Here is a 72,089-nt window from a genome sequence, read left to right as displayed (position 1 = left end):
CTGCTACTGATATTAATTTCTTGTCTTGTTAATTTAAGCACTTCATCACTCTTTTTTGCATGTCTTCACTGACATTTTATTCCCCCTATCCACAGTCATTCTGCATTTTTAAGACCCTTCCAGGCCTGCCCAATGAGGCTATGAAGCAGGTACCAGTCTTTCTCATGCTCTTGCTTCACCTTTTCATATGTTTCTTGCCTGGGGTGGGAAAAGTTCCCTGTAACCCCAGCAGGGGAGCTCCACCGGGTGCCTCCTAGGCTAGCATTTGAATTCCTGCCAGTAGTAATGCCAGTGGACCAGGTGGTACGCAGTGTGTCACCCTGGCCTAGCTTCTGTGCTGATGTTTTCTAGGAAGTGGCATTTGAATGGACAGCTTGCCTGCCTTTAATCACCCAAAAATGAAGCCTTGGTTGTGATGTACTGCTATAATGTGGACAATGCAGCATACTTGGCAAGATTCTGGGTTATCTGCGTCACATAAGTTACTCCTATACTAATTGTTTAGGCTGAAAGTGTCTACATTTTATACATGTAATTCTATAAATAGAATTGTTTTCACAAATCACACTCCCCTTTCATTGTTCTTTGTTCTTTGGGGAATATAGTAGCTTGCTGTAAAATGTTGCCTTAATTGTCTTCTGTGGCTATTCGCTGACAAGATGGCCACTTGGAGAGCTCCTCTGTCTAGCTCTGTGTCCTGGCCGTGCCAAGAGTGGCCGCTCCCTGCCCGCCTGCAGGCCGGTCTGGGTAGCAGTGCGAGCAGAGCTGCTCGGTGTCCCGAAGCAGCAAACTGCGCTTTGCGGCTGATGTTTCCAACCTGCGCCGAGAACCAGAGGTGAAGGAATGACAGGGGTCACTTATTGAGGGTCCCCCAGAGATTTATTTCTTGAGAGGTGCCAGGGACAAATAACAAAGAATACAGGCTTGCAGCAACTTACATACGGAGGAGGGTAAAAGGGGAGGATACAAACTTCAACCAACTTCTCTTCACCTGGGGAGGAGCATAAGGCAGGGATTACATTACTTTGCCCAGTGAGGAGTAACAGGGGAGGAGAATCGTTTAAACATACCAATGGGGTTTCAAGGAGTACAGGGTATACATGGAAGGTTCTAGGAATACAGGTGGGGCTACAGTGGCAGACAAGGGAGGAGGGCAGTGTTTCACTGACTGTCAGGGAAAGATCCAGAATAAAGGGTTGATCTTTGGGGAGATGGACAGGGAAATGGGAGGGTACAACTCTGGGGTAAACCAAACATATATGGGGGAAAACGGGACAAACCATTATGAACTTATAAGAGAAAAAACACACCACCAAAATACCCTATAAATTCCAACAGGGTCTTTCAAAAGTGAAAGCAAAGGCATATTTTTCTTCTATCAGAGCTTGCTTAACAAACTGCCTGTACCTTTTCTGTGGGGTCTTGCATAATGTCAAGAAGAATAATGCTATTTAATTTATGAACTGTTAACATTTGTTGCACGTGCAATCGCTGTCATTTTATGTGAAAGAACTGGGCAGCAGTTCTTAAAATTTGAAAGAGGTTATGTATTTACCCGGTCTACCCAGATAACTCATATGGGATAATTTTTGATTCATTTATTCCTTTGTGTTGACAAATTTCCTGACAGTGGCCAGTGAGGTTGGTTTTTTAAGCTTATTTGCTAGCTCATAACGAATTGCTCAAAAATTTTTAAAAATAATTCAACTCCTTTATTATGAAGGTTCTGTAAGTGTGTTGAAAAGGCTTCCTTCTATTGCTGCCCAATTAAGGAGCTGAATCGCAAAGTAAGCTGGGTTGGAAGGAATCCCCATGGATCACCAAGTCCAACTCCTGGCCCAGTATAGTATTGTAAACACAGGTGAGCCCGGTGGGAAGAAATGATGATGTCTGACTCCAGTTCAGAAGGCTGAATGATTTCTTTATTATAACTATACTATAATACATTAATATACTATTTAAAGGAGATACTAAAAGTACAAACCTGCTTGTTCTAACTACCATATCTAACCCACTCACAACTCGTGACCCTCTCTCAGAGTCCAGCCACAGGTGGGTTGGATTGGCCATGAGGCTCAAACAATCCTCACCAGAATCCAACCAAGCAATCACCCCAGGTAAACAATTCTCCAAACACATTCCACATGAGGAAAAACAAGGAGCAGAAATAGAAATTGTTTTCTCTTTCTTTCCTCTGTGCTGCTCTGTGAAAAATCCTGAAAGAAAGAAGAATGTCCCTGCGACAGTATAGCATCCAGAAATTCTTCTGAATTGAGATCTGCTTCTTTCCCACACAGATCAGGACTTGGGGCTTCTTATATTGTGATTTGCATAAGGGCATCCAGAGACCCCAGTGTATGATGCTGCTGCCCCAAACCACACACATGATTCCACAGTGTGTGGAATTGGTTTTGCAAAAATTTGCACTAGGGCTTAGCTTTATAGTGAAACCCCCTGTAAACTTGGTGTGAAAACTGGCCAAAAAGAGGGCTCTGGTGCCACAGGATCATCTTTTAAAAACAGCGGGATTAATTTGGGGGCATAAATTACATAGACCTGCAGGTATTTGTGGAGCAGGTTGCCTGAAATTACATGTAACAAGGTTTTAAAATGCAGGTTATGTTGGTTTCTCCTGATACATGTCTGCTCTTCTCAGTTCCTGAGGGGAGGTAATATTATTTTCTTGAATGAGGTTCTGGTTACAATGTAAGTTTTATGTCCCAAAGTATTTTATGTGACTTATTTAGAATTAGCTGCTTCAAAGAATGTTCCAGCTGGTGGATTACTTTGGGAGATGCTTTATGATATGATGATACTGTATGACTGTTAGCCATCAACATAGAACATGTGGGAATTCCAAACAGTTTTGATTAATGTTTGGGGGTTTGTTTGTTTGGTTGTTTTTTTTTAAGTATAGTGATACTTGCATCTGTAACAGACTGGAGTCTGTGACTGTATCACTGAATAGATTGATAGAGGAATATTATTTTGAACACACTGATAAAAATATAAATTTTGTTCCCATGCAGATTGGAAAGCTTGAAAGTAGCAACATTGCAGCCCATTAGGAGACTCAGTTAGCAGTACACTAGTCAGAACTGAAGTGCTGCAGTATAAAATTCTGATTAATGTTGATGTAAGAACACAGAGTAGAAGCTTCCACTACTTGCCTATGTTATACAAAGGAATGAATTGTGATTTGATCTAGGGTATTATTTTGATGAATTATTCACAGTAAGATATTGACATAACAAGAGGGACTTCAAAATTGGTGAAGCACAACAATCCTATTAGCTGGCTCGAGAAGATTTGTTTTAGCTTTGTCTTCTAAATGCAGTCATTGGAATCTAGGAGGGTGGAAATGTCTGCTCAGCCTGTGTCCAGGTAGCAAGCTGTCCAGATTGAGAAGCAAGATGTTTTCTATTACCATCTGTGTAGCAGTTGTCTTGTGGGCAGTTTTCCTTATCGCCTGTTAACAAGGCCCATCAGTGTCTCCCCACAGGACTCAGAGATAACTCCCTCCAGGAGCCAGTTCTGTTTAACAGGTGATCAAGGACCCACCCATGACTCACAATGACATCAGCCCAATGTGAGATGCTCCACCTGGGGGGGAGGAGCTAAGCATCCCCACCTGGGTATATTCTGGGGTTTTAGGACAGAGCAGCAGCCTTTCCACAGGTTCCCAAGAGGACACAGCTAGGGTTTTCCACTAGACCAACTGCACCTTTTCTACAAGACCACTGTTCCAACAGAACCACATCTGCCTCTCCAAGAAGACTGCAGCCATTCCAATTTGGACTGCTACCAAGACGCTGGCCAAAGAAGTGTCAGGTTGTATTCTGACTTTGTCAGTAGTTTTCCTTTTGTATTATTGCGTGTATTTTGTTTCTTTTCCCAATAAATTGTATTTCTGACTTGGAATCTCTCACTAGTTTTGCCTTCAAACCATAACACAAGCCTCCTGTTGGGAAGAGGGCAGGCTCCCCAAAGGACTGTCCCTGCAGTCCTGTGGTTCCTCAGAGCCTTTGCCCCGTTACTTCAGTCCTTGTACATTGGAAACCACATGCAAATGTCCAAATGTGCGTAGGGTAAGTACAAGCGAGGGAGCAGATTTATTTACTTTGTGGATGCCAAGTACATGATCTTGCAGAAACCCTTCCTAAATGCATTAGGACTTTCACCTGAATAAGGGCAGCCAAAAAGTGTCACTTGTGGTTTTTCTTACAGCACACTGGATCTGGAGAAGATTCAGGGAAAACCTGGAATTGTTAGCAACAGTAAACTACCAGCATGTATGGTGGACCAGGGTCCCTTACTCACATTTTGAAGTTGCACTGAAATGGCAGTGATTCCCAACTTGTGCATAGTGTCCATGACAGAAGTCAGAGCTTTTAAATAGAAAATGAAGAAAAAATTAGAAAGATGTAATCTTTTAATTCCTGCAAGACATGTCAGTTCTTTTGTGGAGGTAGAAGAGATTTGCTAGTTAAGTTTGACTAGGGAGAGCAGGGAAACAATGCAATATAGTAGTTGAAAACTTCCACACTAACATTTAACAAGCTGATTTTTCTGATGTGGAGAAGCAGCAGCATTTTATTTGTTTCCATAAGAGTGCATCAGAAGCACAAAGCTGTGCTTTTGAGTTATGAGGAAAGATGAACATTAATAAACAGGCAGGTCAAGAAGCACCACAATACAAAGGATTTTGTTATTCCTTCAGTATTTGTCACCAGATGCTAGGCCTCCAATATATTTTGCTTTGAGAAATAGTTTAAGTCTTGCTTTGATCTGACAGCAGTAGAAGTCCCTTGTGAGCTTTGAAAAGGCAATCTCAATCTAGCTGCTGGAGTTTAGAGCTACACATGATGAAAAGTGTTGTAAATGACAGAATCTATTTTCTAATAGATTTGACAAATGCTGGTGTTCTTCCTGTAAGGATGAGAGCTTTTTTTATTGACTTGCAAAAAGCAATGGCTTCTCTGAGTTCCACAACTGAAACAATAAAAACATGCAGTGATGCAAGTTGCTGAGTAATCATGTATCCTTCCAGTGAGCAGAAAATAACCTTTTGCTTACTAAATGCTATATTCAAGAGCAAACCATAGAGAAGGCACAATAAATTTCAAAGTAAATCTGCCTCCTGGGTGTTCAGCTCTAGGCTGCAGTTACCGTGTCACTTCAGATAGACTGACTAGCTCAGGCTCCTTGGATTCTCATCTAAAGAAGACAGTTCATGAGATTCTTCACATCACTGGATGGGAGATTATTACTTGCATTGCGATATTTTTAGTAACTTGCCAATTATTGCAATCTTGATAGGGTGATCTCTCTTGCTTACTAAAACAGTTTGTCCCATTTTTTTTTCACAAAGCCTAAATAAAAGACAGGTGCTCATCATCCAGCACTAGTAGTTTTGCAGTAGTATATAGGTGTGTATATATATATATATATTGTTTTCCTGAAATAAGCAGCCCCTTTAATTAGCATTTTAAGGACAGTGTTAATCAGGTAATACCATTTACCACTGTAGTCATTAGCAGGTCAGCTCCTTGGAGAAAAATCATCACTGGGTTTATCAGTGAGCTTTGCTGACAAAAGAGATTTTCTGAGACCAGCTGAATTTCACCAGGAAGACTTGATCACAGAGAGGAATATTGCAGGGCCACAGTGAACAGCGCGAGTCTTGGACAGGTTGCATTGCTTGGCGAGGGCATGGTGAGCATGACCTTGATGGAGACTGGATCCTCTGCACCTGCTGGGAGTGTGGGACCTTGGCTGGACTGCCGTATACCACAAACCCTGAGCTGGATGCAGCGACTGAAGGTTGCACGTTCCTTGGGCAAATGTTGATCTTTAAAGGGCACACACTCTGGCAGCCAAGCAGAGAAATCCCCATCTCTCTAGCCAACTAATTCCACTTGGAATAACTAAAACCTTCACTTAAACCTTAATAACATAATCCATTATATTTTTTTGAAAAGCCATTTGCTCCCACAAATGCCTTTGTAGCAAGAATTGGGGCACTGAAAAGGATAAATCTCACCATTCTGCAAATCCCTAAATATACCGTTTGCAATACATTGATGTTAGTCAATGTACTGAAAACAGCACAACAAACACAAACTGCAGTGTCTCTCTTTGGCAGAAACACAGGGATGCTTATTGGACAAAATAATCTGAATCACTGATGTGTGTATTTAGCTCCAGCCAAAGCCCAAACTGCCTATTGTATGTCCCCCTGTGCAGCTCACAGCAATGTAGTCTTAGTAACGAGTCTTTGCACTTTGCACTCTGCACTGACACAGTGCAGTTTGTTTGGATTTTTTTTTTTTTAACTAGCAGCTTTGGTGTAAAATGTGAGCTACACAAGTTTAAGTCTTTTTTCCCCCCAACCCTTCTGCTATTAATTCCCCCCTGCCTTTTAAAAGAATTCCCTTTATTCTTTCTCCCTGCTGGTTTAGAATTTTACAGTAGTAGAAAAGATTTTATGTAGTGATTGTGAAGAGTATTTTCCATACAGGTAAATAGTTTCCATGCAGGTATCACTGAACACAGCAGCACTATACAAGTGGCACTTTCTTTTCTATGTGACCTAGAGGTGTTCTGGACTCTCCACTCAATAGCTGATTTGGGAATCTGCCGCAGTGAGCTGGAGGAAATGGATAGTGTGGTAAATTTAGTAGAGGAGGAAACTTGAAGGTAAAATGCTATAGCTTACTCTGGTCTGGAGAGAAAGAGAGAAGAAAAGAAATGTCATGGCTCAGCATGGGAAGAAAAGTGTGAAGAGCAAGCATCTGAATTTCAGTCCTACCTGCAGAGGCTGTGCTGCTCCATGACAGCCTTGTGCTCTGTCTTCTTTTTATTAGGTTGCAGTCTCTGTAATCTGGGGATGTGCACATGCAAAGAAAAAAGGTGGGAGGGAAGGCACAGGCTGTGCACTGTTCTTCCTGTTGTTCTTATTAAGGCAATAAATAAAAAGTGATAAGCATGATTATTTATTCGTTCTGCTATATTTTAGGCATGTGTGACCACAGACTTGCAAAAGACATTAAATTTGTAAAGCCAGTCTCTGAGAACTTCTGCAAACTTTGATGCAGTCCTCTGTTTCTGTGGTTAGGAAATGGCCTTTGACTACCCAACTGCAAACTGGAGGGAAGCATCAAAGTGGGATGAATGAATGAGAGGCGTGAGTTGCAAGCTCTTTCTTGGGGAAGATAATGAAAAAAAGTTGAGGATTGAAGGTGCAATCAAAAGAAAGAGGCAAGGGCACTCTGAGTAGGCCCATGATCTGGGTTGTGTATGGCTGGAGATTGCAGGGCACAAAACAATGCCTTTGCAGTGAAGGCTCGCCTGGATGGTGTGCTGGAGAGCTGGATTGGCTCAGTGCCTTTGTTCAGTGTATTCTTACTTTCTCAGTGTGCAGCTTTTCTGTGATTCATTGTTACGGACCGTGGGGCCTAATTTGCAGAAGTGCTGACTTGCAGCTGCACATCAAGTAGATGTGCTTTGAACCGATAACCACAATATTGCACTAGCTGGTTCAAAAAGTCAGGCACGGAAAATTCCTTTGTAATACTGGCATTATTTTCTCTTTGCCTATAATCATGCCCAGAAGTGTCTGTGGGAGTGGAAATCCCCTTACCTCAAACAAATGGCATTTGTTTCATAACACCTCTAAGTTTATGAAGGCCTAATATTATCCTGTAAGATACTAAAACAACCTTAAGGCTTTTTAAATTAATAATTCTGCTGTCAAAGTAAGCTTTGAACAGTGTGCTGTAAATGTCTCAGGGAGCAAGGGACATACTGTTAGTGGGAATCCAAACAAAATCTGGGCTGAGGTGGACTTTGCACAGATGTTAAAACACAAGGCCATTAAGTTGGCTGGGTTTATTCAAACAAAGCAGAAGTGGGGTACTGAGGAGTAAGAAGGAGGTGAGCAGTGTGGTAGTTGATCTCTGGTCCCAGGCCAGATGAGTCCTTCACCTAAAGGAAGGTTTCATTTCGTTTAAGAGGATAATTTTGAAGGGGGTGAAAAGGCCAGGTGAACTGTGGAAATGAACACATGGAAAGGTAAATACTAGACCAGATACAGAATGAGGAAGCTGGATCAGGTGCTGTACACCTGCAAAATAGTCAAGAAACCATTGGAAAACAGGGGGAGGGGGGAAGAAGAATGTAACCAGCAGAAGCACAAGTGTAGGAACTGCTATGAGAGTGAGCTGGTGGTGGGCACAATCAGCACTTGGGCATCAAGAGAAGTGCTGAGACAGTGGAATTAATTGCTGCAGCAGTTTCCTGTGTCTGTGCTCTTGGTTTAAGACTCAAGAAGGCAAAGAGGTGCATTGCTGATTCTCTGTGGAGAGGACAGCATTTGCTTCTGACTCTTATCTACAGAATTGTCTATTCCCATCTGCTAGGCATTTTCTCTCACTATTGACTGTTGGCAATGCTTACATGAATCCATGCACTGCCTTTTTAGAATATGAAGAACATGGGGGTTTTATAATTAAAAGTGTTTATTTCAGTTTTGTTGCTTGCTTGTTCTGCATCACTGGAGGGTTAACTGGAGCATTTGGCTTAGCTTCTTTATGTTGTGCACTCACATGTATCCTTTCACCATGTGCCCTCCAATTCATATTCTTACTAAAATAAGCAGTCCCAGTTGTTCCTGTTCTGTGGCAGTTTCACTGGATGAGTCATGGTCACTTTGTGAAATTCTTGAGGTCACACAAATTAATAGTATTTTAATTTATATGCAGATTGCTTTCTGAGACTGTTAGATTTATCTTTGTTGTAGAGTAGGGCTTATTAGTAGGGTGAGTTTCATGAAGTTATCACCTAAAGATGTTGGGTGGAAAAATGAAGAAATCTGGAGAAATTCCAGGAGCAGTCAGCCCAGCTTTGGCCCCAGGAAAGGTTCTGGGACAAAGTATTAAATCGTCCATTTAACAAATGCTGAAGATGACGAAGTGCTTAAGAAATCCCTAAGGGTTTGTGAAAAACAAGTAATTTTGAATTAATTCAATTTCCTTCCTGGGCAGGATAATAGACACAGTACATGGGGGGATTCTTAATTTGACTTCTATTAAGCTTTTGACTTTTTTCTCATGGTATCTTTATATACTACACAGGAAATTATGTCCAGCCTGAAAACACTGCACACAGTGGAGTGGAGACCATTCAAAATTTGTATTTCACTGCCAGAGTAAGAGGGCATTTAAAGTGTGGCTGAACTAGTTGGTTTCTATTCAGTATTTTCATTAAGGACTCAGGTAATGGAGTGGGGGTTAAATTGGTCAAATGCACAAAGGACATCACACTGTTAAGCTGTCAGGATGATGGAAGACAGAACTAGAATGCAAAAGGACTTTGTTAATTTGACAGAAAAGGCTAAACAAAGAGGACCAGGTTCAGCTTTTCGAAGTCCCATATGTAAGGAAGAAAAGGGACAAGCTGGGGTGGAAAATGGAGAGTAGCCCAGGAGTGTGAATGGCGGGAAAGATACTGGAGTGGACAAAAGCAGAATTTGTATTTTTGCAAAAACCCATATTTCATTGTTTAATAAGAATGTGGATAAGTTGCAGGTAGCTAAAGGGAGAGTTTAGAAAGCATAGAATGAAAATTGAAAGAAGTGGTTCTGTTTTAATATAAAGAAAATACACAGGAAAGCAGTATCTTGGTTTGCAACAAATTCTGTACAGAAGTTGGCAGCTATTTGTTCTGCTTTTATACTTGAGACAAAACAGTAGCACATTGGTTCCATGTAGGAGAAAGAAATTCACACTGGAGTTCAGTGATGATGTAAAATGGAAGGGTTCTGGACACCTCTGCAGGTGTTGAGAAGAAGACTGACCAAATATTTTTTAGGAATGAGAATTGAAATGTACCCAACCCCTCTGTTAATACACAGGACTGAAAAGTAAGGTGTCTTCACTACCAATTTGACTCCACTTTTCTATGACTGTTGTTATCCTCAAGTAAATTAGTGCGGGTTTTTCGCCATCTTTTGAATAAAAAGTAAGAAAAGATAAGGGTAAAAAGATAAAACTGAAATCCCTATCTGAATATAACTCTGTGTTAGTGTCATCCTTTCCACAATGGCTGTTCTTGTGGTGCTCTGATAGGCTTTTCTATATTCTGTCTGAAGTCTTGCTCACTTGAGGTCTTTTATCTGTGGGATGGCTGCTCCTGCTGAAACACTGAAAATGTGCTCCGGGACACTATTTGAACTGTTTGATCTCATATGATAGCTATTAAAAATTTAAACTTACAAGCTAGGCAAAACCAACTGGTGTAAAATATAGGCATGGGATGCTCTGTAGAGGAAGTGACAAAAAACCCCACTAGACTTCAACCTAAATGAAAGGATGTGCAAGGCTTTAGTCATGCAGTGAAAAGAGCTGTTGTTTTCATGTTAGCAAGTGTGAGGGGAAAGGAGGTGTTGGACTGAAGTAACATGTGAGAAAAGCAAGGTAGATCATGGATCTGGAGCATGATAGGGAGCAAAAACTAGAGGGACAAGTCATTGGGTTTGTACTATTGAAGCAAAATTCTGTGCTGTCTCTTTGTGGGCTGGGCAAGGCTGTGAGTAATGATCACTATAGCATTGGGTTCTGTGATTGTGGAAACAGAACTTCATGCCTCCTGTTAAGTAAATGTGTCTTATACCAAAAATTACCTGGCTCTATTCATGTTATTCTTTTCCTCATTAAGACAACTTTCAGGATCCTGAATTTTGGTAAATTGAGAAAAAAATTAATGTGTGTTACAAAACCTTGTTTAAGAGAAGTATTGTTCAGAGAAATAAAAGTTAACTGATATCATCACCCCTCCCTCATGGAGATGACAGATAGTTCTTTCTCAGACAGCATGCTCCAAATAAATGAGCAACCCACTATCCTTTCCTCACTCCATTTTCTGTGCCCTTACACAAGTATGGCAGAGGAGACATGCAAGTTGTTGACTGAGGATCTTAATTCTACTTTTTTTTCACTTCTGCTCCTAACTAACCAAGAATTAGAAAACTGAAATTCTTTCAGCACTGTAGAGGACTGCAGTAGAGGAGCACAAAGCTCAGATGATTCCAACTTCTTTAAATCTTGGAGGTCCATTGGAAGCCTTTTGCTTTCAAGCTGTTTTTTTGTTTGTTTGTTTTTGATTTGGTTTATTTTTTGTTTATTTTTGTGCAGGTTTTTTTTTTTGTGTGTGTTTGTTGTTGTTTTGTTTTTTTTAAAAATGTGGTGGTTTTTTTGGGGGGGGGCATTTTTTTTCTCCTAATGGAAATAAAATATTCTTATAAAGGAAGAAGCAGAAAGATTTCTCTTATTTGATATCACAGTTATATTTTTGATATGTTTGTTAGAGCTTCTACTGCTCAGTCTTTTACAACCACTGTCTTGTGGGTGTATCATGAACCAGCACCTTTTCTTCTGCCATGAACTATATTGCTGTTGTTCAGTGAGCAATCAGATGATGTTGGATTTTCAAGCTCTGGGTGTGTCTTGTTTTATACTTTACATGACAAAACCACAGCTGATAGGTGTTTAAAGAAGGTGATTTTAAAATTGGTGTTGTGTTCAAAGGGCTCTGTGCCACAGGTAATCTGAGCATCTCCTGAGCAAGGAGTAAAATATCTTTCATTGTAGCAGGGGGTAAAAGTAATCAAATATATTTTTTCTGATAGTAAGACCTAGATGTAGAACAAATCCTGACATTGGTAAAGTGGTTGTTCTGCTCTTTCAGATATACCATAGGGAATAAAATGAAGAAAAAAATGACCTTTTGCCAATGATAATGCATTCATGGGTCTGTTTGCACAGCCCAGTATGAAATGCCTTTATGAAATTCTGTTGTATGAGTGACACATTTCAGACGAAGCTCTTAAGGGATATCTGGCATCATACACACAGCAATTACATGTTTGATTGCACAGAATAGAGTATCAAATGATGCCAGCAGCTCCTCCTAATGTCAGAAGCTAAATTCAAGCCTAACTCTCAAGCAAGTTTTACATACTTTCGAAAGCTGTCATTCTGTGATATCCTGTCTTTGGTTCCTGTTCTTTCTAAGATAATATTTTCTTCCAGCTTCATTCTTTGGATGTGCATTATCAACTTGTATAATCAATGCACTATTAAATTGTAAAGCTCTGTATTTCGGTCCCATGCTGCCAGTAAAATCTCAGCCTGACCAAGAGTCACATTCAGAGCTGACTTTTGGGTTTCTGTTATAGCTGTCAATCACAGGCAGTACCTGAGGCAAGCAGATATTAATATTATTTACATTCATGTTCTCGTCTGTGCCAAAACCAGGTATCAGCACCTGCATTCGTGTCATCTGTCAGCAGCTTCTCTGTGATGAAATGTTTTACTTTTCAGCACAGAATCTGTAAAGTTGCTTAAAAATACTAGAAGGGCCAGGCTGATTTACTGCTAAGTCATATAATGACAGCTATTGGTGTGTGAGAAATGATCTTGGAACTAGAATCAAATCAAAGAACAAACATTCGTATAAAATACAGTCAGGACTTACTGTTTATTGATATTTGGGGGAAAGATGTGTGCATGTAAGTGCACATCCATATGTCAAGATAAACCTCTTTATAGAGTTGTTTGTGTTTGTTTTCTATTTTGTGTCATGGCATTTGCTAATTAATTACATTTTACATGACTGCAGAACATTTGTCATGGCTTAGTGTGTGTGAAATACAACTCATCTTGACCAGTCAAGAAAGTACATGGAGCATTGTGCTGGTTTGAGAAGCTGTGTCAAGAGCTTGGGCTTGAAAAATCTGGAAAAGACAGAATATCCAGAGAAAACAGATCCAACAGGGTATTTGCTCTTACTGATTTTAACATCAGTACTTGGCATTAAGGCTCAGCTAGTGATGGTTTCTTTCTTCTTTCCAATGGTTGGAAAATTTTGTTTCACAGCCTTGAAACAAAACATTTTAAAATAAATTCTGTTACCCCAAGAACAAGGTTTTTTGGGATCTCTGATGGTTGCTTTTTCCGACACTGAAGTTTCTGTTCAGTTGTTATCCATGGCAAGCACCCAGACAACCAGTCTCCTGTCCTTTTTGTTTTGTAGCAGTCTGACAGCAGTATCTGCTTCCAAGACTTCAGTTAGATTGACATTCAGGAGCAGAAGGTATTAATTTCACCTCCATAGTGCCCTCCCCAACATCTGCATGATGTTGGGCCATGTACAAAATTTATCACTTATCCCATGACCTAACACTACACAAGGATGTCTCCAACAATATCCAGGGTGGCAAGAGAATGATTTTTTTTGTGTCACTGTTTCCATCATACTGCTTATCATGATGAAAACTTTGTCCATGAAAATCACCCGACCTGTTTGATAACCTTTGTCAGAATATTAACAAAACACCAAATTGAAGTATATTTTAAGGTCTACTTTTCTGCCATGGCTCATCTCAACTTGCTAATTTCAGTGTAACAAATGGCAGACAAGCACATAGACAAAGGTGTAGAGATGGCATTGCTCACTGAGAGCATGTTGGTTTTTAAAACATAAACAGGGGAGTGTAGTCTTTGTACATGCTAATTCATCCGTTATCAGCTCTGCTGTGATTGCCAACAAAGCTGAATAGATTCTTTATTTTTAGTATCCAAAACCCAAGTATGAAAAGCAGGACACAATCGTACTTCCTCTGAGGCCAGAGGGAAAATGTTTCATCAAATACTTGGGGGGTGGTCTTCTCCCAAAAGCTAAAACGGGGTGAGCCTGTACACTTGAACATTCTCCTGATGCATGCCATGATCTTGGTGCCCTCCTCTCCTTTCTGCCCCACTGCAGCACCTGTGTAGGGCTTTGCGATTCAGTTTTTCAGAGGAGCAGAGATTGGCAATTCAGGTTTGGTGATTAAAGGTAGTTTGTTTAAGTAAAAGGTTTATAACAATTCTGGAAGAGTTAGGGATGTAAACAGCACATGCTTCCTTAATCAGAGCTCACAAACCAGTTCCTTTTTCCCAAGAAGCTCTTGGATCACAATAATTACTTAATTATTTCCAGATAGTAGATAGGAATATGAAACCCCTGAGCTCAGCTTCAGTCCTTTCAAAGGACAGTCATATAAAAAGAAAAGAAAAAAAAGTGTTAAGGTTTTCTTTAAAGATTAAAAATGCATATCTTTTAAGTACAGCTTTTGAATAAGATTTTTTTTTTCAGCAGATAACAAACGGCTTGAAAAGGGTTCAATCTGTAACAGCTGCTTTTGATTTTTCTACTAATTAAGATAGGAGAAAATACGTAACCTTTTGATAAAATGTTCTTTATTTCAGTTTTGCAGGAGTTATGTCACTGCAACCATGAGTTTATATAAAGCAAAAACTGAAGTATGTTTCTGAAATTATTGATAATACTTTTGATTTTTATTTCTACATTCTCTTTTTCCTATAGTCTTTTTTCTGTGAGTGAAATAGCTTGACAAACTCATGTGTTTTTTTGTATGACTGAAAGATGTAATTTTAATTGAAGAAAAGCAAGCAGATTTGGGTTTTTCCCCTGCATGATAGAATATAACATTGCTTTTCAATGACAGTTGTTAGATGAAAATTTTAAAAACTACTTCCTCTTGACAGTGTCTCCCATTTAAATGCCTATTAGATTTCTTTCTTATTATGTCACATTGGAAATTACTATGCTTCACTGTAAGAGAATAAAAACCTAATGTTATTTTTCTAACTGGCAAAGGTGATCACTTTTAGGTAAGTTCAAGTGACCTGCTCAGAGATAAGAAATTTATACTTAACTGTGAAGTAATTGAAAGAAAATATTATGAAATTATCAGCCAATTACCAGACAGAGTTTTGAAAATTGAACTACATTGAATAATTGTAGTATGTTTTTTTTTTAAACCATGGTTGCAGCACCAATTACAGTGTAGCAAATTAACTGCTGGGAAAGTAAATATATAGTTATGCTTCAGTAGCTGTAAAGTGCCTCTGTGCTCTCACTAAGACAGTCCTTTTTATGAGCAAAATCTACATATTTTGGAGTTCATGTAGCTTGCCTGTATTTTCTGATGGAGAGGAGAAAATGTCCCTGAGGTTACTTTCATTTTGTTGCATTAAGGTAAAGGCTTGTGAAAATGGATTAAGAATGATACTTTAATTTTAGAATCATTACTGTAAAGTGTATTTGATGTGAAAATGGCTTTTTGTTCATATTCCAATTATTGTGCCCATTAGATACTATATTGGTTTTAAAAAGCACCCATCGGTGAATTGTAATGAATACATTAATTACTTCTCACCATCTTTCCTATTGCATTATCTATCATTCTTCTTGGAGCACAGCATTAGCATTATTTTCTCAAGAATAACACTTTCTTCAATGCTGTGACATTTTAATTAAGAAATGAAAAAATATTATTTATACTTAGGCTGAAAAATGTAGGTTTATTCCTTCATATTAACTTCTGTAACTGAATTTAAGTACAAATACTTTTTACAAAATTGACCACCAGCAACATCAAATGCATATGAAACCAAAATGAAGATTTAAGGGGAAGATTTTCAATGGCATATCCCAGTTAGCATTTCCTTTTCCTTTTGGAAATCTCTTTTGCTTAACTGGGGTAGAATGACACATTTTAAGTTAATTCAGTGTTATTATATTAAGTAGAGCACTGAATGCTAATAGCTAAGCACTGGCAAACTGGGGAACCAAAGCGATTCTGGTTTCTTTTCGCTGATGTATCCAAAAGTCTTGACTGCCTTTTGGGCTGCTCTGTAAGCACAAGTTAGCAGCTGCTTGCCGTGATGTCTGAGGTGCTCATGCTGTGCTTGCAGCAGTGCAGGGACCAATTTGAGTGCAGGGGGCCAGCGAGGTGTCCCTTCCCAGGAGCCAGGGCTGTCTGGGGACACCACCCAGGAGGGGTTGTTGCTAGCCAGAGAAAGAAGCTTGCAGAGGGCCATTTCCTGGGGATGAGGAGAGTTTGTGATAGGGGATTGCCATGGCAACAGGCTCTGGGGAGCTGCCAAGGTAAAGATGGAGATGGAATGACAGAAAAGGCCTGGGACAAGCAGCATGAGGAGCTGATGAAAGCTGTCCTAAGGGTAGTAGCAGGGTTTTGGAGAAGCACATAGCCTTGGCCTGCTGACTTGACACCGTACTGGGGGCATGCAGAAGGCTGGGAGCGGGGCTTAAGGCCTGGGTAGATATGCAGAACTGCCAAAGGTGTGAAAGTGCAGGTGGCAAAGCCTCAGGAGCCAGCCGTGCCTCACACCAGAGGGCTGAGAGCAGCTGAGATGCCCATGGCTTTGCAGGAGCTGGTCCCTGGGCTGGAAAGTCCCTTAAAAGCACACTCAGGTGGAAAGTCTGAGTTATACTCAAGGAATAAGAATTGCCCTTTAGCTCAAAACTTAAACATAAATTGTAGATCGGCACTGTGCTTCGCTTAGGCCTTTGTGGCAGGCATCATATAGAGCTGCTCTTTCAGCAGTAGAAGGAATTGTATACATGTGAAAGATCATTTTGGTCTCTGTTATTAATTATTTAATAAGGACTGATGGAATGAACAAAAAAGATTGAATGCCTTTAAGTAGAGAACTTAGACATTTCCCTGGCAAAGCTTTAATATTTAATGCAGAGATTGTTTTCATGAGCAAACATATGGTCACAGCAGGTGTTAACTAAAATGGCCTGAGAAGGGAATGATTTCCCCTCCCTCCCCCAATCCTCCAGACCAGTGGATGTGCTGCCCATGGCGAGTTCTACTGAGGGGTGTGAGAATCTGCAGCACAGCTCCCCTTCTCCTTTCAGATGTGGGTTGTCCTTCTCCATGATTGCTGCAGCAATGGGCTTAGTCTCCAAGAGCAGTGTGTACCTTCACAAATTATTTCTCTATTTCCAGTTTCACACTGAAAACTTCTAGGTGCAGTTCCCAGACAGGGGTGGTTTGCCACGAGCTCGCTGGGGATGGATGCGTCAGGGCAGTCCGTGAGGAAGGCAAGAAAATGTGCTGTGCCCTTAGCTGGCAACATGATGGAGAGCCAGTGCATGAGGAACCCTGTCACGCTTTTGCCCCATATAAACCCCAGTGCACAAAGCAGCTGTGGAGAGACTGCACAGGGCAGTGAGCCCAGAGCTGGCCTGGGGCTCATCGTGGCCCTGCAGCAGGGGAGAGATGGCAATTCTCTTGGTCCAGCTGCCCCACTGCAGGACTCCAAGTCTTGCTTTAGAGGTGTGAAACGAAAATTTGTTTCTTTTGGGCTGGCTGCTATCAGTGTCCCATTCGGCCCCATGTACTGCCAGGCCCATAGGCAAAGACAGGAGTGCACACAGCTGCTATTTGGCTGAGGCAGCCATTTCCCGGTGGGGCCCCTCCTGTGGCAGCTGTATGCCCAAGGCAGCCATTGGCTCGCAGAGCCCCATGTCGGGTGACCTTTGACCTGAGGCAGATTCTGGCTGGGGCTCCCCGCACATTGTTGCCATTTGCCCCAAGCAGCCGTTTCCCCAAGGCTCCTCATGTGTGTGTTTGCCTGATGTGCCTCATGTGCAGAGGCCATTTTCTGGAGGTACTTGAGGTGCTGGTTTCAACCTTGAGGGTTGAAACAGTGTGTCCTGCAGGCTGTGCCTGGATGTAGTGACAGGGAAACAGTGCTGCCACCATCTGAGAACAGGAAACTGGTGACAGTCAAGAGATGACAAGGACAGCAAGAGGCAGCTCTGTCCTGCTCTCTGACACATCATATATGCAAGCAGAAGGCAGCGCTTAAGGAACAGCCACAGGAAAGCACTGACCTGGAGTGACTGATCTTGGGAAATCATGAAGCTTCATAGGGAGGGCTGTGTTGGTGGTTCTACTTCTTGTACTTTGCATAGGGAGGGCTGTGTTAGTGGCTCTATGTCTTGTACTTTGAGGTCTATCTCTGCCAAAAGCTCAACATTATGTTGTTCCAGTTCCACCACAAATAGTAGTTACCTGAGCTACTGAATGCTGTAAGGAAAAAGAAGTACTCTAAAGCTTTGTTCTGTTTTTTCTAACTGGCTTGGGCTTAATTTCACAAGTTAGTAGAGAATCAAGAGGATTCGCAGAGGATCACCTCGTAATAGTAAAATAATGACATAATTTACAAAGGAATGGAAAGTAAAGCCATTGAGAATATAATATTCCAAATTAAGCACAGCTTTAGAAAAAACACTGAACAATGGTTTGGAACTACTGCTTTTTACAAATAGATCTTGTGATTCTTGATCTATGAAGATAAACAGGCACTTAGTTGAATGGAGGTGCTGTATCATTTGTGCATGTTCTAATCCAAATTTTAATCACAAACAAAAGTTTTAAAAAAATGTTTGTGCATCCTTATTTTGTTAAGACCTCTGATCCAGCAGTGTGAAAACCCTTTGAATGTGCCAAGAGGAGGAAATCACTGAGAAGAGCAGAGAGAAGAAAAAGTATGATGCTTCAGTAAGTAAGACTGCAGAGAGAGAAAGAGGAAAGGCACAAGATCAGGAGGCTGTTGGAAGTCAGGAAGAAGATAGGAAGGGATAATAGCATAAGATGAGACACAATGAACAGAAAACAAATTAGTGAAGGAAATGTCAGGTAAGGAATGGTGCTGGGTGTAGCATTGTTATGGGAGAGTGAAACTCGCTTGTGGTGTGTTGGAGATGAACACGGGTATCTTGAATACTCCCAAAAGCCAAGTGCCATGTCAACCACAGTGCCTTTACTTGGGCTGCCCTTGAAGGCTTTTCCCAAAGAGGTGCCAAATCCAACGGTGCCTGGTTGCTTGGTTATTTTGCCTCACAGGTATTTGAAAGTACTCCTTTTGAAAGGCTGTATGCTAAAGCTACATTTACTCCTCTGGGCAGCATTAAAGAATAACCCATCTGTTTGGACAATGTAACTTGCTATTCCTTGCCTGGAATAAAGTTTAGTTTGTAAACATCTGTGAAATCTGAGAGCTCTTGCAGTGCAAGTGCTGCTTCCCTACCATTTTCCAAGAGGAAAAGATGGCAAAACTCCCAGTGGGATGGGGGAAGATGGTGCCCTGCTGCTCCCTGGGGAATACTTTAATGTTCCTTTCTGGCAGTGCACTTGCTCTGGGTGGCACCTGCTTCTTCCATCTCCCCTGGAGAAGTCTGAGATGCAGTCACTGCATGCAGAATCTCAATAAATAATGTGAGCTGAAAACCAGGCAGGAAATAAACTCATCTTTACTCTCAGACATGTAGTCTTGTCTAATAGCTGGGGAGTATCATCTGAAGTCAGATGAGATTTTCAGAACAGCTTCTTAGTCAGACACTGTTTTTTTGTGTCAAAGTAATTTTTCTCTCTGGATTTACCTAACTTGGTGGATGCCTCCAGGAGGGAAAAGAAATCCTTTTACATCGTGATAGCCAGAATCATACAATTGAACATTCTTTTATACCGTAGATGTTGCAAAGGCTGTGCTGAAAAGAGGCAATTCTTCTTTACAATAAGCTCTCAAGTTCTGTTACCCTTGTTGTTATTAGTATTAGGTCTGGCTTACCGATGTGCAGTTGTGGGGGAAAGCCAAAGCAGAAAAATAAGAATTCTGTGATGATTGACTGAATTGAGACAGTTTTGGTCTTGGCTATTATAAAAGGGAATATTTGGAGTGGGAGTATGCAAAACTGGACATTTGTTTATGATTAAAGAAAATGGGGCTTTGGGAGACTGTGGTCTGTTGTTTTGCAGTTTGTTCTTCTGTAGTAGGTTTTGAATATTCCTTGTTATAAGTTTGTAATGGTTCATTCCATGTACCCCATTTGGCTTCCCTGAAGGTTCAGTCCTGAGCTCTTTACCCCAAGATGCTCCCACCATACACCTGTCAATCTCCTTGTACCTCCTTTGTTCCCTTCTGGAATGTTCCCTGTCCTTCATCCCCTCCTCGAAGCAAGATTGGGGCGCAGGGCTTGCTCCTTGCCCGTGCTGGCTTCTATTGGAAAGCCTTGGCCTGCCCTGCTCCCCTAATGCCTTCCTATTGGTAAAAGGTTGTGTCCTCCCCTTATTCCCACCTCTCCTTAAAAGCAGCTTTTTGCCCTCCGTGAATCCTGAATCCTCTGGGGAATAAACCTTCCTTGGAACTCAACCAAGCGATCCCCCTGTTCCTTTGCCTCAGTTTCTCGCGCTGTGCTGCTGCTGCTGTGTCGCGCACGCCGCAGCCGCGTGCGGCAGGAGCTGCGAGCCCTGCGCGCAGCGCCAGCCGGGGAGCTCAGCAGAGATGGGAGTGCGGCCCCTCTCGTGACTGCACACGGGTCTGGGGGAGCCAGCTGCCTGCCCAACATCTCCCCCGCCACTGCAGTGCGCAGATACAGGAGACCCCTTTGTGGTAGAAGTCTGAGTATGTTGTAATAAATAATATGATTATTATTTTTGTCATAGACTTCACCTGTTCTACACATTCTGAATTTTCAGTTTTAGACTTCATCTGCAATGCTCAGTTTGAAGAAGCTGAATGTACTTCTATCTATCAGAATATATAACTATTCTCATCTAGCTGTGGATTGGTGGTTTGAAGAGCATTGAGAAACTGTTACAGTGGAGTTAAGGAGACAGAGAAGATTTTTACTTAGTTCAGACCCCAGTTTTTGGTGACAGTTTTTCTAATTGCCCACAGGATCAGTTGTAGAGATGACATAAACAAGAAACTTCATGTTACTGGCTGTAAACTGCTGGAATTGCTTCTCATGTCAAGGTCCATAGATCAGTTTTCCAGCCTCATTGGAATACAGGGCATGGTTTCACCTAGTGATCTTTCATCATTAACAGAAAGGCATCCAATGGTTTGAAACATGTTGTTTCTTTTCTTATTTCAGCAGTATACTATTAAAAGCTTTATCTAATTTCACTTTGTCTCACTTTGGGGCTTTTTTTTGTCATTGGGTCTTATGAGACTTACTCTGCAGGATTTAAGAGCCATGATTACAGGTATTTTCTCCTTAAAAAATTTAATCAAGGCAGCCTTTTTAGTTTATTCTTTGTCTTTTAATTTGATTAAAAAACCTATTCTTTCTTAATTTTTCAGTGTCCTTAAAACATCTGAAGTTCTATGTGCAGTATTTTATTATGGGTCTCAACAGTGCTTCAGAGGTCAGCAGAACCACTTCCTGATCTCGCTGCTTCTCTGCAGTGCAGCCAAGGATTACACTGCGCTGATATTAGAGTTGCTGCTGTGCAAGACAGGGGCCCCCATTCGTTATTCATAGCTTTATAACTTGCATTGGGATGCATTACAACTTTTGGGGTTTTTTGTGTAGGCTCAGTTTATCAACCATATGGATGCATTCTGATTGAATACCCTCTCCTCTTTCTTGTTTATGGTTTTTACTCGGTTTCCTTTTAATTTTATTTTTGGGGATGCAATATTTACCTCCAAACTGGAAGTACTGTATCAACAGTGGGACTGACTCCTCTTGTGTCATGATGACATCTAACAAATATTTTTAGTATTTCTTTTCTTCTTATTTTCAACACTTAAATAATTTTGTCAATTTTTAATCCATTAAATTAAATCCATACTTTAGGGCCTTAAAAACCTTACAAAAATCTGAGCATTTCTGCTCTTGTCTTTATCAGCCAAACTTGTAATCCCATCAAAGAATGAAGAATCTTTGGCTCTGCAGGAACTGCTCATGGAAAATAGGCTACAGAGACATTTTGAACAGCTGTTTCACTTGAGAATGAAAACATTATGTAATACTGTAAATAAAAGAGGCTTTAAATATTTTCAGTCCTTTAGCGTTTTCAGATATCTACACAGGTTAATGTTGACATCCTTTCTAAGTGTGCATGTAGTTTATGGAAATTTTCATGATGCTTTGGCCAGCTTCACACATCTGGGCCTTTCGATCAAATTTTTATTCGGACCTTGTGCTTAAGAGTGGATTTTGGCACCAGCTTGACCTACTTTCAGTAAATTTATTTCCCCCACCCCCAGGCAAAAATGTGACGAGTTTGCATTTTTAACAATATGAACACTGTTTTTCTGCTGTTCATTCCTCATGATGCTGAAAAGAGCACAGAGTGAATTTGTTTTTCTGTGTAAATTTTTTTTTTTTTACCCATTAAGCACCTGAAGGCTCAAACTGACCTGAATTTGCATTTTACTTTCTAGGGGTTTTTTAGTCTTGTATGTGTATCCTTACAGATTGTATTTGAAAGAATTGAGAGCTTCTCCTATGAAACAAGTTAACTAGTTTTTTGTTGCAAGCCCACATATATAAAACCGCCCCAAAAGCTGCCATTCCTGCGTTTTGCAACACAAAGGAATTTGTGCTGGGGCTGATAGCATGGTCATAAGCTCGCTTTTCTCTTACCTGCATGTTTATTTGATATTAAGGTAAAATAACATGATTTTTTTCTAAATCTCCCTACCTCAGCAATTAGCAGAGACTTAAGGCTTCAGAAGAAAACCATGCATGAGAAGTGAGTATGTGCAGACAATACAAGGGCAATGCCAGAGTAGTAACAAGTTTGTTGCTTTCTTTGCTCATTTTTGTTCATGTGATTTATTGACTGATTTCTTTTTCAGGTGTGGCTTTTTCCTCGCTTGAATATGGCTTGTTTGTCTCTGTTCACAGGTAAGTAGCTAAAGTTCTGCCATCAGTAGTTCTGTTGCCTATGGAATACTTTCTTCTGAGATGAAAGTGTGCTTCAGCTGTGTAGCTATCAAGCAACCATCTGATCCATCCTTGCTGTGCAGAGGAAAACATCTATTTCCATTTCTTTTTACATGGATGACTTCCGTGGAAATTATGTGGGCACGCTACAGCTTCAGCATGAATATAGCATGAAACAAAGTGAAAGTGGGAAAAGGAATTAGCATATGAGTTGATCCTATCTCATGTTTAGAAATGGAATAATTTTTACTCCTTCTTTATAAAAGTCATCTGCTAGAAAACTAAAATCATAGAGGGATTGTGCACTAATTCTATCAGTGGAAAAAGGTTTTTAGCTTTTAATACTAGAAATAAGTATATATAATCCAGATATATGCATTTCCAAGCCCTATAGAAGGCTCTTTCTCCTTTATCACAAAGTCTCTAATTGTGATATATAAGAGCAAAAATTTAGTCTTAAATATAACTATATGCATTTTGGAATGAGAAAAGAATAAGACATTCAGGTAAACACTAGCACTTTGGTATAAAATCAGACACAGAATATTTAAGCATAATCCTTGATTCTGCCGAGCTCAAAGTGCTACAATTCGTATCCAACACAGCACTTTAAGCACATACATACCTCTAAGCATTTACCTAGTTCTGCAGGGATCTATGAGAAATACTCATTAATTTAAAGACCAAGAAGAGACAGAAATGGTTTGTTAGTGCAAGGATGGAAGGCTTGTAACTTTGCATTATCAAGCCTCTCTTTCTTTTTGTGTATTTTTCTAAATTTTTTAATTTAGCTATTATAATGTAAACTTTGCTCTGTCTCAAGGGTTTCTATTTTTATTTAGGTGTTTAATTGGATTAAAACCAAAAAAGATTATGGTTTTCTTTTGTAAACAAAAAGTAATGTTTTCTCCTGTGTATTGTTGCACTGACTTTCCAGGCAGAGAGGAGCACCAGGGGAATTGTTAGTGCATATGTTAACTCTAAAACCTGCTCACATCCACTGATTTTTTTAAATGCATTTTACTATAATCCAGCTGTGTTTTTGACAGCACTGCAGGTACAGTTGTGTCTCAGTGATTACCTGACATGGCTTCTGCTGGTTAGGCAAGCTCATTCAGAGCCCTGTTGACTCAACACTGCTGCATACATATCCCCTGAGATAAAAGGGGGGCCTGAGGAATGTAAGCTGGTCAGAAGCTCTGTGTAATTACCTCAAGGTGTATCTCTCTGTAGTGATACCTATTTCACCATGCAGTGGTGCAGTGCAAAGAGGGATGTTCCAAACAGGGAGAAGGAAAAGCAGGTCTTCCCATTATGCAGAATGAGTTGTAGAAAAATTAGCCCAAGGCTACAAATTATGACTGTTGTAGTTGGGTCACAAGTTGCCATCTTAACTTTTGTGTTGGAAACTCTGTGCCTCTCCTGTCACGCAGCTGGAAGGAGTCTAACTGAAACCACTTTCATGCCCAGGTCTGCGTCTTCCTCAGTTCTAATAAAACCCTGCAATTAACTGCTGCTCTGTGGAGTTCTGTGGGTCAGACTATGGAAGAGTTGTACTTGACAAGGATAAGTGGTATGGAAATGGCTCTTAGTCTAAAGAGTGACACAGAAGGCAAATGTTTACCACAAACTAATAATAAAATTCAAAATTCTGTGGTGGAATTGGTAAAAGAATGCAACTTCATGCACTGTTTTGGAATAGTCCAAAAATGTGCAAAATACAGCACTTCCTTTTAATGCTTATGGCTTTTTCCATAAAGATTTATGTATTGACGCTTTATCGGTATCAGTGGGCAACCAAAAAACAGAGACTAGGCAGATGTGTAAATATACTGTCCTAAATGGTTGCTACTTAAAACTATGTGAAAAACATCTTGTGATGGAAGACACACGACTAACACCATGAATGGTTTCAAGCATCAGCATTTTATTATTCTGCAGTACAACCTTTTAAACACTTTTCCCTTATGCATAACACCTGTGTGCACTTTTACCCTATCGTGTTTGGTCAATACAAATCAGCACTCCTTTTCCTTTAACAGTGGTCACCTGTATTACACAGCTGCACCCCATTAGGGATGAGGTTCGGCCAGCCAGCAGCTCCATTCCTATTGCTATCAATCTATTCTCCCACAATTTTGGATGGGGGAGACTCAGAAAAATACAGAAGTAAATTCACCATTTTCACTGGTTTAAGGTCCACTGCTGACAATGGAGATGTTCTGATCCTCCTGCTCTCAGTCCTGTTTAGTAAGAGATGAGCAAGAAGAAAACTTGGTAACATAAGACAAATATCTATGTTATTAGTGGGCCATGGAGTTTGAGAAATGTCCTCAGGAAGTGAAGCAATAAAAGATTACAAGGTGTAAACCAAGGAGTTACTTTGGGATTTGCAGAATGGACTTCAGACCATTTGTCTGTGTACATTCTAGCTGTATCAGAGATTACAATGACAATGTTTTATAATGCTGGTTATTATCAGTGTAAAAGAGATCCAGAAGCATAGATGATCCTTGTATTGCTTTTTGTAAGGGGCTCCGTAAGGCTTGTAAAATGGTATAGGCTGAAATTTGGAAAATGTTTTGAGTCAAAAATTCAAAGGCTTGTTTTGATCCCTGTAATAAGTACATTATTTAGGTAAGATTAAAAAGAGAGCGAAGAGATTGGAACACACTGTGAGTTATGTTCAGCTGGTGCTTGTTCAGTGTAACTATTGCAGTCAAATCAGCCTAAGACCACTGAACCTAGCAAAAGAATACAGACCCCCATGGATCCAGGCTTGTACTTGGAAAAGGGGAACTTACTCTTTAGGATCAGTTGTTTTTCCTTTCAACTTCTTTAAAATTCAAGATGTTTTATGATTATATGGCACGAATATTTTAAGGCAATTCTAAGAAGAAACACAAAGTCATGACTCATGTCCCAGCGTGTGCTTAACTTAGCATATGGTTTATGTTTCCTTGAGGTTTCTTTATTAGTTCATGAAAGAAAGGAGTGGTACTTCTGTGCATATGCAATTCAGAAGGTTTAAATTCTGTGTTTTTTGAAGGTAAAGTATAGAGCACTGTTTAGACTCATCTTATGTAGACTCATCCTATGTAGTTGATATGTATGCCTTTTTATGCAGGTGTTTTTTTTTTTTTTTTTTTGATTTGTGGTGTTTTTTTTGTTGTTTTTTGTTTTTTTTTCTTTCTTTTTTGTTTTTTTTTGCGTTATTTTTTTGTTCCTCAACAAGTCAGTGAAAATTGAAGTAGGCTGTTAGTGAGCCAAACAAAAAACATATATGGACATCTATTGGTAGCATTCCGTATCCTTTACTAAGTCACAAACATAATAGAAATGCTCACAATATAACCTGAAGATTTTTTTCCTGACTTTTTGTCATTTAGGAATTTCTCTGTCTTCTAGTAGATGTTAATTTATCTTTCCCATGTCTCTGTAGGTTTTATATTACTATTTTTTTTACTTTATTTTTGTAAATAACATAGTACCCTTTATGTGTATAATGGACATTTTTGACAGTTTCATATATATTGAAATCTTTCAGGGGGAAATTATTTAGTAGAATGGGGTTTATGTTGTTAGGATCAAAATTGAGCATATACTTTTGATCTGTTTTGTAAGCAGCACTATGAAAAGAATTTGCCCAAAATGTCAAAAACCAGTGTTGTATGTGCTATATTTTCTTAAATCTGTGATGAAAATGGAAGAAGTTTCATTGGGAGGGAGAGCTAAAGAATTCTATAACTTACAGCATCTTTGTGGTAGGTGACATTTAGCTTTGTCTAAAGGATTGTGATGTACCAAACAGGGAGAATAAAGGAACCTCCAGGAGGGTGAAGGTGGTGTTGCCCACAACTGTGACAGGGTGGGCTGATTTTACAGCTCAGCTGGTCTGGGTTGTGCAGAGAGGCCATCATAAGCACTTGTGTGCAAGGTCAGGCTGACCTCTCTGGAGCCACATGTAGCTTATGAGGTCCTTCAGCTCTTCAGGCAAGCTTAGAGCATAGTGTGAAAAAAGCTATTTTTTTCTGCAGACTACTATCACAAATGCTTTCACTTTGGGCTCTTACTTTCTGCTGTATTACCTGCAATCTGGAAAGGATTGAGATAGAAGGATCTTCCCTGAAGATGTCCAGGGAAGTAAAATGAACCACTCTAGTGGAAAAAAATAGGTTGATTTTTGCCTCTCTGGTTTTACTGCTTCCTGGGTTTGGAGTCTGCAGAATGCCTACCATGTCTGACTATTTGGTTCTTTGTTCTGCATCACTTGAATCAGTGAAAGTTCTTGTACTTTACATAGCAATGCTGAAAGGATCAGGAGAAAGTGACCAATCTCAGGAAGTAGATGACAGAAAAAATGGTATGAAAAATCAGGCTGTATTGCTGTATTTTCTTTTTCTTTCAGTTTTTTTTTCCTGTGGTCTTCAGAAGTGAAGCAGTTGCTGAGGAGTTTTGGCCAGTGAAACAAGGGAACAAGGGGATTTTTTTGGTTGGGTGTCCCTCCTGTCTCTCTGTCTCTGCAAATGTATGTGTTACTTTGCCACTTGAGGTCTTTCAGCTTCCTTTTAGGCATGGGCAGTGGTTTTTTTTTTGTTTTTTTGTTGTTTTTTTTTTTTTTTTGGTTTTTTTTTTTTGTGGTTTTTTTTTTTTGTGTTTTTTTTTTTTTTTTTTTACCACTTAGCTGATTTCTTTCAGTAAAAAAAATGTGAAGAGCTTATTTAGTCCTTTGCAGGCAGCTGCTGGTTGAGAAGGAGAATAATTTATTACCATGACTGGAGCATAGAGTAAATGATAATAACACTGGGATTTGTGCATAGAGATCTGTGAGAGAGATCTGTGAAGGGGCAGAGCCTTGAGGAAGCTGGGTATGGTCATTGTTGCCCTAATGGAGAGAGCTAGCTCTGCCCTTGTGCTTGGGACTGACTAACAGCAATATCTTAGCAGCAGCATGAAAAAATGCTGCAGTGAAATGGAACAGGAACAAACGGGCTGAGAGCAATGTGTAAATCTGCTGTGGCTTTTAAGATGTACATAGAAGACTTGAAAGTAGATTATTGTAAGCAGGAATATACTTTGCTAGGGAATTAAATTATACTGTGGCTCCCCCTCCCCAGCTTGCCAGCTCTGGTTCTGCAGCCTGGTACCTCTGCTGAGCCCTGGACTGGGAGCAGTGTGCCCTCTGACAGCTGGGGCTGGGGGCTAACAGAGGGTTGCAGGCTGATGGAGCAAACAGGAGTGGAGCACTGCATAGCAGTGATTCAGCAAGGGGACATATGCCCCTGACAGTGCTTATATGCATCATCAAGGTTCTTGTAACAGAGGTGAGTTCAAAACTGGGTCGTCTCCCTCTGCTAACTCTCTTCTTTCTCTTTTAAATTGTATTACAATCTCTAGCTCTTGTCACTGTTTGATTGGCCAAAACATAGTTATTAGTGGTCAAGGTTTTTAATCAGGAGAAAGAACAAGCTATTTTAGAATCATTTGAGAGACAAATTCTGCCATTTAAACAGGCAAAATTCTGTGGCCCTGAGAACTGATGGATACCTTCCTTAGAGGAGTGGTAAGGCTTCAAGAATTGAAAGGTGCAGGAGAGGAATAGAGAAAGAAAAGAAAGGAGCATCCAGCCTGGAGATACAGGGGAGAAATAGAAAAAACTAGTCCACTGACAGTCTGATGTGTGAATGTAACCTAATTTTTTGTCTTTACAATAACAGTCAATTTGGTGCTTGTTATTTTGGTATGATACATGAGTAAGCTTAAAGAAGAAAGGGAAATCTCTCTCCTTTCTCACTTTTCCTCATAAAATACTAATACATCAGTATGATCTTCGTATGCTTTTGGCTTTCCCTTGAGACTCTTTGCTTTATATGCTATAACTTAAGAAATTACTCACTTGTCATGTGTAATTTATATTAAAATGTGATGCTGTGAAAACACTTAGATCTTGAATTTTACTGTAATACATTAACAATTTAGGAGTTATACAGTGAAAAACAGTGGGTGGGATTGGGTTTAGAGATCTTGCCAAAGAATGCTTTACTCTCATGTTGGTTTTTTCTGCTAGCAAACTTAGTTGAAGGTGAAGTATACCCTTTCTTACTCAGTGACAAAGATTTGGGGTTCTGGCTCCAAAAGTCAATCTAAATCATAGGATGTGACCCAAAAACTTGTCACTTGCTTGTAATGGTAAAAGAATTCCATTTCATGCTGTCAACTTTTCATTACTCCGCATGTCACAAAAATTGTTCACTTCAAATCTCCTATGTTCTTGAACTGAATTAAATTGGCTGGCTTCTGGATTGATGTAGTATTTGGTCTCTGGTTGCTGTTGTTGTCTTTCATCCTCTGAAGGAAGTTAAAGGGGAAATACAACTAAATGTGCTTTTCAGTAATGAGAGGGAGGAAAGTGTACTTCATATGAGAACAAAAAGCAATAGCAGGAAAAAGCAATTTCTTTCCATTTGAAGAAAGCAATTTCAAAGAAGTAAGTGGAATGTTTTTATTAAAAAGAAAGTAATCTGTAATCTGCGGAGCATCTGTCATCTTCCACTGCAGGGCTTTCATCAGTAGCATTCCTCATCTTATATTATTTTCTAAGCAAGAATTAACATATAATAAATTAATAACATTATTGTATGTTAAAGTGAGTTGTTGTGTCAGCCACTCGGGTATAAACACTGCCTGGCTTTGAGGAGAATATTGTTCAGTTGCTTCTCTTGGAAGATCGATGCCCAAAGCAGCAATCTGTTGGACAGCATGTTCATGATGTCTCACCAGGACAGTCTCACAGCCTTCACTAAGGCTGACAAATCAATCTTGACATATTGAGAGATGGTTCAATTGCAACGACAGCTGGGAAATAGCAAGAATTTTAGAGAACATGACCTATGAAGGATAAACAAATGGGGTTGGTTTCTGCCAAAGAGAAGGGGATGAAGGGGATTGAGGGGGCAGCTTATTGATACTTAGGTGGTTGTTTGAGACAGACTTTGCTGTCTTACTGCTAGGCTGAAGAGCAAGCCATTGGACTTGTGGTGCTGCTCAGTTTGTTTCAGTTAGGAAATACCAAAATGCCCTCATTTCAGTGGTAGATTTAAGAGGGTGTAAGGTTATCTGGGGAAGTTGTGCGAGTCAGGGGTTTGAGGATCATGGCAGATGAGTGTCTAGTGATGTCAACCCATTTGATACTGGATCAATGATGGAGTCTCCAGAAGTCTTTTTCAGTACATTTTTCTACGATTCAGATTATAATAAACATAGATGGTGTAAAAATATAAATGGTATAAAAACCAATTCTGACTCTTGTGAGGACTTTGATTTAATGCCCTCCTTCCCCATGCTTAACTTTAATGGGAGCCTTGCTACTGATACTGTAGAAGAAATCCAACTCAATGCAGTTGGGTATGTTCTGTTTCCCCCTTCCTTTTCCACTTCATGTCTTTAGGCAGGAGAGTTCATTAAATATAGAGATTTTGACTATTTCAAGCCTCACATCTTGCCTATTCAAAGTGATGAAGGAGCAAATGAAGACCTTTTTGCAGGTATGACATGCAAACAAAATTTACCATGCTTTGGCTGACAAGTACATGCAAAACCTGCCTTTTATTCTCATAATTCAGATGGTTTTTTTTGCCCCTTAGTAGTTCAGTGACTAGCTGTGGAAAGTAATGAAAAGATTTTTTTCCTGATTAAAAAAACAGGACACTTTCATGAGCTTTACTCTGAAGGCTTGTGGAAAGCAATAGGGTAACAGATACTTCCAAACAAGTATATAAAGATGTTAAGAGGTCCCTGCTTGTCTGAGAAATTAGACTTCTCTTATTTAAATATTTAAGTCCACCTTTACTCTCATGACCTTGATTTTTAAATTTTGTAAGACAGAACCTGTCTTATGAGATTTCTGTGGATATTCTCAGTTCAGTCAGAGAGAAAAGAGAAAGATTTCTGCCAGGCTGAGTCTGGGAGGAATGTAAACAACCTATTGTCTTGTTTTCTGTTCATATTGTTTATAGATATGTTCTGCCACACTGACCTAAGCCCAGTGTACCAATCAGGTGAAATGTTTTTACTTTAAGACCAATGAAATTAGTCTTCACGATGTTCTCTATAAAAGAGAGATGTACTTTTGAATAAACACTCATTCTTTGCCTTCTGAAGATGGAGTCTCATCATTCCCGTCCCTGCCTCAACAGTGACAGATTTCCACAAGTAAGTTCAAGCCATTTACATAAAAATGTCAAGGTAAAGCTTGCAAGGGCTTTACCTTGGGGGCTCACACATGGTAAACAAAATACAATAGGAGTTGTGTAGTAAGATACAAGTGTTCATGAGCTCAAATACAGATTTCCTATCTCCCTAGTAAAAAGTTTTGTTTAAATTAATAAATTTATTGGTTGTTACCTGGCATAAAATGACAGCTGTAGAATGTGCTAAGAATTGAAGATAACTTAGTTGGGCTGTTGTAACGCAGATTAATATTGACAGTCTGTCTATTTTTACATGTAATTAAGCAGTAATAATGAAAGCTCAATGCTTTTCTTGGATTAATGATGACTTCCAAAATTAATGGTGTGAGGTAAAAGCAAGAACCATTAACCACAGGAAATTGTTAAGAATTCAAGTAATTCAATTTTTAAAATGATTGTTTAAATGCTGTTTTTTTCCTCTATTTATTGGGGGGAAATTGATATTCCTACATGCTAAATAGTTCAAGATTTAACAGTTTCATTGTAATCAGCCAAATGAAGAGTAGGCTCTTGTTTCAGCCACAGTCACATCTGAGAACAAGCCTAGTAACTGTTTCTGGCACTCTTACCTAAAGTCTCTACTTTTCACCACATGGATTTTAGGTTTCATCACTGGTACCTAGTCAAGTCACTCTCACTTATGAAATTACTCTCCTAGTAGGCGATAAAAGCAAAACTACCATGTGGTGTTTTCAGGATCAAGTCCCACACAGGCCTTAGTGCCTGGTAAAGGAACCACATCAGCACTTCCACTCTACGTGTGCTCAGTGGGAGACACATTTCCAAAATAACTTTTTTCTTTTTTAAAACTCACCCTTCATTATTAATGTTTTCAGACCAAGTAGAGGATAGCAAAAAAATGTAGCAGAAACTGGCCATCTGGGAGGTGCACTCCCCATCCCAGGGAGGTGCAATAGAATTTACTGCACCTTCTAAAAATGATGCTCTTCGGGTGCTGACTTGAATCTGGCACTCACTGCAGTCAATGGCATAAATACTATTGAGTTCTTTGGTGCAAAATCAAGATGAAAACTCTTCTGTGGTATTTACATACCCTCTGAACAGAGAGAGACTTACCTTTCTCAGGATTTCTCCTGAGAGAAGCTGTGAGAGAAGCAGAGAAGAGAATCAAAACAATTCTTATCTCATTCACTGCTCTCTGTTTCTACCCATGTGGAATATGGTATAGAGATTGTTTACCCAAACTAATTACATAATTAAATTCTAATAATAATATTTTAGATTTGTTAACCAATTCAGTCCATGTATATGTCAAGACTCTCAAAGAGAGAGTCACGAGTTTTCTAGTTAGTAGTTAGTAAAAATTCTAATTAGTGTAATATAGTTATAGTATAATATAGTTTAATAAGGTAATTAATTAACCTTCTGAAATCATTGGAGTCAGAGCTCATTCTTCCCAAATCAGGGATCTCAACACTGATACTCTTTCTTTTTCTCTTTCTTTCTTATAATAGCACAAATCAAAGTAATTCAGTTGAAATCAATGAAATAACATCTCCAAGAGGTGACTCAAATCTAAGCTAATACCAATTCATGCTACACCCCTGCTGCACTTCATGATGGAAATACTCCTGTTTCAGTGAGATACGTTATGAGAAAAATACTTTTAACTAAAGCTGTTGTAGTGGAGATACTTATTGAGATTTTAAAACTGCTTCCAAAATGTTTTAGCTTTTAGCTGTGGGAGGTAGACAACCACCCTTTGCTCCTTAGTTTGTCTAGGTATGTCATGGTTTTGCATGGGAGACATTTAGGGAAGTGATGCAAAGCTTCCAGCAACTGGAAAGCTGGACATGCCTCTGTGAAAAACACATGTTAAAGATGAAAGAAACCCAGGAACTTCCTCTTTTTTCTTCCTGCCTGGGAACAGGTAACAAGGCTGGCCCGGCCCTGCCCTTGTCTCAGCTGGGCCGGACGAGCAGGCTCTGCCATGGGACTGGGCCCCTCTCTGGAGAGCTTGCAGAGTGGCCCTGCGACTGGAATTGAAAGAAGCAAAAACCAAAAACCAGCCATGCAGCCCCAGGACACAGCCCCTGCCACTGCAGCTTCCAGTCTAGGAATGTTAGACTCCCGAACTTTACAAAAAAAGCCATTTATACCAGTTGTTTATCTGTGTTGTTATGGCAGATGTTAACAAAGACAGTGATTTGGCAGTTTTAGATGTTGGGTTTTTTTTTTTTAAATTCATTTTATCCCTACATTTTATATTCCAATCGTTTTATCCCGACTGTATTAGAAGTCAGCAGTTTTCCTGTACACTTCCATGGGGAATTGTACATAACCTACACACCTTTGAGTATTTCAGAGTTGGTAATCTGCCCCAAGCTCACTTGTCAACATTTGTCTCCAGCCTTTCTGCCTGGCACCTGAACAACATACAAAAGAAAAAGTAGATGCTGGAAATAAAATATGTTCTGTGAGCATTTGTTTCACATGGGTCTGTGCCTGGGAGAGGCTGCTGCTTGTGGCCAACTTGCAGCAGATGGGGATGTAGTCTGGGGAACAGAGGGTGATGTCCAGACTTCCTGGGCTGGCTGCCTGGCGCTGATGCCACTTGATGGGATTTGCATCATTTTATCATTGCAGATCATTATGGAGTCTAACTCTCTGCTTTTATGCCTCAAATAACACTTCAGCCTTGCTGCTACCTGTGACTTTTCCCAGAATTTTGTATATGACTTTTGAACGTTATTTTAAATATTAGTTTCTTTGACTGGGAGGTGCCTTGCCACCCCTCTTGTCCTCTTTGCCCCACAGGTAAAACACAGAATTGTTGAATGCATTTGTGTCACTTGAGTTGTTAGTTAACAGCTGCATATTTGTAAATGGTCTGTATGCTATGGTGAAGGGAGACCTGAATTTGCTCTATGGTCTATTGCTACAAATTCAAAAAACAAGATCAATTATGGAAGAATGTCATAGCAATTAACATCTTAATCTTAATTAACATCAGGGAGGCATATCAGACAAATTTATGACTATATTGGATGAATACTTGAGGGTATGCTACAGACAGAGCAAAAGAGATTTTATTAGTGGTCCTGCATGGCAAGAACCTTGCCTTGGGCAGGAATGGCCACAGTGGAATACAACTGGAGAGTTGTCAGGGCAATGACAGACCTGATACTTTCTCACTCTATTTGCAAGTCATCACCCAGTTTTGGGGTGTTAGCCTCACCCAATTTTGGGGAATTAGAAGCAACTGTTACTGTCAGTGCTGTGGTTGTGGAAGTGTCCCAGCTTTGGCCTGTCTCAGCAAGGTGTTCACTTCCTGGCCCTGCTGTGCCCCCAAGCTGCTGAAGAGGGTTTGAAGAGCTGGTTACACAAACATCTGGGATGTTTGTGTAAGAGCTGATGGCAAGGGGAAGGATAGCTTTGCCAAGACCTTGACAGTGAAAACAAGCAGCATACGTCTGTGCTAGAGAAATGGGAACTAGAAAAACAGTGCCATGGGGGTCAATGACAGGTGAGGACAAAGCTTTGCATGTATCAGACAAGGAAGGGGATGTCTCCAGTGTACTGCTGAATGTTGGATGAGAGCTTGGTTGGAGATTGGGAGTACACGATCTTGCAAGTTAATTTTTTAAGAGGTGTTGTACAGGAAGAACTAGCAATGTTTAGATGTAGTCTGAGTGCAAAGATGAGGAGAGATGTTTAATTTTTTCTGCAATTTCTTGATCAGAGTTCGGCTCTTTAAGTCTCTCTAAATAAGACCCGCAGATCTGGCCTTGTGTGGCTTTTGCTGGAAGACGAATTACCCTCTTCTTTGTCAGGCTGTTTTTTTAATCGTCCTGCTGGGTGTTCTGCTGCTTCACCATAGTCTGCTCTCAGGGCTTCACCAGAAAGAACTAAATCAACTATGAGTGAGTTTCCCTTAGCCTTAAGGAGAATCAGGGGTCACAACAGGGAACCTACAGCTAGATGAGTAATTTTTTTTCTATGAATAGGGCAACACATATTGGCTGTTTGATGATAAAAGGGATGTGTGTCTTTGGTCAGTGTCTGTTCAGTCTTTGGTTCAGTGTTCTTTGCACGTGCCCTGAGAGAAGAGACCGCAATGTAGCATTTTTGCAGCTGAAATCAATCCTCTTGTTTTCCTCCTCAAAACCAGCATATGCACGTGTCCTTTGTTCCTTTTTCCGGAAGAGAACCTTCTAGAAGGGCTGTGGGTTAACTGATCATGGCAGACCATAAGATCTTTCCTAATCATGAAGGGCCACTGTACATTCCAATGGTTTATGGTTCATCACACACCCCACACGCACTAAGCTCTGAGCTCAAGCAAAGCATTTAGTCCATCATTGTCCCTTATAAACAGTGCAAAGCAAAAGGAAGCAACTGAGGCATGCATACAGTGATCATAGAGCTGTAAAGATTTTGTCAGGCCTGGTGGCCAGCTTTTTAGCTTCAGTGACTGCAGCAGCATAGTGGTGGTGTTCATTTACTGCCATGAGGATGTCATGTACAGGAGAACTTACTTTTGCTTCCTTCGTGGCTACAGGGTAGAATGTCTGTGTTGGTCCCAGCAATCAAGAGCAACTGTGATTTCTGCACCTCAAATAACAGAATTTCTCCTTGCAATACTTAACTGTTGGCAAAACCACATGCCTGCAGCCTTTTTTCTGCTTCCTCCATGTAAGTGAGCAAGCCATATGTGTTGGGAAAGGAGCATGTGGGAAGATGTGTATTGCTGGCACTCCTAATGTCTGTGTCACCAATTCTTCAGTTTAAATCAGATGAGGATCTGATACAATAGGCTGGCCATATGGAGTTTGAGGAAAATACTATACTGTCCATTTTGACACTTTTCAGCATAGATTTTTACTACACAGATTTTGCATTTGCACATTTTGTGTTCTTGCTTAAGAGCAACTGAAATTAATCCTTGGTTTTTTGGAATGAAGGAGGAGGCTGCACACAAAACTTCCTTTTATTACCTTAAAATTCAGCAGTTATTCACTGCCTGCTTTTGTCCAAAAGAAAGGAGAAAAATTTATTCCTCTGGCTGTTTCAATTCTGCTTCAGTTTCTCTGCCAGATTTTCTTTTGGAATCTGCACAAACAAGTTCACGATGGCAGAGAAGATAAATGGGAGACAGCTATCCTGACACAGGCAGTCTTTGGTAATGCTGTGCTTCAGTGTAAGCTGTCGATGGTATCCAGGGATAAGAAATGGGCAACTCTTGGCTTTTTGGTGAATTAGGACAGTTACAGATAAGCTGCAGTTCTGGCAATACCAGCACTTGCTGTTCTTTCTAGTCTTGTAAACTATATGTGCCTGTAACTATAGATCTTTCCTTAAAATTTCCTTTCCCAATTTTTTCATTGGGAGTTTTCTTCTGTTTGACTTGTTTTTGAGGCCATATGCTTTTGAAAAATTTTCCTGGATGGATTTGGTTTTGTGAGCCATGGGGATTGTTGACATAAATGTCTACTAATATGTGAAAGTTATTATGAGCTCTGATTGTGAATTTTGTCTGAATAGTGCTCATCAGGTGAGAAATCACGAAGTATGAATCTATCTTAAGGAAAAAAAGTCTCATAAGTAGTAACTGTTCTTAATAATCAGAAGGTAAAGCCGTGGAACATAGCCTTTTCTATTGTGGCCATGAATCTAAACTGATCAGCAGCTGAAATGAGACCCTTGTTCCCTCGTATTGAACTCTTCAATCAGTTCTATATACTGAGCTTTTTACTGCACAAGCCATATTTGTAATTTCCCCAGTTACTTATCTCCCTTTTCAGATGGTTCTCTTTTCTTTTTTTCCTCTTAATTTTTTTTTCTTTCCCTCCCTCCCCCCATGTCCACACCTCACATTACCAGAGGCTACAAGCTGAAGGGAGATATTGAGACAGATATTGATGTCCATCTAGAAGTGCAGGATACACTCCTGAAGCTTTTCACTCTCTTCTTGCTTAGGTAATCCTTCAGTTAATCTTCTGAAGTTATTTAACTCAAGGTATAGTGCTGAAGCATTACAGCATGAAATCATTAGTCATGAGCAGAATCCTGACATCCTTCTCATGCTTCAGATGATAAAGCCTCTTCTTGCTTAGAGAGCTAGAAGCTCTTTCAAAAAATTACCAGTGTTTGTGCAAAAAGAAGCAGTGTATACCATTTCTTTATTTCCAAGTGCCCAAGAAAACTGGCAAGACCCTTATGTGGTGCTTACCTCTGGTTTCTTATGAGTGAAAAAAGAGAACTTTGTAGTTGTTGTTGCTCTGGAATACTGCCAAAGCATATTGCAGCTGTGTAGGGAGCACTGGTGTCCTGGAGATGAGAGGGCCCTGAAGTCAGGTTTAGAATATACAGTTTATTGCAAAGGGCGTGGGTGTGGGGGCCTGCTTGGAGTGCCAGCTGCAGCTTGGAACAGCTGGATTACTTATGGACTCCCCAGGGAGTGAGGGCAGGGGGAGAGAGAGAGAGAGAGAGAGGTGGTGGGGGCAGGAGAGGATGCTAAGAGAGGGTTCCCAGAGAGGGTCCAAGAGGCCATCTGGCCCCCTGGGTACGCCTTATCAGGAGGCTTCAGAGTGGGTGCGGAATAAGACTTGGGCCAATGGGATTACAGATACCTGGTACTTCAGGGGAGGGTTACAGATGTGGGATAAACTATACATTTTTGAGGGATGGGACAGAACATTCTATCTGACCCTTGGATCTGTCTGTAGGTCAAAAGGGGGAGTTGCCTTCACCTGGCTATACCACTCTTCTCTAGTTGCTTAGCAACCAAGGTCTGACATCTCAATGCTCGTTCTCATCACAATCTCACTTACAGTCTCTGTATTTTCCAAATCCTTTGCCAGGAAATCATATTTGCAAGGCTTTCCCATTTCATCTTCCCCAACACAGGTGCTCTTCTGAACAAAACATGTATATGAGTGTCTTACTGCTGCCTCTGAAAAAAGTGTTGCAGAGGTCACCCTGGCCCTGCTACCATGGTGGTACAGTTTGTTTTTCAGAACACTGGTTACCCATGTCATAGAGGAGATGAGTGCAGAGATCCCATAAAGAGACTTGTGCTGTTTAAACCCTGCAGTGCACGGACCAAGTGCTGAGAAGTGAACTCTTACTGCCTCTCTGATGCATCTTAGGGCTTCCCTGAGCCCTCTAGTGTTTTTTTGGCCCTAATACTTCTCTCTTTGGTATTTTTTGCATTTTAATTTTTCTTTCCTTCTCTGTGTGGATATTGGAAATGTTTATATCACAAAGATCTATAAAGCCACTTGTGGTTTCTGAGTGCTTTGACTTTCTGCTATTGCTCAATTCTCAAGGCTGGCTTGTGCTGCCACTGGTCACTCTCTCAAAAGGCAGGTAGGTGATCTTTGAAAATGTTTGCAAAACTGAAGCTCCTTTTCCTTTGTAGATAGATCAATAAGTTTGCCCTTTTTTTTTTGGAAGTGGGAGTTACAAGTGTATTACACTTAGGTGTGCTGCAGTTATTACCTAATTTCCTGCTGAAGTGCTGTAATGAAGAATACAGTTATCATCATGCTTATTCTGAGGAACTAGGAAAATGATAGATCTCAATCAATGATGTCTGGTAGAGATTCCTTTTCAATGGACTAATAGCATAGAGTGACTTTAAAGAGGTCAGCTTGAGGCTGCCAGAGCAGCATAAAAGAGATGTGAAAAGATTTAGGAATTACTTTTACTATATACTTTTCTTATATAATCCCATCTTGGCCCCTTTTTCCTTACATCATTTCAGTCCCTATCCAGACAAGTGCAGTGTTTCTGAAGTGGCTCCAGTGGCTAAAGAAATTAAGAGTAATAGAGACCATAGGCATCCAGGCTGAAGGCAAAGCTTTATGATGTTGCTAATAAAAAACAAGAGAGAGGGACTGAGAGGCAGGAATAGTTCCTTTTGCAGTCTGAGCTCTCACCTGAAGCTGATGCTCTCTTGGGCTTAGTTAGGGGCTACGTTTTTTTGTTAGTCAGAAGTCTGCTAATAATTCAATAGGGTTTTTGGTCTTAAGTGTTTGTTTTAAAGACAAGCAGTTTAAACTCTAAACTGATAATCTTCCCTTAAAACATTTTTGTATATTTCCTTTGTCAGTACCAGCAAAAGAAATGCTTAGGAAGAGGCCTGGACCTCATAGAAAACCTTTCAAACTGAGGCGGTGGTGAATGCCAGAAATGATGCAGCTGATGGCTTTGTCATTGCTTTGAGTCACAATCTGTGTTTATGAAACAGCTACTTTGAGCTCCATTGTGGAATCATTGATAAATCTGAAAAAGTGTGGTTTAACACCATAGAAGTGAAAATTGAACCCCTGAAATCAATTTGCCATAGCAGGATGGAAGTCTTTTAATCACTGCTGTCTCGTCTTCTGTTGGTTGTGCCTAAAATACCATGGCTGAGTGAAGAAATATACAAGCCTTTTTCATGTAATGCCTTTCCAGCTTGGACCTGGGCATCTTAGTTCACTGACTTTTGTAATTAATCAGTAATACATAGTTTGATTCTTGTAGGTTCCACTGGAATTTATACACGTGCTAACTGTATCACAGGTAGCATATAAAATTTGTTCTTGCGGGTCTTTTTATAAATTTAAGAAGTTATAAGAAGAAGTTAAGAAGATAACTGTGTTATCCACTGCAGTCACAGAATAGATAAGCTTGAAAATGATTTTGAAAATCCCATGAGCACTTACTCATTTCTTTCCCACTTATAGTTCAAAATGTGCCCTGTGGGCCCATTGAAAGTCATCTGACCATATATCTGCAGGGTTAGGATGAGAACAGGTGAATAAAGACTGCAAATATTCAATAATTTTTAATTACAGGTGATAGAGAGATTATTAGAAGCTTTTTTTTAAATTCACATTACATTGGAAGACTTAATTTTTTATTATCTTGTTATGTGTCAATTAATCTCTGGAGAAAAAATGATCCCTGATGTAAGATTAATTGATATGGAGTTTCATACTTTCACCCACTTCTGGCCTGCACCTTTAGAAGCAAGGGAAGAGAGGTTAATCCATGTTACAGGGAGCAACTTGATGATTGGGCCCAGTAAAGACATCCATGGTAACTAGTGTATGCTCTTGCAATGTCTGACATTTATTCATCTAAAGCCATCAAAGCTCTGATAATAGAAAACGAAATGTTAATTTTCAATTCTGATCCTTTAAATTATGCTGATGCATCATCTTCTAGGAGTGTTTGTGAGGTGTAATTTAATAGTATTTTTTCCACTTACAGATTACACAATAGGTAAATTAAAATTAAAGCATTGAGTTGGAGATGTCTTTACCATCATTAATGAAATGATTGTGCAGTTTACAATTGGCTTATTTTTTGTTGCATAATGCTGGTGGTACCTAGAGTTTTGCTTATCAGTTTCAGTTTATATTATTCATAAACTGAGAGGAATACATAATTTAATAATATATTCTCTCATGTGCTATTTTCTAATTTTTCCTGACTTAATCCCTATGAAACCCTCTTAGTTGTGCTCTCAATGAATATTTATCTCACATTCACTTGATTTTGGCCTTCGTCCTAGTTACAAAGGTTCCTGTAGTAGCATGTGTAAAACCAGGATGTGACAAACGTGGTGCCATATTTTTCACTCAGCTACCCAGAGTTAAAATACCCACTCCACAGCTGATGGTGTTAGATCTGCATTTTGTAGCAGTGCAAAAGTACACCTGAAGTCAAAAGTGACCAGATCTCCCTGTGAAAGGGCTGTGGCAGCCTCCTGTCAAGAGTCACAGATGTCATTAGATTAGTGAAAGCTGAGCCTCAAATTGATGCTAACCATCAAATCCTGAATTTCACTACTTGTGAAAATCAATCTCTTGCTCCTGCTTTCTGTATGTATAGGACCATGAGATTCTGGCTTTAAGATATAAAGAAAGATGAAGTCACAAAAACAGCATCAGTGGAGATTTAGATTGGATATTAGGAAAAATTTCTTCACCACAAGGATTGTCAAGCACTGGAGTAGGCTGCCCAGGAAAGCAATGGAGTCACCATCCCTGGGGGAATATAAAAGGCATGTAAATGTGGTGGTCAGGGATGTGGTTTAATGGTGGATTACAGTTGGACTCAATAATCTTAAGGCTTTTTTCCAACATAAATGATTCTTTGAAAAGAAATCTGAAATAGTGTAACTTAGTCTTTTCTTTGCCATTTTTCTTGGTGTCACTTTTCTTTGCCATTTTTCTTGGTGTCATTTTTCTTTGCCATTTTTCTTGGAACACTCCCATGTTCTTGGAGTCATCTATGCTCTTCTCATGTGCTGTTTTGGAAGGCTCTTGAGTGTGACAGAGATACATTCATGTAGGAACTATTATTGAAGGAATGTGACATTCTGAGGATCTTTGAGTACTTTTGAAGAGAAGCTGGGCTGGTGTCACTTGTCTTAAACAAGTGCTGCATTCACCAGGATCTCACCTAAGCCTTCTACCATGCATCTGCAGAGGTTATAGGGAATGAAATCTCTTGTTTCTGTTGCTGCTAACACACACATTAATTATTTTGTGATGCTAAGTGTAAATGGAATGAAGTCTAAAAGGTCTTTTTTTGGCTTTGGTTTCTGCAGTATGCACACACAGCATCCCTCAATTATGTTACTGCACAGAATCATGTTAAAGATTGCTTCAGTGCTCTCTCTGAACTGGTAATATGAAAGAAATAAAGTACAAAAGACACCAAACTCACAGTTGGAAGCTGTGAGCTTGCTTGCACCTCTCGTAGGGATGGATGTGAAAAGTTACATGTTTCCATTTCAGTCCAGTGGCCACTGTTACAGTGTGTTTTCCACTTTTTAGTTTGACTTCTTTTTTTTAGTGGCTGTATCATTTACTTTAGGACATGGATTACTTATGGACTTTGCATTTTTACTTTGTTTTCATCCTTTGATTTTATGTGATGCACAAATTTAAAGCATCAGTGCACAAAAGACGCATAATACTTCAATGAAAACTTAGTGCCAGAACTCTCACTCCTTGTCCTTTGGTCTCTTCCCCTACTCCATCAAAGTACTCCTGGTCCAGAGCTAACCCCACCCTTTGGAAAGGAGAGTAGGAGATGGGTGAGCTGAGATGCTGCGCAGAGCAATTTTGAACCAGCTGCATGCGGGTCCATGGTCAGAAATCCCCCTTGTCGGTGAGTTCAACAGGGAGTGCAGGCAGCTCTGGGATTCAAGTTTGACTGTTCTCATTTGCTCAGGCAGGAGCTCTGTGGTCTTTTTCTTGCCCAGTATGGAGGGAATGTGTTCTTAAACAAGACTCTGAGAGTCCATTGACTTTCAGTTGAGAATGAAGTTGATAAATTTTATTGCACAGAAAAATGTTTTATGCTTGAGTTGTCTGGCATCAGTTCCTGTGACTTTTGAGAATAGATAATAACTCATTCTAGAGTTTATGTAATGCTGATGAAGGTGCTGGATTTTAAAGAACTTGCACATGGTCCGGTTGTTCCACAATTGTCTGTTGTAGGGTTGTGTGTTGATCTGAAGAGTGCTGGCTGCTCTCTACAGGTGTTTGAATTAAATTCTGCATTGTTATGGAGTAATAGTATGTGAAAAGTTGATTATCCAATTTAGAATAATAAATCAGGGTGGAGATCTTGGATCTCTTGAATGTGTGGCTTGTCACTGACTTCACTGGGGACATGATTTCTTAATTTTGCCATGGGGTATTTGGCATAGTTACATTGTTAAAATGAGAAACAAAGTTTGATGTGATTAAAGTAACTTGGAGTGTTGAGATCTATTGAAAGATGTCTCTTTCTGTCTTAGGGTGATACAAAGTGGATTTCTATTGTTTCAAGCTAAGCAAGTACCTTTTGTCCAAGTTCTGTAAATACTCTTATTGTGCTTGCTCCAGGCTTGCTGTGACTAGTGATTCTTCTCATCTTCAGTGCTATCTGGTTTAAAAAATGGTATTGTTTTATTGTGCCTATGTGCAACATCTAAGGAAATCTTCTCATCCTCAGTGTTAACTGCTTTGAAAAATTGTATTGTTTTATTGTGCCTATGTGCATCATCTAAGGAAATGGGCAGACAACGTTTGACCAAGATGTGGAATTATTTCTCTTTATGAATAATTTAAATTCCTTAATTGAAACACTGTTGTGGTTTTTTTTGTTTTTGTTTTTGGTTTTTTTTTTTTTTTTTTTTTTTTTTTTTTTTTTTTTTTTTTTTAGGCAGGTAAATCAACTCCTCAAGAAAGAATGGTACCACTTATGTAGAATGCTATCATTAAAGTGTTCTTCAGGCCTGCCATTTAAATTTGCAAGGAAATCCATTCCCTAAAGGAATAAAAAAGGGCAGGACTGGTGGCCAAAATGTCAGGGTGAGTTAGTCACCAGAAAAATCTATTATTCATGGGATTAATAAATAAGGGAGAACTGCAAAAGACATGCTGCTGGATTTTGTCACAAAAATGAAATAAAAGAAATTGCAAAGCTGGCTTTCTGACAAAATGTCACTTCCAGTTTAACAGATAGTTTAAAATTGAATACAAAAACTGCTAATCAATTTTGTTCTCTTTTGAGTTTGTTTATGCCTTCTATGGGTATTTTTAGATCTGAAGGCTTCCTTTATCAGAATATCCATGGAGAGCTCTCTTCCATGCAGAAAGCTTGGCCTATAGAGTCCTATTTTTTTGAAGCTGGTCTCCTGCCACTTTCCCTGGCTTGCTGGAGCATACAAGGTTCTGGTGGTATCCCAAACAAATAGGAATTTGGGCCGGCAGGATCCTTGTGGGGCTCAGATAGCCCTTCTTCTCCCTCTCCTTTACTATTTGTAGTAATGAAATTTGTGCCATTTGGCTTTAGAAACTGAACTGTTAAAAGAGAAGTCTGCATGTTTAAATGAACCTCAGCCTTGAATGTGACACTTTATTTTTTGCTTGTTCGTTATTTCTTTGCCTAAAAAGCATCTCTCTAGATACTGTCTATTTTAATTCCTGTGGCCTGACCAAGCTCATTGTGAGTAGCTGAAGAGAACATGAGCAAACAGATATTTTCTTTCTTTATGGAAACATATAGAAAAAACACTCCTTTTTTCCTGTTTAAAAAACCCACCCAAGTGTAACCACTAAAATCAGTAAAGGTTTTGTTATGGGAGTGCTTTAAAAGCAGTTCACTAAGATGGAAGCCTCTGAGGTGTCTTTTTTGAGCTGGCATACACAGGGACTCATGCAGTAAGAATGAACATTTGCACCCACACATAGCATGAAATGGGGGCGGTTTGTTCTCTGAATGCTTCAGGTGCGCCCTTTGAGAGGATCAGAGGATCTCATAGCATTCGCTCAAGTGTCCAAACGCTGACTTCCTCTTCCTCTTCCTCTTCCTCTTCCTCTTCCTCTTCCTCTTCCTCTTCCTCTTCCTCTTCCTCTTCCTCTTCCTCTTCCTCTTCCTCTTCCTCTTCCTCTTCCTCTTCCTCTTCCTCTTCCTCTTCCTCTTCCTCTTCCTCTTCCTCTTCCTCTCCTCCCCTCTCCCTCTCCCTCAGGAGTAATTGTTACCTAATGCCTGCCATGTAAAGTGGTTTTCAGGAAGAGAAGAATCACATGTAGGCTCGATTCTAAACATGAAAGATCTGTAGGTCCATAGATTTGTACTTGGAAGGAAGCTTTAATACTTTTCAGTAACATCCCTGACCCTCTTTATTTTTCATTATGCCATAGTACAATTCATGTAATGTTTTTTTTCCTGGAATACATATACCATAAGTTTGTTAGCATAACAGTAGTTACAGAATGTCATACATGGTATGCATGATGATATATTGATGTTTATTCTGTCCTTCCAATCTTACCCTAATGATTTGAAATTAGAAAAATAAATTTTACAATTACAGTTTTATCCCCTAGACAATGGCACCAGCATAGCATATGACCTCCTAACTATTCCGAATTAGCTTCACTTGAATTTAACAGTATCTTCTCTGCTGTTTTGTAAATATAGCAAGGCAGTTAATCTGCTCTGGTCAGTGCTTGCTGAGTGTCTAGCCAGAGTCCAGCCTGTACTCATAATGGCTTGATTTTCTTGTTGTAGCAGTTTGACCAGATATAATTACAGTGCCTTCAAAAGACTGTGTTCTCATTTTACATGAACAGGACATGAATTAGAGTAGAAATTAAGGTATTTTTGTATTCCTGCAGAAAGGATTGTGTTCAGAATGAATTTCTATTATGTTACTGTTACAGCAGAACAGTTACAGCAGTGGAAGTGAAATGCCTGGGTTATCCACTGCAGTCACAGAATAGATAAGCTGTATTTTAGTGTCAAAATGTGAATCAGTTTTGCTGTCTGGCCTCTTGTAAGAAGGGTCTACCACTGGTACCTTGTTTTGCTAAGTACCACTTAAATGGGTAGGGACTGGTCATGTGGCTAATCCCCAGGTTAGGTCCTGCATGGCTCCCTTTCAGCTTTGAAAGCTGGGCCAGGAGTTGGACTTTGATGATCCCTATGGGTGCCATCCAGCTCAGGATATTCTATGATTCTGTGACTTTGGATTCTTTGGCTCAAGGAACAGCATCTTAGATTCATTCACCACCAGCTTGCATAAGCTCTGTTTTTGTTTCATACAACATGTGATGTCAAACACTGAAATGTAAACTTAGCAAAGAATTTTTTGGTTTTTCTTTTTTTCTTCACACTCACTTTTTTCCCCTCACAGAGTCCAGGAAAGATTTAGGTCTGTGGGAAAGTGCACAATCCTTCATCTGACTCTCTCTTAGACCTCTTTTGCAATGGTGTTGAAGTCAAGACCTCCCCCCACTTCCTCGTCCTTCTGTCAAGTCCTCCCCTTAACAGGGATGGAGTGGCTGACTTTGGTTTGGAAAAACTCTCCTAGGTTGGCTGAGGTTCTAAAGCTGCTCCCCTCAAGGTTGCATGAAAATGAATATGCCTATGCAGCTTCACCTTCCCCATGCTTCCTATGTAAGTTTCTGTAGAAAAAATAGTTTGTTCAAAGGCAATAGAGCTTTCTGAAAGAAATCTCCTAATTCATGTGGCTGGGTGTCTTTTTAAGTCAATGGCTCTGAATTCCTTTCTTGCAAAAAGGCACAGCTTTATCAGCTTTAGAGTTGATAATAAGACTGTTAGGTATTCCCTGAATTTTTAGGTCTTAGTATGAGACCGACGGTTACTAAATAGGACCTGAATTTCCTTCCTTTCTCCTGTTTTTTCTGGAGGCAGTTCACTTCCCCTGCTAATAAACTGATGACTAATCATGTGCTCTTCTTGTTATATATTACGAAACTGGTAAATTGGCAAATACTACAAAAGCAACAAGTACCTCCACTGTTTATCCTTCCCAGGGGCTACATCCCAGATCTGCTCTTCCTTCACTGAAACTGGAGGACATGGAGAGATAGAGAAGTACAGGGTAAGTATGGGTAGTGGCAGTGTTGCTGTATGGATGGATATTCATTAGCCTTTCCTTCTGATTACTCCAGCTGCATCAGATGAAAAGCCAAGAAGATTTGTATATCACTGGAGGCTTTGGCACTTCCTTTGTGCTATCTTCTTTTCTCCTTCCATTTTTTGAAAGCTGGTTGTTAGAGAGAGTCCCTTGGGGATGAGCTCTGGGTTGGAGGGGTTGTTGACATGATTGACAGCTTTTCTTCTGCCTTCCCTGGCTCGGTGGGAGAAAAAGCTAGTGGATGCTCGTGCATTCAAAATTTAAGGCTTCTTAAAATGCCAGTGAGCAGGTGGTAGCTTTTGCCTTTGTTGTGTTCTGAGATTCAGCTTTTGAGCAAATGGTTGATTACAAAGTGTCTCAAATGTAATAATTTTCTATACTTTCAGGCTTATCTTACCACAAGAAATGGCCAATTGTATTTTCTTAATGTTGACAAATATTTCTAAGCTACTAACCAAACCAATTTATTTTCATGAGTTAAACCTGTGTTTATACTGTAGACATGTGAAATAGGGGCAGAACATAGCTGGCAAGTTAATATTCTGTGTCTCAGAGAAAAGTTTTGTTTTAATTATAAATATTACATAAAATATGGATTTTTGATAAGAAGGCATCTGCAACTTCAGCAACAGTGGAAGTAATGTTATAGCCAGCCATAAATGTAGAATGACATTTATTTTGAAAGATCCCCTTCCAGTCAACTTCCACCACTGCTGGTTTTCTACAAACTCTGCTTCCACAGTGCTGAAGCAGAGCTCATGATTCCTCCATTGTAAGTCATCCATGCATAATTAGGGTAAAATATCAGTTTAATAGAGTGAATATAATGACTGAGTTTGAGCTCTATGTCAGCTGGGAAAGTTACTGAGATTCTTTTCTCTAGATTTGCATGTGAGAGTCAGTGTTGGAAGAATGTATGTCTGTTTTCAGACTTAGTCCTAATTTCATTAAACTGAGCATCATGTGATATGTTTTCTATTGTTATTTCATACAGAAGATCTAACTTGAGAAATATTCCTGCTGAAATTTTTAGGTTTCACACTTTGAATTCAGGAAAGACTACTCTATTGAAAATAATATTTCAGAATTTAAATTTAGCATGTTTGTTAATATAGCTACACAGTTGAACTTCTTAAACTTCTTGATTGGCATATATCTTACTGTGTTCCCTTGCGTGTGATATGGGCTCAGATGAGTAAAGAAGAACCATTTAAATTAATTTTCCTTGAGGATGTGTCTCTGTGTTGGCTTATCACTATTTTGGTAGTGCTATTAATTTGGTGGCAGCAGATGCCAGTAGGGTGCATGGAAGGTAACTGTGTCTGCATCACCACTCCAAGTCTGCCACTGTCCCAGACCTGCTGGACACAGTGTTTTAATTAGTTAATATGTATGAGTAATATTAACAGCTGCTCTGGAAAGCCAGTTCCAAAAAGCAACTCATAGTTCAATGGAAAATTTGTACAGAAAAATTGTATGTTAGAAGTACATTTTTGGAAGCTGATTCCTGTAATTCCTTGCTAATGCCAATGACAGGTTACTGAAAATGTTCAGGAAAAATCAGCCATCAAATTTAACAAATTTCATCTAGATGTAGTAATTATTTAACCCTTTAAGTAATGCAATAGCATATAAAGTGTTCAGCAACTAAAATAGAAGTGATAGTTCATCTGAAATTATCCAGTGAGAATATTCTCAGGTTTCATCACTCAGCTATTTTACCAGTTCAACTTACCAGCATTTTTGAAAATGCCATACAATTATTATTAGTATGGAAATGTTCTTAGACATTCAAGTTAGTCAAGAGGAAAAAAAAAAAAAAAGGAAAAAAAAAAAACCAATCCAAACATTAAGGAAGATTAGGCCTTACTGAGTAAACCATAAAACTGAATGCACATTTTCTTCTGCAGAACTATCATCCTTTGCTGCTAAATTTTTGATTTCCAAATCCAAGTAGGATGGGAAGTACAAGGATTAGATAAACTCAGTATGCCTTTTTTCCCTGTCATTGTCTTATGGTTCAGATCTTCAAAGTCCAGCATCATTGTTACTTTCAAAGTAGCCCTTCCAGCAGCAAGGGAAATGTCATGAAATGACATTAACAAAGCTCAGAAAAGTGCAGAAACACTTTAAGGAAGGCAAATACTTTGTATATGTCATTCTCTTTTTCTCCAAACGTAAATTGTTTTCATTTCAGATTGTTGGTACTTTATACATTAATTCCCACATTAGTATGTAGAAGTGGAAGCTAATTTAGTCCATTACAATGATTCATATTCTGTCCAAGGAACAAACATTTTCTGATGGGACTAAGGACTGAAGCATATTAATGCAGTTGAAATCTTCCAGCTCCCAAAACAGGCAGAAAAAGAAATTGTTACAAGGAATGAAACTAGAAAAGCTAATATTGCTATCTGTGCAAGTCCAGTAAAAAGGCAGGTGGGCTGCATCTGTATTGTCTGGCACTGTGTGCTGTCTGGTTTTTGACAGAAGCACATTGGAGCAGGAGGTGCTGGCTGTCTGGGATGTGCTGTTTCTCCTCACCTGGTTCCTGCTAACAGGAAGGGGGAAACCTTCAGTTATGCTGTCCACTGAATACAACATGGGAGTGAGATTTTTTTATGCCTTTGGTCATTAGAAGATCCTCACACCTTTGAGAGGATTAACAGAAAGTGATGATGACATTTGTGGCAAGTTTCAGGAGTATGTTCACCTACAAGTGAGAAGTGGGTAGAGAAAATATGTAACAGCTGGTCTGTGAACATATATTTTCATGTACCACACTTTGCTGTGGCAGCACAGCCCTCTTCCCATCAGATCAGAGCTCTGTCCGCTCCAAGTGGTTTAATTACATTTCCTCTTTAAATAACAGTAATTAGTTATGGTTTCCTAGAACCTCAGAGGAATACAATTGATCATTTTTTTCTATGCATTGTTGCTTATTTTTTCTCTGAGTCTGCTTCACTGAGTAGCTGTTCCTAGTGAAAAGGCTCTTGCAATGCATGAGGGAGACAGATGCATTTCACCTGTGACTTCAGTGATTTCCATATATGAGAGGATCCTTGGAGATGTCTTGTGCATGAAATGAATGCAGCTGCTCAGATTGTTTGTGGTGGCCTACAGCTGGCCTGTAGGCCTCAAAGTATAAATAATTACAAATTTATAACGGAAATATATATATAAAAATAATTACATAATAGCCTTACTTACATAATTCGACCGGTAGGAGCAGGCCCAGGCCGTTGGGGACTCAGGCTTCTGTTGGCTGGTTGACCAAGAAGTAAGTGGCTCAGCCAAGAAGGACTAAGCTCATGAGCCCCTCGGGTATATAAGGAAGTAAGATCTGAATAAGGTGAACTGTTGCTGCATGAACTCGGTGTGTCTTGTCACTGGTCTGTCCCCAAAACTGTGACAATTGGTGGGCCCTGACGTGATCGCAACAGCTGCCAACAATAGAGCAGAGAGACAGACGGGGTAACTGGGAAGAGTTGCCTGCAGCCTTTGAGCTGCCTGCAGCCTTTGAGCTGCGAAGAGCGGCGTTCACAGCACTGTGGGGCAACCAGGAGGAGTTGCCTGCAGCCTTTGAGCTGCAAAGAGTGGCATTCACAGCACTGTGGGGCAACCAGGAGGAGTTGCCTGCAGCCTTTGAGCTGCAAAGAACGGCGTATAGAGCCGTGATTGGTCCAGACCCACCTTTATTTTTTCTTTTATTATTTTTTTGTAAGTAGAAGACACCACCAGCATGGGAGCATGGGCTTCAACAGCGGAGGACCTCCTCCTGAAGGTATGGGCTCACATTCTAAAGAACAGATTTGAAAAATATGAGGAACGGGCTTTATTAGCCCGAATAATGTGGTGAGCGAACCGTGGAATTGGACATATCAGAAGTGGCTGCCCTAGATTTAAAAACTTGGGAGTGGGCTGGCTTGTGGCAAGCACATTTCTCTCTCTCTCAGGATTTTTTATTGAGGTGCACAGAGAGAAATGAAAGAGAAAACAATTTCTATTTCTGCTCCATGTTTTTCTCTTGTGGAATGTGTTTGGAGAATTGTTTACCTGGAGTGAGCTCTTGGTTGGATCATGGTGGATTGTTTGGGCCTGAGAGCCAATCGGATCCACCTGTGTCTGGGCTCTGGTGAACAGGGTCACGAGTTGTGAGTTAGTTAGATATGATAGTTAGAGAAAGTAGCATGTAGTATTTAGTATCCTCTTTTATATAGCATATTAATGTATTATAACATAATTATAATAAAGCAATCATTTAGCCTTCTGAAATGGAGTTAGACATCATCATTCTTCCCATTGGGTTCGCCGACATCAACAACAAGTGGTGACCCCGAACGTTGGATGAAGAACCAGGACCTGGATCGGTCCACAACCGTGATTTAACACGGGAAAGGAGGTGAACCCTCTTGAAAAGGCATGTCCGACGTCCCTGCGAGGGATAGGGGAGGTAAGACGCCGTGGGAACCCTTTCTATTGGACCAGGTGCAGCCCCGAGCAGTTTGCCGTAACTGGACGCCTCTGCCTTCCTTTGAAAGGTACTGATTTTCTGATAATAGTACTACCCTGATCTAGGGTGGACTTTAACCTTGGGAAGAGATGTCTGCAGATTTCGACATTGGTTTGTCTTGTGTACATGGCCCTATACTTGCCCTCTGGAGAGATTTGGCTCGGGTCAATGGAATTTCTATCCCTGATGATGATTTTTTGGAGTTTCTTGAATATGCAGACACTCGTGTTTTTTTTCGGGGATCTGGCTTTTTCCCTGAATACAGAGGCTTGGAGATCCCTGTATTTCCTCATCAGGAAAAACGTCATGCGAGATCTCTGGGCGTTTCGATACATGAAAGTTTATTTCGAGCTTCTTCCGATAGTCCAGAAATGGACCCCTTTTCCGATAATCCAGTCTTTGCTGCAGGTGCCCCCCCGCGAAAAGGGGGGGGCAGAGCCTTTGTCCGTGGCTCAGAAATTTTCTTCTGCTTCTGCGCAGAGGGAGCCTCCTCCACCTCCTCCTCCTGCAGCGTGTGAGCCCCGCCCCCGCGTCCCTTCGGAGGGTGCGGGGCCGCTCCCGGCCGAGGCGGAGACGCCGCTCCGCCCGCCGGTTTCCCCGCCTGCAGCCGTGCCTCCTCCTCCTCCTGCCCATTCGGAGCTGGGAGACGCACCCGCCGCTGAGAGCCGGCCTGAAGCCACCTCAGCAGGGGCGGAGACGCCGCCTGCGCCGGCTCCCGCGCCGGCCCCTGCCTCGGAGTTGTCAGCCCCGCCTCCGGCACCGCCCGTCATCGCTCCCGCAGCGGCGGCTGCGCCCCCTGCACCAGCGGCCGATCCCTCCACAGCGGTCGGTTCCGCCGCGCCGGTGGTCCCGCTCGCCGGCTCGGAGCCTGCTCCCGATGCGAGCTGTGATGATATAGAAGACCCCCAGCCTGCGGCGCCGGCCGAGGACCTCCCCGCGCCGGCTCCGCCGCCGATATCGGCTGTGATGCGCGCCTCGCCGCCCGCACCGGCCCCCGCGCCGGCCCCGCTGGTCCCGGCTGCCCCGCCGCCTCCCGCGGCTTTCGCCGGGTCGCCAGGCGCTGCCAGCAGCAGCGAGCAGCAGCAGCCTGGGGCCGCGTTGGAGCGGACCCCGCCGTCTCCAATCAGCCCGGGGTCCCCTCCCAGCCTGTTCTCTGCTGCTGGCGCTCCTCGGCAGCTCCTTGCAGCTGCCGCGAAAGTGAAAGTTATGAAGTTTAGTGCCTTTCTGGGGAACAGTGTTTTTCTTGGTCCAATTCTTGCTTGGGTGGGGGATTCTCGCCGGAGCTCGAGGCCCCTCGCCCCTCCCGCTCCCGTTTGGGGGGTGGGGGGGATGAGTTCCGGGAATGCTGCCGCTGGCATTGTGCCCGGAGAGCGTGGGGGTGCTGCGGCCAGGGGTCAGAGAGCTGCGTGCCGGCCCAACCGTGCCGCAGGTCCTGAGAATCAACACTTCTCTGGGAAAAACACCTTCTCTGCTGAGCCTTGGGGCAGTTCTTGTGTCATGCCCTCGTTTGAGGAGCGGGGCCAACCGCGTCCTGAGAGGCTGTGGCTGCGGCCACGGCCAGGCGCGGTGCGGGATGAACACGATGCTGGAAGACTTGCCGTGACACTGGCCGCGTGGTGGGGGCGGGCTGTGAAGATGAACATCCCGCCCCGCCGGTCGGGCTGGGACCGATTGGTCCAGCGCCCCGGCCGGGGGGCCCCGTGTGCCCCACGGCCGGGTTTGGGATCTTGGCTCCGCCCGCATGGACCGGGGCCGCCAGCTGCGCAGGGTCTCAAAGCCTGCTACTTGCTGGGCATTCTGATTCCGAGATAAAAAAAAAAAAAAAAAAAAAAAAAAAAACAACAACCACAAAAACAAAATTATTAGATTTAAGATTAATTAAATAGAGGTGGTTGAAAAGACAAAGAACAAGAAAAAAAAGTGGTTGATTTAAGAGTTTTGGCCATGGGATTTCAGAGATTTTTTCAGTTTTTTTTTAATTTGGTGATGGTTTTTGCACAAGAAAGGTATGTTTGCATGGTTGACAATCAGCCCAGAGTTGGTTTTATCAGTTGTTGCAGTCTCTGGGATGACATTCAGTGTTTTGGTATTAGATAATTATATGATGTCACATTTGGTTTTTGTTTATGGGTTTTTAATTGTTGTTTGGACTTTCTTCAGTTGTTTTGTTTCAGGATTCAGCAGTTCTCTGTTTCAGCATTGAGAAGGACTTTTGAGGATGTCAAGATCAACGTTTCCAATCAATGGACAACTTCTCCGGAGAATCAGTTGTTTGGACTTGAAATTTGAGCATTATTTTAATTGTTGTTTGGGTTTTATGTTGTAGGTTTTGTTTTAGAGATTTGATAGATGGTTTGCAGGTAAAGGATCTCTTTGAACATTCCACATCAGCATTTGATTTCGCTTTTGATTGATAACTAGCAAATTGATAAGGGGACCTCTTGAGATGTGTTTGCTCTCTTTTGTAGGACCCTGCAGAAGAATTGCAGATGCATTTTTTTTAATTTAATTTTTTTTAAATTTATACTAAAACGGTGATATGTGGCAAGCACATTTCTCTCTCTCTCAGGATTTTTTATTGAGGTGCACAGAGAGAAATGAAAGAGAAAACAATTTCTATTTCTGCTCCATGTTTTTCTCTTGTGGAATGTGTTTGGAGAATTGTTTACCTGGAGTGAGCTCTTGGTTGGATCATGGTGGATTGTTTGGGCCTGAGAGCCAATCGGATCCACCTGTGTCTGGGCTCTGGCGAACAGGGTCACGAGTTGTGAGTTAGTTAGATATGATAGTTAGAGAAAGTAGCATGTAGTATTTAGTATCCTCTTTTATATAGCATATTAATGTATTATAACATAATTATAATAAAGCAATCATTTAGCCTTCTGAAATGGAGTTAGACATCATCATTCTTCCCATTGGGTTCGCCGACATCAACAACACTGGCTGACATATTGTCATAGCTGCCTCTACAGGAGATGACTCTGCCATTTCTGTTATCAAGCCTTGGAGACTTGTCACGAACATGATGGAACTGTTGCAAAGTGAGCGGTTGGTGAGGACGGCAGAGGGATCACAGCTGACACTGTCTGCTGAGGCAAATGGCAAAAGCAGGGCACCGAGGGAGGTGGTGGGGCGGGCAGACACTGTGCCAGGTGAGAGAAGGAAAAGGATGGGTGCAGAAAATACAATGTGCTGGGAGGCCCGCAGGCAGAGCCTCCCCAGGCAAGGGCGACCTACCTGGGGAGTGCCCTGACGCCCTCCGGGACTAGGATCTGTCAGTGCATTGCCCCATCCCTGGGGCCATCAGTGGAATCGCCCCAAGCAGCCGGGCTGTGTTAAATGGGCACTCTGCAGCCCCTCCGTGCCCTGCTGTGGCTACCGAAACCTCTGAAACAACGGGCCACTTTCCCACTCTGTGCTCCACTGCTCTACTGCCCCTTGTTCTGCTGTGCTGGCAGAAGCCTCCGTAACCACCCAAGACCAGCGCGTGTTGTCAACAGGGCGCCCCGCCACTGACCCAGAGGGCAGAGACACCCCGAGCACACCAAAACTACTTCTTCCCAAGACGAATCGGACCAGCTCCAAGACCACACCCTCAAGCCCCCTTCTGCAAGGTGTGCCTGCATTTTCTGCCCAGCCTCCAAGGGGTGGGGTGTACCCGCCCATCACCACGACATGGGGGTGGGTCCAAGAAATGCGTCACCAGGAGTTCCCAGAGATGTTATACGTGGAAGTGGTGCTGCTGTCCCAATTGTTCGGCCACTGCCGGACCTAGAGTTTTCTCTAGATTGTACACCAGCTAAGAACTCAATATACACCAGAGAAGACACCTCTGCTCCTGCTGAGCCAGTGCAGTGCAGAACTTTAGACCCTGGCGGGTCCTGCCATGCCAAGCCTAAAATTAAGTTTTGTTCTCAGTTATCCAGAATTGTGCAGACATGTTATTTAAGGATAAAAACTGTTAGACAAATTTATAACAAACCAGTCAAAGGTACAAATAAAGTTCTAAAGCTTATAGGGTTATTAATAACACACCAAAAGTTAACCTATTCAATATGCTTGTAAAAGAAAGCCTTGCATATATTATTCTCGAACAATATTCATGGCAATATTTACCTAGACTTTATCACCTTATATCTAACTGGACATACCTTGTCATAACTTTAAATAATGGCAACATAACACTTAACTTTGTCACTTTCAGTTTAATGATTATTCATAATCCTTCAAAGAAAAATACACCTTGGGCCATCAATGGAACTTTTAGAATGACAACTGACTTGTAACTTTACTCAAATACTTCAAGAATCAAATATTTTAAAGACATAACAAACACAAAAATGTGTCATTTTTGCTCATGTCCCAAGATGTGGCCTGTGAAACCTAAGACATGAGACTTGAATAAGTCTTGTAAATAAGCAGTTGTATACCTCATTAAATACAATTCTTACAGCTATAGGGTGTGTTACACCACTAGTATCCCCTACATAGCACTTTAAAATATATATTTTAAGCAGAAATGGGGGAACACCTAGTGCTGTGTATACCCTAAAACAGGTGACACTATTAAAAGGATTTTATGTATTTAAAGAAATGAAGACTAAAGATTTTATTTATTTAAGAATATAGATGACAGCCCTGAATTAAAATTGTTTTTCTTGTTGGTTGTTTTCCCCACAGTTCTGAGAATTGAAATGTTTCCTGTTTTTAGGTTAAGCTGCTTCTCATTTTTAGAGTTAAGCTGTACTTTTGTAACTGTTGAGTTGTTTCCTATGGTTAGAGTTAAGCTGCAAATGTGTAACTGTTAAGCTATAAACCTGCAGCATGCCATAGTGATAACTTGTATTGCTAGTGGTCCCGCCTGACAGCTCCCTACAGTGAATGTTTCAAATTCAAGAATATATGGGATACATCACCAACAAAAAAGGGGCTGGGCCTGTTGAATTGAGTTGAAGGCCTGGTCCAAGGACAAGGCCGAGGTTTTTTACACAAGGCTGTGTCTGTCATCTTGTCTGCAAGAGCCCTGCAGAGGATGACAGACACTGCTTTTGTATTTAAAAACAAAAAGGGGGAACTGTGGTGGCCTACAGCTGGCCTGTAGGCCTCAAAGTATAAATACTTAAAAATTTATAATGGAAATATATATAAAAATAATTACATAATAACCTTACATAATTCAACTGGTAAGAGCAGGCCCAGGCTGTTGGGGACTCAGGCTCCTGCTGGCTGGCTGACCAGGAGGTAACTGGCTCAGCCAATGAGGACCAACCTCATATGCTCCTCAGGTATATAAGAAAGCAAGATCTGAATAAAGGGAACTGTTGCTGCATGAACTCAGTGTGTCTTGTCAGTCTCTGAAACTGTGACAGTTGCTGCCCAAAAGAACAGGCTTACAGAAATTAAATATGCCACTAAGATGCTCTCATTTTCTGCCTGTTCTCCCTGATGCAAACCTCCATCTATCTGCCCAGCCCTGAACCCTCACTGTCATTTACCACAAATACCGTTCCTTCACCTTCTGCCAAATACACGCTCTTTCCACATTCTGGCACATCACTATGAACTGCAGGCTCTCTCTGTAAGGAAACCCCAAACCATTGCTCCCTCCCACGCCAGCCTGTAGCTTAGTTCCCTGCTCTGCCAGTGAGGGTAAAGAACAGAATCCAAGCAGAGAAAGAAGGTAAGTCACCTTGGGCAGAAGTCTGGTTCCTGCTTTTACTACATGGGCTATCCCAGAATAAAGCTTAAGATTTCACTCTTTTTCCATACCCAAGATTTTTCCATAGATTTTATGGGGAGGTGTGGAAATTCTAAGACTGGTTAATATGAATCATTTGAAGAAAACCCTTCTTTCACCGCCCACATTCATGATATATTTTTCAGTGGCATCTCTTGAGAGGTGTAGAAAAGTGTAGAAGTGGACCAGTGCAGAAAGTACCAGCATCCAGGTGACTTGAACCATGGCCAGGAGGTTCCTGTTGGCAGATCTAGTACAGTTTTGTGAAGTGACCTGAGAATCTGGCCTGTCATTTTTGTGAAGTACTTCATGCCCTGTACTTTTTTTGTAAAGTATTCCACCTAGAATCCTCACAGAGTGTCTGAAACCACCCCAAAGACAACAGGAATTCAGACAATGAGTTTCATCTGTGTACTCCTGTGGTCCATTCTTGGGTCACACTGTGCCTTTAGCCAAGCAGGTACATTGTATATCACTAAGTATATGATGAAAAGGGTGAAAGATTCTCTTTATGCAGTTGCTCCCCATGAGTTGCTCACAGCATGTGGACATAACTGAATTTGCTACTCTGATGAAGGATGGTGCTGTGGGGTAAGGACATAGTGAGGATCCTTTTATTCCTCTGTCTGTCCCTCCCTTCTTGTATGCTCTGCCAGATTTACTTGGGTGCAAGGCCATTCTGTCAGAGAGCCATGGAAATGCCAGCAGTTCCATATGGGATTGAGTGCCCTTGCTGTATGCTGTTAATATAACAACCAGAGCCATTATACGGGTGTGCAGTGCAGCAAGTGCTGTCACCCAGACAATGTCAGCGGTGTTCAGCTGGGAATGTGTACAGGTTTTGTATCTTTGGGAGTTTTATGCCTTTTTTGCACACATCTGGCTGCTGGAGAGCAGATGGCAGCTTTGGTGAGTCTCAGAGAGGAAGTTCCTTTTGTTCTTTTGCGGAGGTGGCTCCAGTGGAACTAAGGCAACATGGTTTGTTTCCTGCACTGGATTTTGCCCATGTCCCTTCTCATGCAGATGGGGATTTGTTGCAATTGAATTTGAAAACTTTTTTATAGCTCAAAGACTCAAATACTTCTAACTGAAAAATCTATCACTTTAATCTGAGAAAGAACTAAAGCAATCACACAAGTTCACTTTTCTCTGCTAGATACTGAGTACAAGTCAGTTGATGCAGACGAGTTTCTCACAAGGGACAGAGTGCTCGAGAGGGCAGGCTTTGCCTGTATTGGGTAGAAGCATTTCCAGCTGAAGACCAAATTCAGTCAGCCTAAATAGCATTTTGAGTACTTAGCTTTCTTCATATTCATAAATCAGACAAACCAATAATTGTTTAAAATGTGAAGGCTTCAATTTGATGGTGTTATATGCGAAGTAAAGACAGCATTAAAGATGCTACACTGATGAGGTCATGGTGTGACCTCTAAGAATATGAAAGTCACCTTTTTAAGATGTGGCCTTTTCCTTCCCATTGGTATTAAGTAGTTTTTTTGTTGAAAATGGATAAAGGTCAGTACTAGAAAATCAGTTATTTTAAGGTTTCTTGTTGAACCTGTTGCAGTCTCAGAGAATACAACATTTGAAGAGCACACATTGCTCTTTCATAAAAGCATTTGAAAAAAATTTGTTGGGAGCTCTCTGATGGTCCCATCAGCAGTGGTATTGATCACTGAGTCTGGTCTCAACTGGTGGTGAAAATTCTGAGGTGAAATAACATTATCTAATCCCACAAGGTCCAGGTTAGTGCTTCTATAGCTGCACTTACAGAGTGACAGATGGCCAGCAGTATTTTAAAAGTCTTTAGTTATTGATGTTTATAATGAAAATATCACTGTGGTCTAAAATTATGTAACTGCACTGTGCTCAGTGGAGTTGGTGCAGTCTGCCTTTACTGAGGATGTACTCTGATCTGCTGTGGGCAGCAGCCTGGTGTCCCAGATTGTGTGAGATGCACAAGGGCTCACAAGTAATGGAGATTAGCACTTTGGCATGGTGCAGAATGCCATTTCTCCTCCTGGCTTTTGAAACTGCTCATCTGTCAGTGCAAGGGGTCAGGACTGGGTAATAAGTGACATAAACTCTCAAGACATTCACAGAAGGCTAATTCTCTTTATTAAAAAAAGAACCCATTGCTTTTTATACCCTAATTTGCTACAGGTGGACCTGATTACACGTTCCATTACACATGCCACATGTTCACAACACCAGGTGCAGCAAGTTAAGAATTGTTTCTCATTCTTTTCTTTGATCTTCTCACAGCCTTTTCCAGAATGATGCTTGGGAAAGTTGTCTGTTGCTCTCTAACCAGGGAGCTGCTGCCACACTCATCCACCTCTGGTCAGCTTTGTACTAAACCCAGAGGTACTGACATGCCACATTTGTGTGTTGAGTGAGTGAGCCTGGAAAAAGGAGTCTGCAGGAAGGTAAAAAGCAGCTGACTTTATTCAGTGTTTTATGATTCTGTTTAATTTTATATCTTGTATATGAAAGCTAAGGGGAAAGAAAGCTAAGATAAAATGGACAAGGAAGAGCTCTGGATTGTTGAATAAAATCCTGTCTTTCTTTCCTTTGCTCCTGGGCTGGTCAGTAACGGAGCAGAAATAATCATACTTGTTTGTGGCTGTGTGTTTCAACTGAGTGAAGAGGCTGAGATGTGAAAAAGAAGGTGGGAGACAGTGTAAAATTTAAACATCAGTTTGAAATGTCTGTCTGCTAATTATGGTGGGTTTGATTTTTTCTTTCTCTCCCTCTCTGTTTTTTTTTTTCCCCAGACCTTTGCAACTCACCTTTTATGGTATTCAAAATTTTTGCACATGGAGTGAAATGATTAATAGCCTGCACTGATTTTTTTAAACTAAGGAGCTACAGTAGCATGAATCAGGGAACAACAGACTTAAATTTTCCATTATGTTTTCACTCCTGGAGAGAGGGCTTGAAAATGACTACTACTATTGGAATCTCAGTGAGCTTCTGAATATTAACAATTTCTTTTAAGCATGATAAGTGCTTTCATTTGCTTTTTTTCCTTCTGCTAAATTCTTGATTCTCTTAGAAGAGATCACATTTAAATTTAAAACAAAGTGTCGGATGAAATAGATTAGTTGTCTGTCTGTCTGTACATGATTACCAAATGAACTGTACATTAAAATGGTGGAGCAATGGGCTGTGCAGATAGAAAAAATAATTTCTAAGAGATATGTGAAATTTATAAAGCCAATTACTATTCAGCCAAGGGAGAATTTTTCACTAAACATGTCCTAGTAAGTTTAAATGCCTATTAATTAATGTTTAACTGGTTCTTAATGGCAGTGAAATCTAGTGACAGTATGACTTCCACATGAAAATTAGTCTGATGTTGGCTCTGTGGAACAGGGACATACATCACTGTTAATATGGTAGCCCATTTATTACCCTGCTGTCTTAATTCAGCTGCATTTGAGGGCAGTGAATTGAGAATATCCTAATCAGTTTGGGTGAAAATTTGAATTAGAACTGTGTCAACATGGTGGCTGTGCACTGGTCTGAAGGTCAGGGAGAAAGGCAAGAGAAGCTGCAGGAAATGGGAGCTATGTGACAGTGCTGACTCCAACCCTGACCCTCAAGTACGGAAACACTTTTCACTTTTTCTGGAGCCATTGTGGGCAAGGGCTACATGAGGCACCTAAAATGCTTTTCACCCAATTCTGACAGTTCTGTTTGGAGCAAAACTGTGCTAGATTTTTCTCCACTCAGCCGGAGTTTTTTGCAATCAGGATTGTTTGTGAACCACTAAGTACAGTTAATGTTTCAGATCTAACTGCAAACCTAAATTCCTGGTTTTTGTCTCAGTCCAAACTGTCCACACCTTTTCAAACAAAATGTCTGTTTGCTGATAAGGGGGAGCTTTGTCTCAGAGAGGCCTGAGTATCACCAACAGGAACGGGGTAGCAGAGCTGCAAAGTTCTCATCCACCACCTGGGTTCAGATAGACCATCTTGCAATGGGACTACAGAAGCAAACAAAGCCCAAGGCTGCCCTCCAGCAGCCATGTGTCTTTGGAAGGTATAAGATACAAACTTAGTGGGCCAAGCAGTAGGCTCATATGCATGCAAAAATGATATGTCCAGCCAATATGAACTGGCTTCTTTGGTGCTGCAGTAATTTATAAGATAGTTTCTGCCCTCTGTATGATTCAGGAAGGAATTTGGAGAATAGAGTGTTTTAAAAATAAAGTGTGAGATAAGCTGGGCTGTTGGAGTACTTTCTTACTTCAGGTATTTCAGCTAATAAACTCTAGCATATTATTTCTGATCTGGCATTCTGGCCTAGTCAGAATAATTTTCCACTCTTGACCTGACATCTGTAATTTCCAGTAATTTTACTTTTCCTGAACGGTTGAGTTGTGAGGAGGACCAGAAAGAACCAAACTCTTGATCTCCTCTAGTATGGTTGGAGACAAAGTACTAAAGCTTCCAAATAATGATCTCCTTACAAAATCCTTAACCTTGGCATGTTGTGGTGTGTTTTCTTTTTTATTATTGTTTTCAATAGTTGGTTTTGTACCCACCCCGCTCCCCCTGAGGCATTGGTTCAGTCCTGCTGTCAGTCCTCCCTCACACCTACCCCTTATTCCAGAGGATTCCTTGTCATTTATGAATCCACTACTGCCCCATTGGTTTAGTTAGGCTGTTCCCTTCCCCAGGAACTCCCTATTGGTTAGAACATTGTAATCCCCCCTTATGTTCCTCCCCTGCCACTCTGCTATTGGTTCCCAGTCCCAAGCTCCACCCTGGTCCTGTCCCTCAAAGCCCACTGCTCTGCTTGTGTCTTGGTCCTGTCCTCTGCTGTACATTTGAGTTATGGATGCTTTTAGTTTCGCCCTTTTGGCATAATGAGCAATCCTCGGATAAGCAAGCAGGGCCCATCTGGTCTTTTCTACGCTGATGGCTCGGCGACTGCATGGGAGGTTTGGGGTCCCGGGGGAGGTGTCGCACCCCCCTTCTGTCGCTGACAGCCAGCACGCTGCTGCGGGCTGCTGCTGCAGCACTGGCATTCCTGTTTGCCTAAGCATCTTAAAGGGCACTTTGCTCCCGTGTACTGTTATCCCAGTAGCCAGCAGTGTCCATGGGGACAAGACACCGTGACCCTCTTTAGCAGCAGGTCACCCGGCATGGACACTCATGCATAGGCGCGGGAAAGGAGAAGAAGCCACATCAGGAGAGGAGACTTGCAAATGCCCATGTTCATTCTGCCAGGAAATTTCCAAAGACTTCAAGATAATACAGAGATATAAACAGAGCTTCCCTGTCCTTGACTTAGAACTGGAACCAGTGTGAAATGGAATCTTACAGGCATTGCTCTGCTCCTCTATCCACAGCCAGTTCTGAGCTGAAGGCTCTGGAACCCTTCAAAGGATGTGCAAGTTTTTGGGGAGGGATTTGTGTCTCATTACTGTGCCTGCACATTCCACATAGTGTTTTTCTTTTGCTGTCCCATGCGTTTCCAAGTGCTGGAGTTCCTCAAGTTTGAGAAGTAAAACCTGGGTTTTATGTGGAACTTTGTCCCTTAGTAGAAACTAGGACCTTGTGTGTTTCATGTTTCCAGTCTTGATTCTGGTCTCTTCTCAATTTCTCTTAATCACCCTGTGGTGTGAAGAGAAAACCCCACACCAAGAGTTTTAGTGTGTGATCTTACTACCATTTTCCCCCACTTTAGGAATGTGTATGGTAACTGCATCTGTGCATTAACTGTCAAAAATAGTCAACAATAAGGTTTATTTCAGGTTTTCTCTACTGTGTCCATGTGGGCTGTGGTAGGGAAATAACAGAGTGAGTGCCTTTCTATAAATTTGAATGTGACTGCAAAAGATAAATTGTTCATGTAAATGACTGTGGAACTCTATTGAGCACCTTTGATTCAAAGTACTGTGTGGATGCTTGAAATATGACTAGTAATTAATTCAGTGAAAGAGCAAGTTGAGGATTTCAGTAGTACTGGTGTAGTGTTACAGGAAAGATGTTCAAAAGATTAAATTTAACAGTCTGTGAAATCTTTCTTTTAACTTTCAAGCCTTTTCTTTCTTTAATTTTCAAGCCTCTCAAGCCTTAACCTTAAGCCTTTTCTTCTGAGAGAGGCAAAATGGTTTTATATCGAATTAAGAGGCACCAGGTTTTTCCTTCTAAACATGAAATAATCACAGTCCAGCTTTTACCTTGCTGTTATATCCCCCCCCCCCACCCCCATTATAGTATGTGTGTTAGTCTTGGTCTCATGCAAGATATTTTTTAGTTTGAATAGTTTGCCTTTATTCAGTACTGCCATACAGAAAATGTTGAGAATTCAAAAGCCAGCCCTGACTGATGGTAATAGGCCCTACAAATTGAAATTTTACGTACAATAAATAGCACATTTACATTCCCTGCCATTTCCCTTGTTACTTTAAAGCATGTTTCTTCCGGCAGGTACAGGTTCTCCACATGTAATTTCTAGTAAAACTCAAATTCTCATGCAATCTCCTAACTCTTGTACTGGAGCTTTACCGTGCACTTCAGTATACTCAGTATTCCTTTAAAGCTGCAAAAGCTTACAATGCTGCCGGTAGTCTACAAAAAGATACTGGCTGTCTGAGTCTGCATGCATGTGAAAGATGTGCTCTCATTAGAGAAATGCAGTTTGTCTTGTTCTGGAAAATGAAAAGAAGTCACAGAAAGAATGGATGGAAAGCATTTGTTTTCAAATACTTTTAAATATGGAGAGACACGGTGTTGAGGAAGAAACAATTTGTTTACACCTTTCTTGGCACAGATCTCTCGCACTTCAGTAGTTGGGAATGAGAAGTAATGGGCACATTCTAATCCAGATACTTTGGGCTTCTTTTCTGTAAGGCAAAATAATGGGCATTGATTGTCTGAAATGATAGAGTGTCTTTGCTCTGCCTGAACTGTTCTGTGCATCAGTGTCTTCAGAGAAGGGAATAGTAAGCATTAAAGGGTGGTTTGATCTTACGAGGAAGGTGCTGTAAGGATCAGTGACTGGGTGCTGAAGTCAAATTCCAAGAATAAATTAGACAAGCATGTTACAATCTGTCCACAGCAGCAGCAGTGGAGCTGGACTAGACCCTGGGACAAACAGCACTGGGCTGGAGGAATAGTTGCTCTGTCCACTGGAGCCCAGTTGCCTTTCCAGAAGCTGAAGCACAAGCAGTGAGCTCTGCATGAGGCAGCTGCTTGAGGTGGCAGAAGAGCTGTCCTGTGAGCCAGGAAGGCAGTGGGTGCAGGTGACCTGTGTGCCTAGTGCCTGGGGTGTGTTGAGTACAGCGCAGGCAAAACCCCAGTGCTGCTGTCGGCAGCTGTCACACAGGGCTCTCAGCCTGGGCAGTGGGATAGGGGGCTGTAATTAATGGTGAGATGTGCCCACCAGTTTAGAAAGAAAGGCAAAATTTTTGAAAATCCTATGTAGTGAGATTATATCTTGCACTTAAGACTCTTAAGAAATCTTGTTCTGTGCAGCTAAAATTAAGTTTTCTTTTAGCCCTGTCGTGGACTGTGTCATTGTATGCTGGAGCTGAGCACTAGGGTATTCATCCAGCTCTGCTGTAGAAGCATTGCAGCAATGGCTTTAGACATGGTAGGTCTGGTATTTTGTTAGTTCTTATTAACAAATACCAGAACAAAAATTGATGAACAGTCTTAGTAAAAGGACTGATTGTGCAATTTGAATCAAGGCAGTTTTAATAACATACCTAATCCTTAAATGTGCATAATTAGATTTACATATGCACATCACTACAATTAGAAGTTGGTATTTAAAGGGCACACTTCCCATTTCATGTGCTTTTAATCATTCTTCTCAAGTTTGCTTTTTCAAACTGCAGAGTTAAGGTAAACACATTCATTTGATTCTTTCCCTCTAGGCATGTAATATTTTTTCATCTGGAATGAAATTTATATACATGGTTTGTCTTGTGCTAATCTGTAAAACAAACAAAAAAGTAAATAAAGAGGTAGTCCTATTCAGCATTGAATGCTTTCAAACCTTTTAAGCAGTGCTGGAGGTAAACAATTTTTTTTTTCCAGTGTTGACATGGCAACAGTGACCCTCTGAATACACCTTAAGCTTTCACTCTTCCCAGCCATATGTCTTTGCTCCCTAAACCACAGACCTCACTGTACTCTGTAATGGATAAAGATCATGAATTGCAACTGCCTGATCAGCTTCTGACCCTGCACAGGCTTCTCCAGCCCCTTTGGCCAAATTTACAAGAGTGGTTCCATGAAAGGCAGTTGCTAAGTCAGTGGGGATTACTTCCAGCATCAGAGGGAAGCGTTGCAGTCGCAGCAGAGGCTGGCAGTGGAAGGTGCAGTTGCAATGCCTCCAGGACAGTGAGCTGTGCTGCAGGTGCTGCCTGTCCCTGGGGCTGTGGCTGTCACACAGCTGTGACCTGCCTTTGGTGTACAAACCCATGGCTTCGAGGGTAGGTTCCTCTGAAGAGAACTTCCTCTGTCTGCACCTCAGCCCTCTGTGAGGAGAATCCCCCACTGCTTTCAGAGTGTGTCACACATCCCTCTTCTCACGCTTCCCGGGGCACTGTTTTTGCCTCAAGGAACCACAGGGCCTGTGCTGTTTGTCTCCCTGCAGGAATGGAGCTGCAGTGCTGCTGGTGCTGAATAGTAACTGCCTGTGGTAAAAGTTTATTTTACACTTGAGGTACCCTGTTTTAGTAAGCCTCCTGCTGCATCAGAGCCCTGAATGCTTTTGCTTATGTAACAACTTAACATTATATGGAGACTTAAAAAAAAAAGTTTAGCTAATGACTAGGATGACATTAATAATTCAGCATATTGAAATGAAAGATTAAATCAGGCAGGCAATAACTTAATGGTTGTCTTCTGCTGACCATACATGTTTGGGTATGAAATGCTTTCTCATCAACTGGCAAAAATGCTATTGGCTATAGTAACCCTGTTGTCCAGCTGCCCTTCTTTCACTCCAGCAGCTGCTGGGGATGAGTTTATCTGTCTTTTTAGGAGCATGAAAAATGGTGTTTGTTTTGCATATGCTACTAGAAATAAACTGCATTTTCATTTCTAATTTTTCTTTTTCATTCCAGTCCCCCCTTCTGATCTCCCGAGTTAATGTCTTGTTCCCTGTGTTTAAAAGGATGTTGGCCTTTCTTTATTGCTATTTCTCTTGTTTCCTTTCTTTTTTTCCTTCCTCTTCTTTTCTATCCATCTCTCTTTTTTTCCTTCACTTGTTTTTCCTTTGGTTTTCCTTTTTTATTTTCTCTTATCTCTTTGCCTGTGTCCATTTTTTAATTTCTTATCTCTTTTTTCCTTTCCTCTTTTCCACCTTTTAACCTTTTTTCTTTTCTCACTGTGGTTTCAGTAAGTGGTGCACAATCTCTGGCCGGGTGGAGACCATGTAGTCTGTTATGGAGACACTGGAAGGTTCTTCTGTGTCCTGGCATGAATGTGTGAGCACAGCCAGTGGCCGATGGATGGAGAACAGGAGGCTGGGGCAGCTGCCACGGCTCTGGTGGTGCACCAGGTCCTGCGCAAGGCTGTCGGTGGGCAGCCTGCCTAAAGTCACCCTACAGACCCTTGCTCAGAGCTCTACTCCCAGGTCTTGGTAGGGATAATGATTTTTCTTGGTAGAGATTATCCTTGTGATCCTGAGAGCATGTTGGAGCGCTGCAGATCCAACTTCCCCTAGCCCGAACCTATTTATAGTAACATTTGTAAGTTCTCTGGCTAAACCCATCCAGAGTTCTTGGTTTCACTTCTGTTTCTGTGTGCAAAGCTAAGCAGAGAGTGTGTGATTCAGATTAAATTATTTTTTCTCTTGTCATATACACTAAGGACTCACCTTTTCCTCTGACACCTTGTTTTGTTGCTGTGTACAGTGAGAAGCTCTTCTTCAGCAAAGCAGCAGTGACTGCAGGAAAGTGAGAGAATGAATTTAGGAAGGACTTGTTTTGCTGTGGGAAAATGATGTTCCTTAATTGCATTTATTTGTGGTAACAGATAAAAGGCGAGCCTGCAGCATCTCTTAGAGTTATCAGTGCTCCTGCAATCCCAGTCTTGCCCCAAACCAGGGTAACATTTGAAGTAATGGCCATTTCCTTGTCAGATGGGAAGGGAGTTGCCAATGTGAATGTAGAAGGAACTACTCTGACTTATTCCATCCAACATATGCTGCCTGAATGCACCAGAATCTGTGATGCTTTTCCAGCTTTGCCTTGACAAAGGGAAGGGTGAGGGCTTGTGGCTTTTGGACATGTGGTTGCAAAATTCTGAAGGTCACTAAGGGTGGGAGTGGTGGGTAAGAAGAGGGCACATGCTCTGAGCTGCAGCTAAAACAGCTTCATGAAAGGGTAATCTCTGGGGCACGGCTTGGCTGTCACTCCTTGAAGAACATGGGGATGAGTTGCTTCCTATCAGACTGTGCATCTGTAGTGCTTCTTCCATGGCTTTTTCCCTTTTTGCCTTAGAAGCAGTGAAGAGAAAACAAATTTCATCTTTGACTTAATTTCACAGCACACACTGATACACACTGTGTGCTTAGTTTTTCATACATGCTCAGTTGTGAATGCAGCATTCTGAAGAACTGACTAACATCAATAATGTTTCCAAAATCAATATTTGTATAATATTTGTATAACATACTGATGGAATTCTGCTGAAATGGGACTGGCTATATAGGTACTTTGGACAGGGACAGTTTAGATTCACCAAATAGTAGCTAAGGTAGAGAATTGCAACTGAAAATTAAACATACTGTGGGAGGTGTTATTTAATAGACATGTGACTGTTTCAACATCACAATTACACTTTAAATGTCTGAGGTGTAAAAGAAAGTGATCTGTAACATGTTATTGGTAACCCCAGTATCGCATTTCAGAAACTGCGTAATTCAAGCCATAATGAATTTAATTCTACATCACAGTAGTATGCAAATTTTGATACCTTTGGCAGCCTTCTGTTTACAACAGGTGGAACAAGCAGAGCACCAACACTCTAACCAGCAGCTGGCTCTTCCACTACTGAGAACTAAATGGATGCACCTGGACCAGTCAACTAGCAAGGAGTTAACACTGGTACCTTACCTTACTTGGAATCACTGAGAGTATAGCTAGCTAATTTATTCCTACTGATTTTTGTTACTGCAAAGTATCTTCTATGTGTAGTTTTACCTGGCTGCTTTGGCTGCTGATGGATGGAAGACTGTGTTCCTTATTCCTCACCACTAGCTTGGTGTCAGACTGATCAGGACCTTGTAAGTGGTTATCACCACTTCAGAGGAAGGCTGGACAAATGCAAAGGACAGGAGATATCAATCATCATCACAAGTCAAATTCATTACAGAGGAGGAACTATTTTAAATAAAGACTTTCATGCCAAAAGGGTGTTAACAGGTAAAAACGTTCCTGTAATTTATTCAGAGTAGTTTTTGATAACTGTCAAGTTATTCAACAGCTTTCTCTCATTATCCTTTACTTCATGTACTTTGACTTGGCAAAGCCTTTAGGAAGAGATTTAATCAGAAGTATGCAAATGGTCCTGTTAGCTTCAACAGAAATAGAATATCTTAAATAGAATTAGAAAATCTTAAATATTTTCTAAATGTTGAGACGTATTGGTAGTAGTTATGAGTTATGCAGCCTTTTTTTTTTTTTTTCTGCAGTGCAGTTAGAGAATTTTTCTGCAAGTTTTCAAATATATCCTAAGCAGGGCTTTCCAAACCATTCTACAGAAGCTGCTGCTGGGTGACCTGAAAATGTTTCTATTTCCATGCTAAAACATAAATACTAAGAAGTGAGCAAAGAAAGACTTTTTGATTGAATAGAATTTTTTATCATTAACTATTTTTTTAATTGAATGAGCTGAACCTGATCCTAAAATAACACTTTAAATTAGAAATGGAAATGCTTCACTTAGAAAATGTCATATAATTTTTTCTGACATGCTTATTGCACAAGGCAAGTTTCAAAGGTCCTGGTTTCTCCAAAGTGCCTTACAGGGAGAATGAACTGTTTATAAGAAAAAAAAAAAAAGAGACTATCTTTCCTTTATTTTTCATTATTTCTTCAATTGAATTGGTCAAATGTTGCAAATATTTATGAAGTGTCTTTGTTTCCTACCTATCCTGACAGAAAAGTGTTATCCTTTAGGGAGGGACATACGAGGTTGGCACCCTAATTCTGGTCATATAAACTTAACAGTAACAGGTGACTTGTATTGTGTTTTTGTTTTCCACAAATTGAAGACTTGGCCAAAGATACTAAAGGCTTAAATTCAAATAGCCTATTTTCTACTTCAGTTTTTGTGCATCTGTGAATGGCCACAGATCTTCAGAAACATGTATCAGGAAAAATATTTTACAGTGGAATTTAGGGGAAAATTAGATTATCTGAATCTGGCCCTAGAGTGTCTTTATGTCCATGTTACAAACAAATTAGTTACACCACACATAGTGAAACAGCTTGCCCAAGGGCATGCTATAAGAGATGTGGAGAAGTGAAGAGCAGAAGGGTTATCCAGGCTTCTCCCTGTTTCCCCCATGCAGGGCTTTACTTGTATTTGTTCCAGCTTGCTGGTGAAATACAATCAGTTCTGGGGGTTTGCTTGTGCCTGTTTCTTACCAGAGTACAGCATGTGGGCCTGCAGAACTGCAAGTGCTCCAGTCAGTTCCATTTCAGATATTACAGTGATCATAATTTTGAATGTGAAATGGTGGCAATGTTCTGAAATCACATGTGCCTTGTGTTTCATTGCATCCATTTAGGTTCAGGACGCCTAGACACAAGTGATATGGAAAAAGGTCTCTGTGACACAGGTCCCTGCTGGTCCTGACTGTACAAACAGGAAGACACCTAGACAGAAGGTAAAAAAAGCTTCTTTTAATTTTTTAACTGATGTAAAGCCTAATGAGGTGATTTTAATTTATTTGGCTACTAGCAATGGTATTTAAATGAAGCGCATAATTTGTTAAATACTAACAAATATGTTTCAGGCTGTACAGCTAATGTAATTTTTTGCTTCACTAGTAGCCTTGGAGGCGTTTGATTTCCCTTAGCCCAAACTTCATCTGTAAGCAGACCATACCAGCAGGTTTGATCAAGCATTTTTGTTCGTCATATTTGTAAAATACGGCATTTTAATTTCTTCTTTAGCCTACTGGACCCTTCCAAAGCCCACGCTGCCTGTCCATCTGCCATTTCAGATGTTAGTCCATGCAGGAATGCCAAGTGAGCCATACTGTTTGCTCTGCTCTTGTTCCATTGAATGTCTTGTTGTATATAATTCTGCTACTTGGTTTGTTTCTCACATGGTGTTCAGATTAGGCAGTGGAGGAGGTTCTGACAACAGTAAAAACTGTCTAATGGTTTTGTCAAACAGAAGGGTACAAAATTTATTACCTTACTACAACCTTCATTGCAAGTACTTAAATGCATCCTGAACTTAGGAATTTTCTTCATAGTTTCTTGGCCTTGAGCCTGTACTTTGTTAGATGGGGCTGGCAGCATGGAGTCCTCTGGAAGCATCACAAGCTAGATGCACACACTCTTACAACCTTGCTCATGGAAGAGCTTGGGGTATTTGAATACCTATTGGGTCCTATGCATAATTTATTATTTCAGTGTATTTCACAAAGGTTGTGCAGTTATTCTTGGGGAGGGAATAAAGGGAATATTGCTGGGTTATTTTCCAGACAGAATGATGTATGAAACTCCAGAGAGCTATTTTAACCAAATGATAAACATAAAACTGGACTAAGAGGTAGTTTGAATGAGTTTTTTTTTTTGGTGAAAATTCTTTTGATACCAAGCCACATAAATATTGGGAACTTCATAATGACTTTAGTTGCAGACATTTTGATGAACATTTTAATAACAAAGTAAATTTCTATTAGAAGGAAAAATTAAATGCTTTCTAGCTATGAAACAGTGAAATGAACATGAGTTGTGGAGATATTGGGAATGGTTGTTGCACAGTCTTAAAAGAGGAAAGAAATCTTGATTGTAATAACTGTGTTTGTAAAACAAGAAAGGTGACACAAAATTTTCAAGTAATATGCAGAGTTAATAAAATGTTCTTGCAGGACCACTTTGCCATGCAAAATGGGAAATATTCTTTTATTCCAGATAGGGAGAGGAAAAGCACTACTTGACTCACAAATCATCTGGAAGAACATCTATGTTTTCTGTCAAATACGTGTAAATTAAATCATATTTTAAATATTTTCATGGGTCCTGCCGGATAGAACATGTCACAAGGACATTCCAAGGAAGGAGAACATTTGATAAGCACATGTAGCTCTGGGCAAAGCTCTATGCATTTCCACACAGCTGTGACACCAGTGAGCTCTGCACCATGCCACACATTTTTTTCTTCTCCTTAAGCTCTGAATCAAATAATTTTGAAATCAGTAGAGCTCTGTTTATAGACTTCAAAGATTAAGCACTGTGGAGAAAGTGCAGGTCAGGAAGTACTGACTTGAGCTTAATTTCCTTTTGCTGTCCTTTTCCCTTAGTTTCCTTAATTTCAGAAAGGAACATGCTATATTGCATCTGTTCTCAAACAGTCCTGGGCCATGAGCCACCAGAGCCTGGCACTGTGTCATTGGGCTGTCAGAACAGGGAGGAGCACGGTTGTTCTTCTCTTCTCCTGGCTTCTTTAGTGTGTGGCTCCTTCCACCATAGCTTTTTCTCCTTTCTCATGGTATAGTGCAATAGAAGAAAGCATCTGGCATCTTAATAATATTACTTCTATGGTATTCTAGTTTTCAGCTGTGAGATGAACATCAGATCCTTACGTAGTCTCTCTACCCACACACAATGTGTGTGTGTGCATAAAAATTTATACTGTACCATTGCTGCTATAAAATTTTCCAGAATTTAGAAATGACCATGAATGGCTATTTATGGGAGAAGAGGCAAAACAGATGATGTCCCCATCTTGCTACAGGGATAACACTATAGCTTAGCCTTTTTTTGCATCTAATGGAAGGACAAAGTACTTCCTGGAAATCTGAAAACTTGATGAAATCTAGATCAATTTTGGAGGCAAAGTTATCCATTTAAAATTTTTACCTCTGCAAGCAAGTTTTTTTTTTCTCCCCAGAAAGGCCCAGACAAGTCTATGGCCATTTGAAAACCAGGGACCAAATATTATACCCTTTTCTCTCTCTGCTGCTGTCCTTCCTTGTGTCTCTTCCCTTCCCGATGCATTTTTTCCAAGCATTTTCACAGTTAGTAGTTTAATATATTTGTAAGATAAGCAGTATTGCTGAAAAGATAGCTCTCTCTCCCCTTCTTCACCCCAGAGAAAGGGCATCAAAAGCCTGTCTTATACAAAGTAATTAAAGCCTCTCATGGTATACAGTGGATGTAGTCTGAAGTTGGAAAGAAGTTAAACCAGGGAAATTTCAAGTTAATCCTATAAACACCATTGCTTGTGGGCGATCGTCCCTGCCTCCTGCTACTCTCTGTGCTGTGTCCCAATATTTGAGCCCTTTTCCCTGGTCAGAGGAGAGCTCTGTGTTCTTGTGCAGCCCAGCCCTAGCAACCTGTGGAGG

The 72,089-nt window shown here is 40.8% G+C and overlaps 1 long non-coding RNA gene across 2 annotated transcripts; it reads left to right on the top strand.

The window, feature by feature from the left end:
- Positions 1-37,954: 37,954 nt before the first annotated feature.
- On the top strand, positions 37,955-51,006 carry LOC128791897 (uncharacterized). Of its 2 annotated transcripts, XR_008432217.1 has the most exons (4): positions 37,955-38,038; positions 38,168-38,207; positions 46,175-46,242; positions 50,007-51,006. It is a non-coding gene; the product is annotated as an uncharacterized LOC128791897 (long non-coding RNA). The 2 variants fall into 2 exon arrangements; XR_008432216.1 differs by having other exon boundaries at positions 37,955-38,207.
- The last annotated feature ends 21,083 nt before the right edge of the window (positions 51,007-72,089 follow it).

This window comes from Vidua chalybeata, chromosome 8, assembly GCF_026979565.1.
Source record: "Vidua chalybeata isolate OUT-0048 chromosome 8, bVidCha1 merged haplotype, whole genome shotgun sequence".
In the NCBI taxonomy this organism is placed as follows: domain Eukaryota; kingdom Metazoa; phylum Chordata; class Aves; order Passeriformes; family Viduidae; genus Vidua; species Vidua chalybeata.
The sequence above is the reverse complement of the archived record's forward strand: the minus strand, read 5'-3'. Positions and strand labels throughout refer to the sequence as shown.